The following is a 72,089-nucleotide window of genomic DNA, read 5'->3' as shown; positions in this document are numbered from 1 at the left end:
GACCAAAAACATGAGGACAACTAACACACTGGAGAAAATCATCAATTACGCACACAATGATCATTGAAAACCACCAACATAAAAGGCATATGATCTAGAAACATCCACAAGAATAGTGCATTACCACCACCACATCTGCATAAACACAAGTTACTAGAATTACATCATCACTATATCAAACTTCAAAAACACTAACTGTAATGACTGCCAACCTTGAAAAATACCTTGCAAAGAACCAAACCACATACTACCTCAATTGAAGACAAACATAAACATCCCAAACATATATCTTGATCCATAGATCAAGATATTACAATGTGGAGTAATGGAGATTAAAATACTGACACTCTGCCATCACTAAACAACTCTAAAACCAACCATAACACAAATATCCATATCTCACTCAAATCTTCATGCGGACCTCTGAAATTTAAACTGAAGCAACTATAAAAAATCCTCCACAAACCCTTTAATCTACAAACTCTGATCATCAACATGTTGACTATGCTCATGAAACTAACTCCTTGGATTTCACTACATCATTGACATAGACAAAGAAGTATGGTGGCATCAATGGCAACAAATCTGTCAAATATCATTGAAGCACATATTTGCAGCATACTCACATAAATCTCCAAAATCTCCACCTCTTTCATTAATAGTAAAATTTTATTTGAGAAACAATCAATGATAAAGAAATCAACAACTCTCTCACATTGCTTTCTCCCACTATACAAATGACTTTCTCCCCTTTAGATCACTACATAGTTTTTTTACATGAATCTCTCCCCTTTTGACATCAACGACAAAGGCACATATTTGCACCACAAAACTGACTCATTGACTACTCCCCCTGAGTAGCAACCTCTACTCATGAATCAAGATCACAAGATATGACTGTTAAATGCACCAAACTGATGCATACCAATTCATCTTAGTTCTAATTAGGAGGTACAATCACCCCTAACCTCACTCTTAGATAAACAAAAGTATCCTTAGGCAAAGGCTTCGTGAAAATGTCTGCAAATTGTTCCTTTGTAGGCACATACTCCAATTTGACTTCCTTCTCATTTAATTTATCTCTTAGAAAGTGAAACATGATTGGTATATGCTTAGTCTTTGAATGCAACATTGGATTCTTAGAAATGTTAATTGCACTTTAATTGTCACAATAGATAGAAATAGGCCCATCATATGCTACTCTGATATCTTTCAACATCTACTTCATCCACACTACTTGAGTACAATTGTTAGCAACAACAATAAATTATACCAATGCAGTAGATAGATAAATATAATTTTTCTTTTTCCTCAACAAAGAATCCAACATTTTCCCATGAAAAATGCCCCACCACTAGTACTCTTTTGGTCATCAACATCTCTTTCCCAATTAGCATCAGTAAAAGCACTCAAAGTAAAATCATCATCTTTAGGATACCATAAACCAAAATCAATGGTTCCTTTTAAATATCTAAAAATTCTTTTAACAATTACAACATGAGATTTCTTAGGACCAACTTGAAATAGAGCAACAACATTCATGATATTTGATTTGGTCTGAGTCAAATAAAATAATCCACCAATCATAGATCTATATCTGGATTGTTTTTTTTAGGTGATTCATCATATTTAGACAACTTACATCTAGTCACCATAGGAGTTCCAACTGGCTTTGTATCTTCTAAATCAAACTTATTCAATAATTATTTCACATACTTGGATGGAGATATAAAGATTCCTATCACTAACTATGTTATTTGCAATCCTAGATAGAATTTCATATCTCCAATCATACACATATCCAATCATCGGTTCAACATATACTTATCCAATCTAGCATAACATGCTCTTGATGCTTGCTTCAATCCATAAAATGCTTTCTTCAACCAACACACCCAATCTACTTGATCAGTCAACTAAAATCCATCTGGCTTCTTTATGTACACCTCTTCTTCCAATTCTCCATTTAGGAATGTTGACTTGACATCTATTTGATAGACTTTGAAATCATTGTAAGCAACATAAGAAAGAAATAATCTATCAGCTTCAATCCTTGCCACCGAATCAAAAGTCTTCAAATTCAATTCCTTCCATTTGAGAATATCCTTTACAAACAAGCCTTTCCTTGTTCTGAACAACTTCACCTTGCTCATTCATATTTTTCCAGAAGACCCATTTAGTTTCTATTACACTTTTTTCTTTAGGTCTCGGAACGAGAATCCATGTATTGTTCTTTTCAATTTGATTCAATTTTTCTTCCATTGCTTTTACCCAGTGTTCACCTTTAAATGCTTAGGTTCAATCTTAAAAATCAAACAATATTCAACCTAATCTTTTTCAATTATTCTTTTAGTCTGAACACCTTTATTTGTATCCCTTATAATGTGATTTTCATAATGATTCAATATTACATACCTAAGAGTCTTAGGATTTTCTTGATTTTCAAACTCTTGTGTTCTTTCTTCTGCACTTGCACTAATTCCTTCACATTGATTTGCATGGTTCACTGGAATGATCTAAATTTGATTCTAGATCTGAGATTGCTTCTCTCTATTTGTATTGTCATTCAGATCATTTGAATCATATCTACAAGATCTATACTATCTCTCATTTCTTTCATCAACCCTGACATTTGCACTCTCAACTATTTTTATCAATCTCTTATTATAGCATTGCTAGGCTTTTCTTTGAGTACAATAACCAAGAAATATTCCTCTATCATGTCTAGCATCAAACTTCCCTAGATCATTATTTCTTTTGATATAACATTTACTTCTAAAAATTCTAAAATATTTAATAGTAGGATCATGACCAAACCATTATTCATAAGGAGTCTTATTGGTATCACCTTTGATATGCACCCGGTTAAGAGTGTGAATTGCAATACTAACTACTTCCCTCCAATAGGCATGCAAAACATTTCCTTGCAACATCATTGTCTTAGAAACTTCTTGAATGGTTATGTTCTTCCTTTCCACAACTCCATTTCTCTAAGGGGTTCTCAAAGAAAACAACTGTCTTATTATCCCATGCTCTTCACAATATGCATTAAACTTATTGGAAATGAATTTTCCACCTTTGTCAAATCTTATACACTTTAGCTTCAAACCTATCTGTGTTTCAATCATAGGTTTGAAAATATTGAACTTCTCTAAAGTTGTAGACCCACATCATCATTGAATAGTCATCAATAAGCAACATGACATATCTATCGGCTTGCAAGCTTCTAACTCTAAAAGGTCCACACAAATTAGTATGCACAAGTTAAAATAATCAATTTAAAAAATGCTTCTTAATCTTGAAATAAATTCTAGTTTGTTTCCCTAATTGATATTCCTTGCACATAGGGTTAGCAGGTGTCATCAACTTAGAAAGATCTCTCATAGCCTGAGTAGAACATATCTTAATAATGTTATCAAAATTCATGACACATCCTTCTATATCACAACCAAGTTTCATCAACTTAAGCAATCAAACATCTTTTACCGAAACTATTTAAGTGAAAGATATTACATTTACTCTTTGTACCTAATGCAATTTCAATTCTGAAGCTACTTAATACTCTATATTTACCATTCTTGAATTGAAGATCATATCCCTTGTCAGCCATTTGTCTAACACAAAATATTATGCTTTAGGACTTCTACATACAAGACATCATCAGTATTATGCTTACCGTCAAGAGAAATGGAACCTCTACCATAGATTATACCAGCTTTGTCATCACCAAAATTCACAAATCCCCCTTCATACTTTTCCAACCTCACAAACTTACTCTTATCACCTATCATATGATGAGAGCATCTGGTGTCTATCACCCATTCATATTTCTCTCCAACATGTGCAGCCAAATCGCTTTCCACATTTATGTAGCTAGCATAATCTATAGGAATTGGATCATTTTCCTTGATAGAATTAAACACCCATTCATTGTCATTTGTATTTCCTTTATCCAATTCATCATCTAACACACCTTCATCAGTAGCATAATAACATCTCTTCTAAAATTTAGAATTAAAATTTTTCTTCAGAACTCTTGTTGGACACCTTGAGGCAAAATGACCTATCTTATTACAAGAAAAACATTTAAGAGGCAACTTTCCTTCATACTTACCGGCTCCTTTAGGTAACCTCTTGGAAATTAGTGCTTCAATCTCCTCAATCTCTCTCTTCTTCTTCAATTTCTTTCCTCTCCTTCTTAGATTTATATATCCACCTTGAAGAACATTCTCCTAGATCATATCTCTGCTACTCCTTTCTAGAAACAGTGGCTTTAAATGTAGATTCTACCTTAGGAATGGAATCACCAAGCTCGCTTAATTCAAAGCTTGATAGTTTACCAATTAACATGTCTCTGGTCACATCAGTCATGGTCTTGATCTCCTCAATAGTAGCAACTTTGTGTTTGTAGGATGCAGGGGAGGATTTGAGAACTTTAGCAACAATCTTTGATTCTTCCAACTTTACACTGACAAATCTAATATTGCACACAAGTTCATTCACCTTTTGCATAAAAGAAGTGATTTTCTCATCTTCATCCCTCCTGAACATCTCATACTTTCCCTTTAGGCTTTGGAACTAGCAATCTCCACATAGTTGTCACCTTCATATAGGGTTTCCAACTTCTTTTATACCTCATGAGTAGTATGCAATTCCATAACGTTTGTCATCTTAGAATTAGTCAAGGCACTCAACAATGCTTCCTTAGCCCTAATATTACATTCAACTTCCTTTATCTTATCTAGAATTTAAGGTCCATTTGTAGGAACAATATACTTGTTCTTTCTAATAGTCCAATAAGCTTTGCCAATGTATCTCAAATGATATTCCATGCACCTCTTCCAAAGAGAGTAGTTAGTACCATCAAATCTCAGACTGTCTTTCTTGTAAGACACCATCCAGGATCACCTCAAAGTGGTTAAGCTTATTTAAAGGAACCTTCTCTGATACCAATTGATGAAATAGCTCTGATTCTAGGTAGATAACTGAGAGGGGGAGGGGTGAATCAACTATCTCAAGAACATACACAAATTAAACTTATTCTCAAATTTAATTATTAAACATAAAATCATAGATCAACAACACAATATAAACATGTACTTAAAACCAAGATTTTTGACATGGAAAACCTGGTCAAGGGAAAAACCATGGTGGAAAACTATGCATAATATGATGATACTCTTTTAAAAGTATTAGAAATATTACAGTGGGGAATGTACATGAATTCAAGCACACTGCCTAGAGCTCATTACTAAAAACAACAAGGGCTACAACCTAGGGAAAACTCACTATCTTACAAACAGATTCAGATCACATCTGAAAGATCATGAACTAATAAAATAACATCTCCTAATGTCTGGTTATAGTTCTGGTTAAGCGCATAAAACTTCTTCTCACACTTCTCTGCCTTTGAGAGATGTATACATTATACACACACACACATTTAGATTCTCATACATACACACATACACTGTTATAAAGATATTACATTTATTTATACATGACATCAACTTTGTGAAGTCATCAAAGTTGACTCAAAATTCACTACCTAATTTCAAAAATATAATTAGATATGCTACAATATCACATGCAGACCAAGCAATGTTGACCAATACATAACACAAACCCATATCACATGTCTCAAATCCGAAACACCTCCAATAATTATTCATTGAACATTCCTAACATGCTACAAGCATCTGTCGACCAAAAACATGAGGAACACTAACACACCAGAGAAAATCACCAATTACGCACACAACGATCAACATGGACTACCAACACAAAAGGCATGCGATCTAGAAACATCCACAAGAATCATGAATTACCTCTGCAACATTCGCATCAACAAAAAATACTAGAATCACATCACCATTATACCAAACTTCAAAAACACTAACTGCAAGCACTGTCACCTTGAAAATTAACTTAGGAGCACCAAACCACGAACCACCTAAATTGAAGACACATATCAATGTCCCAAACATATCTCTAGATCTACAGATCGAGATATTACAATGAGAAGCAATCCAGATTTAAATACTGACACTCTTTTATCACTAAACAACTGAAAAACTTACGGCAACATAGATATCCATATCTTGCTCAAATCTTCATGTGGACCTCTGAAATATGAACTGAAGCAACTATAAAGAATCATATACAAACCCTTTAATCCACAAATATCGACATACTAACTATACTGATCAAACTAACTCATTGAACTTTACTGCATCACTGACAAAGGCAGAGAAATATGTTGACATCAATGAAAACACATCTCTCAAATATCACTGAATCACATATTTGCAACATACTCACAAAAATATCCAACATGGTTCAAGATAGAATTTTGATAGGAATGAGATTGGATAAACTTGGAATCACGACTATCTTCCCATTTGTGTTGTGTGGTTATTTTATGGAATTTTTAGATGATCTTTTTATGCATTGCCCATTTTCCTCAAGGTGTTGGTACTGGATTTTTTTCAAGTTAGGGTAGACTACGGTATTGTGTCCTAATCTAAAAACTTAGTTTTAGTCTTGGCTTGTATTATTTTCATCCTCTTTCTATGCTAATTTATGGAATGTGGCCCCTTCAATACTCATTTGGAACATTTGGTTAGAAGTGAATAATAGAATATTTAGGAAAAAATCTTCTTCTCTTTCCCGCTTTTTATTTTGTGTTGAAAAATATATATCTAAAACTGTTTTGTCTTATATATATAAATTTGGATCATTTGAATTCGTTCTCCCATTGGGATAAGTGGATAACTAAAAATTGGGAAGATTTGAAAATGTTACCTCATCACGGTTCTGTGAATAAAGTAGTTGATAACAAGAATAGGAGGAAAGAGGCTAAATAGTCACCTCCATCTAGAGAAAAATTCAAACTTAACTATGATGGTCCATCCAAAGGTAATCTTGGAAAATATGGTATTGGAGTTATGATCTCTGATCATGAAGCCAAAATTGTAAAAGTTGCATGTAAATGTTTTGAGGATGGGACAAACAACAATGCATACTTTCAGGCTCTTTCATTTGGGTTGGACTTGGTCATTTATCTTAATATTAAGGACATCATTATAGAAGGAGATTTTGTAGAAAATTTTCATGTTGTTTCTAATAAGAAATCTATGACATGGCGATTGCAATATTTGTTAGACAAAATCCTTGTTTAGTTACTATTTTTTATTCTTACTCCTTCATGCATTGTTAAAGAGAAATTAATTATGTGGTTGATTTCTTGGCCAACAAGGCCATAATTGAGCAAACAACTTATTTAGAGGTATTAAGGGATGATCTCCCACCTTTGGTTAAAAAAAATTGATTATGTCTATAAGGTTTAATTAACCATTAATAGTTTTATTTAATGTTTAATCCTTTTTTGATTATTTATTCCTTAATGTTCTGTTGCTTCTACATTTGTTTTGGGTTTACAACTGGAAGCATGGATACAGTAGGCTTTGTTTGTTAGGTTTTTTCTTAAGTGATATGTCTGGCATATCTATTTTTGTCTTTTATTCTCTCTCTTTTGTGGTATGGCTATCTTTTAGTTTGATCTCAAACCCTTATCATGAAGGTGTGCTTAAATTTTTATGTGACAACTCTTGATATCACATGTCTATTCAAGGTTTTTATGTAGGGGGTGTTGGTGAGAATATAGAAGATGGTTAGAAATATGTGTATGTACACAATATTCATTAAATTTGGTGGTTGAAGATAAATGATGAATTAATATTTAAGAAATATTAATTTTCATAGCCACATGATGGATGAGTTGGCAAATGGAAGATGAAGTGGAGATGGAAGAATGACTTGGATCAGAAAGATTAAATAATTGAGGAAATCATTTAATATTTGAGACTATAGGGTAGGAGAATAACCATTAAATATTAGATATTTAATTGATTGGAGGAGATAATTAAATATTAGATATTTAATTAACTTGGTTAGAAGGATAATTAAATATTAGATATTTAATTATTTTAGAGGAATGGAATAGATGAATTAATTAATAAATTATTTCAATTAAATTAATTAATAGAAAGAAATGAAAAAATGAATTAAATATATTAATATTTTCAAATTAACTATTTAATAGAAGAATAACTATTAAATAAATATATAATATTTATTTAATCACTCATAGCCAATTTTATGTGTATACATTTTGCCCGCTTTGAAATAATGTGAAGAAAACATTGTTTCAAAGATTAAATCAAGTCTCGATAATGTGCCTAGGCAAGATTAAAAATCCTAATTGTGTGGCCCCTCAAGTGATTGATTGTGAAATTATTAAAAATTTTATCTTGAACAATTGATCTCATGATAATTGATAAAAAGTTTCGTCAATTAAATTCATTTGTAAAAAAAAAATTAAATTGCCCCATTGAATAGCATTAATTACTCTTTCAAATAGTAAATATAAAATTAATCAAGGTTAATTTTAATTTCATTGTTATCCTTGTCATCTTGTGAAGAAAATTGTCTTGGTGAGGTGGTGAAATGGTGATTCCTGTGGAGAACCATCAATTTGAGCATGTTCGACAATATCAACGACCTCCTAAGTATGGGTATCTGGTATGTATCATATCTCAAGCTTTGTTTTCAACTTGTTGTCCAACTTTTCATGTTTTTGGGCGTGTTTTTGACTTTTTTGAAATTTTTTGGTGATTTTTGGCATTTAGTTAGCACTTTTGCATTTAAATTTAGCGCATATACAATTAGGTTTAGCACAGTTTCTTATGATAGTTATTATGCTTATTTTGATAGCGCGTATGATATGGATGTTAATGCATATGCATTAGTTAGCGCTTATGTTTTATTTGTTAGTGCATATGCATCGTTTGATAGTGCTTTTGCATTTTTCGCGCATTCATGCTTAGGGTTAGTGTGTTTGTTGAAAAAGTTAGTGCATGTGCTTTGTTTAGTGCTTATGTTCAATAAGATAGCGCATATGCTCAAAAATAATGGTTTTGATAGATGCAAAAGCTAAAAATCACTTTGTTGTTTAGATTTAACATGTTTCATGTGCGTGTATGATGAATAATGATCTGATTGATTGGTTGATTGACTGATAGAACGATTTGATTTATTTTGATAGATTAGCTCTAAGAAACCTATTTAGTTTCTGATGCAATAGCTTAGTAGAGTTTTGATTGAACTCAGTGATTGATAGAAAAGCATTATTTATAGGTTTTAAAATGAGTTGATAGCTTAAGTTGCTTCAATTTGATTTGATTGATTTGATAGCATAAGTTTCTTTAGTTTGATTTTATAGATAGATAAGTGATGAATGATCTAATTCTCTTGGTAAATAGGAGAAACTTGATGTTCTCTAGTGTCAGGAGAAATTCTTGATAGTACATCATTTAGTGCTAGAGTTGACATAGGCAGAGGTGAGACATATAGATTCCTGCAATTTATGTCATCTGTTGTATATGGCTGAGAATACCCATAACAAAGGATTGTGGATGGCATTAGCCAAGAGATGGCATGGTGAGCATAACACTTTGCACCTACCCATGGGTGAGATTAGTGTGACGCTCAAGGATGTCTATAGGATTCTGCACATCGGAGTGACTAACGAGTTAGTGCAGTATGATTTTCAGGACCGTGTTGGGACAGAGGCTTGCATGGTTATGTATTACGAGACTCTCCTTGTGATTCTTATTGGTTTGATTGGAGGATCTATTTATCCTTATAGGGGATCGCGAGCTTTTGTTTTCGGATGGGGTGAGATTTTTTAGAGTATGATGCAACATCGGACTTGATATGCTTGGGGTGTTTGTATGTTGGCTTATTTATATCACGATCTTCATCAATTGGTGTATGATGAGATTGCTAGGTTTGTCTATAGGATGTACACTATTGCAGATATGGTGCTGGGAGCACATTGCTATTACTCGGCCTATCTATCACAGAGTTCTTGGAGAGAGGCGGCCATATATGTATATATATGCAGGTATCCTTATTCAGCATAAGTTGGGTAAGATGGAGTATTAGCATTGGTTGCTTGATTCATTGGATAGTATCACTTGGAGACCATATGTTGATTGTGAGCCATGGATGGATGATTCTTAGACATTACCATTTATTATGCAGAGTAGATATCTCATTGGTCAGACTCCTTATATTATTGAGCGACAGTTGATTAGTTGCATTCTTAGATAGCTTGGTATCATTCAGCCTATGCCTACTAGTGTGACGATATATGCTTGGTGGTGCAGGGAGAGGCAAGATTGGGGACCTTCTTTGTCATTTGAGATTGCTTGCATAGAGTTTCTTGCTACTCTGAGAGTTTCTTATGATATGAGATTGCACATTCTTGATCCTGGTGTTACTGAAGAGTATGCTCACAATATACTAGCACATCCATGTCCTCGTATTACTGATCCAACAAATTCTCCTCCTAGCTCAGGAGGTGAGGATGATGATTCAGATGATCTAGTTTTTAGGAGATGGAGATGGAGATGAGAGCTTAGAGCTTCTTAGGAGGCTGGGGGAGATGGAGATGAGGGTGGGGATGGAGGTAGGGGTGGTAGGGGACCTGGATGGAGGGGAGGTCAATTGAGAGTCCATGGAGGACCGTTTAGGCTAGTTGGCAGGATTGGGAGACCATGTCCTATGGGTGGGAGAGATGTTGGATAGATTCAGAGGGATACTAGCAAGGCAAGGATGAGATCACTGAGAGGGTTTCCATTGATAGGAGGAGGCAGGATGACTGGACTAGATGGGGATTGTGTGAGAGGCATTGATTTTGGTTAGATTCAGCCATACCCTAGGGTTGTTGTAGCTCATGGTGGAGAGGATGAGGATCTAGAGGATCATGTTCCACTTATTAGACGATAGGTTCTAAGAGCTACTCGGATTGAGATTCCATGAGGTGGACATGTAAGTGGTGATGAGGGGATTGGGGTTCATGTACTAGAGTAGGAGACCATTGATAGTCTTAGAGCACAGATTGATTGGCTTCAAGAATAGGTATAGACTTTCATGGCTGAGAGGGATAGAGCTGTTAGGAGACTATAGGATAATCAAGAACTTCTTGATCATATTCAATAGGTTGGATCAGGTACTCTCTCGCTTGACACTATTAGAGCACTAGTTCAGGCCAGGAAGGAGACTTCTCATTTGCAATGACTATATGAGGAGGTAGTTGCAAAGAGCCAGAGAGCAGGTAGTTATCAGACCACCATGTTGATGGATACTAGCAGTGGTGGAGTCATGGGACCTCCTCAGAGGAGTTTTGATCATGGGAGACAGACATCTAGAGGATATTCTTGCCCACAGCCATAGAGATGGATAGAGTCAGGTGGTAGTGGTATAGGACAGCCGTGACTTGATTTGGAGGCACTTCTATTATTTATCTAATATCATTTTATACTTGGACTTTTATTGTTTTATGATGATCTATATGCTGACATAGACTCTATATGATGATCTTTATTATGCATGTTACTCTACTTTATGATATATATGCTTTGATTATATGGATGTAGTGATTAGATGGATGATGATATGATGATGATTTTTCTTTCCTTGCTTTATGATAATGATCTAGATGATGCAATGATGGTTTTGTTTTTTTTTTATTTTTGATTTTGATTTTGAAGACCTTGGATGCAAATGAAAATGATTATTTAACTTTAAATGATGCAATGATCTATATGGAAATATAAATGAATGATTATGAAATATGCTAGTCAAATGTTTTTTATTTTTAATACAATTTAAAAATGATGTGAAAATGAAAATGCAATGATTGATTGATTATATGATTATGAGTCCAAGTACAAAGATTCAATTAAATGAGATGAAATTATAATGCAAATAATAATGATGATACACTACATGATTAATAAAACACACTTATGATGAATTCAAATTAATGCAATGATAAAATACAACTAAATGAAATGGATGATGATTAAAATGATTCTAAAATGAATGCATCGATGATGATCAAATACAAATTGTTTCTATTTGTCCAAGTATACTCAATCTTAATTTATGATCATTGATTTGTGAATGAAATGAAATGCTTATAATGAAACTAACAATGAATGCTTATAATGCAGATGAATAATGAGCTAATCTAAAATGATGAGCTAACTAAAAACTATACTGCCATGCTTCATATGCTATCTTGTAACAATGCTTGATTTCATTATTGAGCTTTAAAATGTTGTAAGAAAATACAAGAAACTTGACATAATGATCCAAGATGACCTGAGTGTTTCTTGCATGGATTTTGATATAGCAAGTTCATACAAGCAACTTGATATAATGAGTCAAGCTAACTAGAGTATTGCTTCCAGAACAGACAAGGATTATCTCCTTTCATGCATGGCTTGGATCGTCCTCCTTGATCTTTTTTCGATCATATCCTGAGACAAGTACATATCGTACTAAGAGATAAACCACAAACATCAATCAAAGAAAAACAAACATGCCCCATAATAGCTTCTCTAGTCATCGACATCCTTGAGTCACATAGAGTACATGATTAGCAATAAAATCAAGATATAAATACTGAATCTTGTATGTCATTCACATGTTCTTATGCTCATTAACTGATATAATCATCTAGATGAATTATATTTGATAATCCTTTATTTCTTGCTGATTGATTTTTAAGTTTTCTAAGTTTCACGATTTAGTTATTGATGAAATGCCTTGATTTTTGTCGCTTTGTTGCTCCTGATCCATATGCTGCTACTATGACAAAAAGTCCTAGCCAATTTGGTTCAAATTCCTTTCTTGTCTCGGTCTTGCTGATTTGTTGGATTCTCCCTTAGAACTATATCTCCAATCTGAAAAAATGTGCGGCTTGATCCTATGCTTATAACTTCTTGCCATTCTTTGTTGATATACTTTTAAATGATCTGTTGCATTTTGGTGATGTTCCTGAATCAGTTTAAGTTCCTAGAGTCGAGAGACTCGTTGTTCTTCTTTTGGTATAAGACCTTTCAAGGATACTCATAGAGAAGGTGTCTCTACTTATATAGGTAACATGGCTTCTAATCCATAGACCAAACAATATGGAGTTTCCCCCGTTGGAGTGTGGATGCTAGTTTGGTATGCCCAAAGATAAGGATTTAGCTGAATGTGCCAGTCTTTTCGAACTTCATTGGTTGTTTTCTTCAAGATATTCAAGATAGTTTTATTTGATGCCTCAGCTTGACCATTTCCCTGTGGATAATATGGAGTAGAAAACCTATGTTGGATATGAAATTGTTCATATATCTCCTTCACATCTTGATTTTTGAATGGTCTTCCATTATTAGTGAGAATGGTCATAGGAACTCCATAGCGAGAAATTATATAATTCAAAAAGAATGATGATATTTTTTTTCCTGTCACTTTTGTTAAAGGCACTGCTTCAATCCATTTAGTAAAATATTCAATAGCAACTAGAATAAACTTATGTCCATTATAAGATGAGGGATTTATCTTTCCTACCAAATCAATGCCCCATTGAGAAAATGGTCATGATCATGTCATAGGATATAACTCTTGTGTCAGTGCATGAATGACATTCCCATGGATCTGACATTGTTTACATTTTCTAGCATATGTGAATGAATCTCTCTCCATAGTAGGCCAATAGTATCCCATACGAAGAAGTTTCTTAGCCAATGTTAAACCAATTGAGTGTGTGCCACAAATACCTACATGAAATTCATTAAGAACTTTCTCAGATTCTTCATATTCAAGACATCTCAATAAAGTACTATCTATACCACACCTATATAGGATATTAACAATAATAGTATAGCAAGAGGACTGGCGGATAAAATTTCTTCTTTGATTGCAGGATAAGTCAAGAGGAAGGATATTTTCTTTTACATACTGATAAGTTTGACCGTATACAGATTGACTGATTCCTGATATATGGCAAATTCGGTAGGTATGATGGGATTGACTGGTAGGGGTTAAGATATCTTCCACAATAAATTCATAACGATATTGATTCTCCTTATTTTCCAAGAGAGATTCTATTGTAGCCATTGCATCTACTGATTTATTCTCATTTCTTGGAATCAGGGTGAATGATATTTCTTTAAAGTGTCCTTTAAACTCCTCTACCAGCTGTTTGTATGGAATGAGCTTATCATCCTTAGTTTGATATTCATCATTTATTTGGTTGATGATAAGTTGTGAATCACCATAGACATGTAGTTAGCTAGCATTCCATTCAATGGCCATCTTAATCACAATAGCCAATGCTTCATATTCTGCAGTATTACTGGTGGATAGAAACTGTAGTCTATAAGATTTCAGAATTGTGTGTCCCTAAGGTGTGATGAAAAGTTCAAGCAAAATTTCTTCATGCCCTCATATCTGATATATTTCTTGGCATGTGTTAAAGAGATAGTGGGAATACCTAGGTAGCTAGTGGGAATACCTAGGCATCTCGCCGAGGGAGATTTTTCTGTGTATGACTTTTACCCTATGTTACAAAAGGATAATGCTTTGCAAGATTTTAGGAGAATACATAATGCTTTCCTGGGAGATTTGTGTTATGAGTTAAAGAACATGAAAACCAAGAGAATGTCTGAAGATGCACATGCATTAGTGAAGAAATATGGTATTTTCTTTACTCAGTGTCCTCGGTTTTTCTACATAAGAGTAAATGGTTTTGAGGAAGAGCCTTTCAGACTTCCATGTTTTTGTTCGGATTTTTTTGTTCTTTCTGAGGTCTGTAGGCAGTTGGCTACCATAATTCAACAGGCTCAACCTAGAGATAAATGGGAAGATCATTTTCCTATTCAATTGGGTATTTTATCTTGCAGTTCAATTTTAGATGCTTTAAGCATTGGAGCCGACTTGAAGAACTTCAATTTTCCATTGTATCATGAAAGAAAGGGCTTTGACAATAAAGGTTTCTCACAGAGTCTTGGTTTGATGCTACACGTTCCAATCCCACAACTGGAGGACTTTTAGGAAGATTGCAATGATGATATTGAAGTGTTCAAAAGAGCAAACATGAGAATGGTTCTAGAGTAGGTAGTTTCACTACAAGTGAAACTTGATATAAGGGAAATCCAAGAGGATTATCTAGAGCTTTTTGAACTTGGATACCTAGACCAAGATGAACTTGAAACGTCCTAAATTAATTGAGATGTAGAAGAAGACGATGACATACAACTGAAAACAAAGAGGGTCTTGGAAAGAACCATAGAGTGGGTAAACAAGAGAAGAGAAATGAAACTAGGCAACAAGATTGGTCCTGCAAGAGGTAGTGAGGCTTCTCTACATTCCCCAAAACATTTTTTCTAACCCCACTTCTATGCCTGATCATCCAGGTAAAAATTATAATACCCTAAAAATGGTCATCTAAACCACGCGCCCCTAATCTCGACAACATCACCAAGGTCCTAACCAAAGGCAATTAAATCAATCTTAAGCAAACAATTAATTCTTTAATCATCAAATGTCACATGGCAAAATCAATCACTCAATATTAATTAAATATTTATTTAATTAATAGATCATCCCAAGTAAATCATTTTAAACAATTATTTTAATTGAATATCCTAGCATATTTAATTAAATAAATCAATTACCATTAAATCATCAAAAAGAGGAATTAAATTAAATTAAATTAATTAATTGAGCACAAACCTTCAAAAATGGAAATAAATAAATAAAAAGGAATTAATTAACCAAAAAAGAATTAAAATTTGAGAAAAGAAATCAATTGGAGATAATCTTGAAAAAAATAAATTTGAAATTGATAAATAATCTCAAAGAAAGCAATTAAAACAATTAAATCTCAAAATTGAATGAAATAGAGAATAAATCAATTTTTTCTGATTTTAATCTTAATTTTAGTTCAACTTCCTTTAAAAATGATAAAAGCATCCAATCACATCAATTTACCTATATTGTGCTTCCTCTTGGAAAATCTTGACCGCTCATCATCATTTGATCTTAGCTGTTGGTTTCTTTCTAAATTTTCTATAAATTTAGGCTCATCTTTCATTCAAAAGTGGCTAGAGAATACATCGTTATTATACTATTTTTTCTCTAGATTCATTGATATATTCCATATTAATTATTTCACATTGATTAAATCATTTAGCTTAATATTGCAAAAATCTTGTTAGATTAATATTGCATCCATCTAGCATTCATCATGTTCATATAGATAAAATCCTTCATCTTGATGTTGTCTAGTCACTAGTATTGCTTATAATCTGAGAGCAAACTTATACTCGCATCTTTTAGAAGGGAATGGGTCGATTTGTTATGGTTTATTATTCATTGATTATATCTGATTAACCATGCATGTAATGACTTGATTGAAGTGTTGTGCTTATAGACACAGGTCCACTTTTCACACACACATTTCTGGCACCCACCGTGGGGCTCAAACCCACAATTACAAGATCTATAATGTTTCTTGAAAAAATTTAATGTTTGGTTTTTATAACTAATAAACATGTGTTAAATTTGCAAATAAAAATCTTTCCTTTTGTTTGTTCTTCTATGACAGTCAAAAATGGTCTCAGTTTGGAGAGCATAACATTTTATTGAATCGTTGGATCTCAACCAATTTTTGATATATTGTTAAAAAGCAAGTTTTCTACATGTTCATTGAAGGGATTTTCTTTATTTTTTTTGGGTTTGAAATTTATGATTGATAGAGCGTAGGACTATCATTTTACTTATTCTTCTGTGACAGTCAAACATGGTCTCGGTTCGGAGGGCATAATTTTGTATTGAACCATTGGATCTAGCCCAAATTTTAATATGTTTTTTAAACCCAAGTTGTCCACATTTCTATCAAAGTTTTCATAACTAGGATAGTCTTAAAAAATGGAAATTCTTGTTAGATTAGTTTAATTTACAGTTTACATGATAGAATTTTCTTTTGATGATTTTCTTTATGTTATTTTGGCAACTAATTTTGGGCTTTTAATATTTGTAGGACACTTGTCAAATAATCTATCAATCAAACATACGCTTGCTAAAGAATCAAGAAGAAAATGACTACTGACATATTGGTTTTGTAGGTTGCCTAAGCAGAATCGACTAAACATTGTGTATTCATTTAGTATTTTCTTAGGCACTTAAATTGCTATTTGGTTAAAGAACAAAATTGTCTTTCATGTTTGCAGAAAATCTAAGAGGTAGGAGAGTATGCTCTTGTCTTTTATAGACAATTAGAAATCTAGACCCTCGAAGCTTTTTTCTAAGTTTTGAGATTTGTGTACCTTTAGTAGGCCTATCACCGTGGGAAAAAGCAATCACCCTGTGAGAATGACCCAAGTGAGTACAGCTGGACCTGAGCATTCCAACTCACTATAATAAATAGGCCTCTGGTGATTAAAGTCTAAGAGGATGGGATTATTTGAATTTTCTCTTTGAGATCTCTCATATTGAGCATTTTGTAGGGCCTCGTGGTCTCAATCAAGTTTACGTGACTAGAACTTGTTTCAGTACCTTGTTGGGCTATAGGCCTCAATCATGCTTGCATGACTTCAAGGGGTAATTTCAAACAAAATTCCTAACTAAGAACTATAAGATAGAAGCTACCTGATTCACCTCTGAAAGGTTGATAATCTTTGTGCAAGAGAGATAGTAACTCTCCCAAGACACTTGCCATACCGTGCCCCCATTAGTGTTTGGAGTTGGCTAATACGACATTGAGAATCCATTGCATGAGACTCAGCGGCCATATTTTGACTAGCTATTGGGTGTGTACCTAAGTCAGCAAGCAAAGGTTTTCTTCTCTAAGCCAACTTCCATAGGGTTAGCGTGTTGTGATTGAATTATTATATATCTTGCATGTTTTCTATGTTTTCATCCCTAAAACTGAAAATGAAATATTAAAACTAGAGAAAACAAATGAAACAATATCAAACAATTCAATGATAAACTCTATCTGTGTCCAAACTGGTCTCTGTCAATCATTGAAACATCAGTCCTTATCAAAAACTAGTAGTTGTTAGTCATTGAAACTCTTTCTTTCAGAATCTCATCTCTGTCCAATCCTCTATCATATGAATTCCTGATCTTGTTAGTCAAAATAGTCAAAATTTCCTAGATCAGTCTATAACGAGCCTAAAATTGGTTATCATCCTCCGGAGCATAAACAACCTTGATAGTGTACCTCTATCATTGTGTTGCACGATTTTGTCGATCATCTCTCAGCTAATTCAAACAACATCTTATCAAACCTAAGTTAACTTAGATAATGTCTTACACATGATAGATCATTCCTGAAACTAGACCAGATCTTAGTTACTTCCCTCAATCAGTACGTTAAATGAACAACTAGCTATAATTTGATCTTGACTTCTGCAACACATCTAGCTCTTGGTCCCATTGGTTGTAAATGCCTGTTGAAACCAGAAGCTATTCTATTTTTTTTTGATAAAAGTAAGAATCTCATGGATACCTTAGCTCCAATTCCCATGGCTACCTTTGCTCAAATATTTCAAGATATCAAGAAAGAAATATATGACATGGAAATCCAACAAAATAAATCAATGACTCCATTTGAAAAACAAATGCATAATATCAAGAGTGAGAAACTTCAAGGAATGCTAAAACAATTATATGTTTTGACAATCAAATACCAACAAATAATTGACGATCAAAAGCCAAATCTCAAACAAGATCACAAAACACCTTCACCAAGACAAAAAGATATATATTCCCTAGATAAACAATTTACACCTTTGGGGCAATCTATTGAGTCAGCTTTGGAAGAGCTTCTGAAGAACAATCTTATGATATTGCCTAAAAAGACCACATGAGGATGCATAGTTTTGAGTAGTTATTGTGTATATCATAGGCATAACAAACATAAGACTTCAATGTGTATGGAACTAAAACTTAAGATTCAAGATCTCCTTGATGATGGTGTCATTGAAATTGAAGATCCTAATGACTCACCTAAAGAAAAAGAAGGAACTACTTCTAAGCATAATCAAAATCATGAACCTATGTCTAGCAAGGCTCCATATGTGGCCTCCATCCCTTCCATGATGCCTTCATCTCCTAAAACTTCTCAGCAACAATCCAGACCATCTCCTTCAAACAATGAAACTTCTCATGTTGACCTTCAAGGGCTATCTCCTATGGAAATCCAAGTTAATTCCAATAATGCTACAAGTTCCTCTAAAGATTTAAAAATCCCAGATCCTATGCCATCATGCACTCCAATTCCAAATGTACCCACTCCAAAGAGTCCCATTCAAAATGCTTCCCCATCATGCCAAAATATAGAGACCTTCCAAGAATCTCCTACGCCTATGGAAAATCCTACCTCTTCCTTAGAAGTGACTCCATGTCAAGAGGATAATCTAGAAAATGAAAGAATAAGTTGTACCATAAATCAAGATCAAGACACCAAAACTCCTCAATCCCATATAATGATTGAAAAATATCATGTTTCCCTAAAATCCCATGATGATCCCCTTATACCTTTCCATTTCTTCCAAGATGAACTCCTTCCATCTCAAGAGAAAATAATCCTTTCAAATCCCATTCCTAATCCACTTCCTAAGCAAGATCATGATGCCTCTTCCGCCTTTTCAAATGATCCTATTCAAAATGAAGAGTCAAACACCCTTCCTACTCTATCCAATGGTCGTCTTCCATGTCAAGATCAAAGTATCCCTTCATCTCCTTTTCATAATCCTCCATGTTCACCTCAAGAGTCCATTATGCCCATAAAGCCCTCTCATGACCCTATCATTCCTTGCAAGCCACCTCCACCTCAAAATGGACTTGCCTCTAGGATCAAAAGTAAGAAGAAACCCTTTGTTATAAAGATCTTTCAAAGCATATATTATCAAAGAAAAGGGTATATTAGAACCCCTTGCTATAAAAGAAAATCTTAATTACAATGGCTACGTTTCTCACTCTCAAGATGTTGGTATTCGTCATAAATCCTACATTTCTCCAGTTAAATCCAAATACATGCCTTCCCCATCATCGCTTCCATCCATTCTAGGTCCCTATATCCCTCCATCCCTTATGAAGGATCAACAAAGGCACACGTCTTCGAGTACCTTCCATCCATCTAAAAGACCTCCATATCATTCCTATCTATCCACGCATCTCCCTTCAAGCAATTTGGATGCAAAGCATAAAATTCATAAGTCAAGTAATCCACATGTATTTAAGGATCAACATGTCCCATCTAATCGACATGTCAAAACAAAGCAAAATATGATCCAAAAAGAAAAATAAAAATACAAAATACCACAAAGGCCCACAAAGAAAGAAGAAAAGTCAAAATTTATATGGGTTCCTAAGGAACTTGTACAAGCAATGTACTCTAAGGAACTACAAAAGCATGAAAAATCAAAAACCATGTGGATCCCTAAGCGGCTGCTTGAAGCACAATAGTCTAAGACAAAATCAAAATTGGGATCCAAAATTGTTGTTTCTCCATCCAAACCTTCTGAGTCTATTCCTCCATCACCTCCTTCATCCATTTTGGGTTCTTAAGCCCCAAAATCTATAACCTTTCCTCCATCGAAATTTCAAAATTTAAGATTCACTTCTCTTCCATATGTCTACAATCCTTCAAGGCGTGTGCCAATGTTGATCTTTCTAGAATTTCCATCTAGCCATACACAATACTTCCAACATCACATCCATTATCCAACACCTCTTTTTCACCCTTCCATCCCTCTTATCCAATCCTTTGCATAAATCCCTGGCCTAGTTTCATTTCATTACCCTGTCAACATCTTTGAGCATACCTTCATAGCCATGGTCTATTGCAACTCATATTCTAAGGGTACCATCCAAAGAAGTGAGACTTTGGGCTCCTTCTTCCATCCCCTATCATGCCTCCAATATCTTTCAAAAAGAAAAAAAAAGATAATGAAAAAAAAATGAAAAAAAAAATCAGGAAAAAAAGTAAAGAGAAATAAATTCATCCTTGTGTGAAAACCACTTCTTGTGGCGCCTTGGGCAAGTACCATGATGAAAACCTAGAAAACAGGAGTCATGTGTAATCCATTATCCTTTTGCACTTTACACTGGGGGCAAGTTCCATCCATGTACATCCATCTATTATCCTTCTTCCTCCATTATCCGTCATCCGCTCTATCTACGTTCATATCCATTTTCCACCTTTGATCTTGACAAGGTTAAGGATCTTTGTAGGCTTCATGTGTCATATCTATTACACTTGATCCACACCCTTTAGCTCCTATCCATTTCTTGCTTACATCCTTCATTACTCCCTTTTGATCTTGCTTATCATATCTGCCTCATATCCAAATATATTCCTTAAGCTTGATCAACAATATGGACAAAATACAAAAACATGCTTTCAACAAACCTCTTGACATTACCACTTCTTTGGACCATATGGCTTCATTATGCAAAAATCCTTTCTTTACATCGTTAAAATCCTTGGTTTACATTGTTATATCTGGACCCTGTGCTTGCATTAACGTTGTGAGATAGTCCTTGAAAGCGTCCACCATCATTCACTTATCCATTTATGTACTCAAAATCCCTTTTGCCTTGCTAGACACTAGGAGAAAACATCAAAATCCTAAAAAAATCATAAAATGTCCTGAACAAACTCCTAAAAAATCATAAAAAGTCCTTAAAAAATCCTAAAATGTCCTGAAAAAAATCCTAAAAATTAGAAAAATGTCCTAAAGAAATCCTAAAAATCAGAAAATGTCCTTAAAAAATCCTAAAAATCAGAAAAGTCCTAAAAAATCCTAAAAATAAAAAAAAGTCCTAAAAAAAAAAAGGGATCTTTTCCAAGCAGGTGAAAACCTTGTAAATAGGCGCCTCTTGTACTCAAGCGCTCCATCTATCAACACAACATTGGCATTCCCGCTATCATGCAATTCTTTGATTTCATTTGTACATAACTTTTGGTCACTTTCGTGATATCCTGGTTCATTGGAATCCTCATGGCTTGAAACCGATCATTGTCATAGTCTTAGGTTAATCGACAAGAGTATTTTCCACATCCTAAGAAGTATCAACCAAGTCAACCTTATGTTAGTGAAACCTGATCGTCCACTCTGAGTCAGTCACCTATCTCTTGACTACTGAAGAGTTTTATCACTGATTACACAAGCAAAACAAAACGGAAAGCAATCACTAAACAATTTGAGCTATGCATGGAAATTTTCTTTGTGTGTTCTCTTTTATATTGGTTTTCGATTATTATCCCTCTAAGTAACTCGAGGAAGTTTATCTTGACTAAGAGGAGCAAGGATTGGGGGCATAATATTTTCTTTGTTTTCTACTTGTAGGAATGATTTCGATGATCTGAAAACATATAATCAGCTGGGTGTCTGTGATAAGTTCCTTCACATTAAGGTGAAATCACCACACACACCTTGACTCCACTTATTTGAATGCTACAAGGAGGTTCCCATCATTTCTTTGTTTGTTTTGAAGGAATTTCTTCATTGTGCAATCCACGTCCATGCATAATCTGTCCAACGATATGAACAAGAAAAAAGGGTCATTGCGGACAAGATAATTAATATTGCACATGAAAAGCAAAGAACTCTAATCTGCCTATCGTGGTTGTAAAGCACTCAATGATGAAAATTAAGCTTTTCAAAATCCAGTGACTAGGTTTAGGTTGCATCTCATATTGCATCTCATTTTGCATTTCATTCTGCATCTCATACATTTAGAGTGATTTCGATATGGTAACAATGCTTTCTTTATTTTTTGAATGAGAGTTGGAGTGTCATCATTTCTAGGCTAAGTGGTCTCTTTTCATCATTTCTCTGATCGAGTACTTGTCTTTTGGGATGTTAGCTACATACATATGCATCTTATATAGATTCATACATTCATTATCATCTATTTGCATTCATATTATTGCATAGAAAAATGAATAAATTTGCATTACTCATTACTCATTACACATTCATCTATTTGCATATGAAAAGAAACAAAAATAGACATCCATGATCATTTGCATTACATACATCCCTATTGAAAAGATATGCATACATATAGAGTAAAGCATATAGAACAACATCTCATAATCAATCAACACAAGTACGATGAAATCAAATCAAGAACTCGTAAATCGGATTTCCTGAGTCCATTTTCGGGATCGAAATTGAAATTTGACATCAATTCTCTCATCGAAACCTCATGATGTTGACCACTTAGTGTTTTCATCAACTACTTATTCTCTTCTTCAATTTTCACTCAATCTCTTGTCAATCAATGCAAAATTTTCAAAAATTCCTCTAAATCAATTTGTGCTGATCAACTTATCATCGCTAAAAATTGCCTATCATCATGTACCCTCGCTATCTTTCAATTTTGCTCCCAAGGGGGCATACTTGTGACCTTATGACCTCACATCTTCAAATGTCAAGAAAATTTTCAAATCTTCATCAAAAGTCAAGCAAAAATCTTTTCAACTACAGAAAATCAATCAAATAAGACCTCATCACTAGGGGCATCTCAACTTCATCGTTTTATATAAAGTTGAGATCTCTCGATCATCTGAATCAAATCAATTGCTAGGGGCATATCAGTTTAATCATGAGGGGCATATCAGTTTCCTCGCTTCATATCAAGCTGATAATGTCTTTTATCTAAATCAATCTCTTAACGTTAATCAATTTCATCACTTTTCATCAAGCTAATTATTCGTTTAAACTCAATCAAGGGTTTAAAGAGTTTCTTTGATCACACTCAATCTAAGCAGGTGTTTAGTATTCATTTCTTGATCAAGCTGAATAGTTTATCTTCATCGTATCTTGATCAATCAAGTTCAAGATCGATTTGATCATCAGTCACTGTGTCTAGATCAATCAAGTTCTGGATCAGTAAGATCCACTTCTTGATCAATCAAGTTCAACTTTGATATCTTTTGTTTTCTATCATTCCTAGTTCAATCAAGTTTGGGAATGGTATCACTTTAATCAGACTTCATTCAGCTTTGTCACTTCGAATCAAGCTAAACACCTCGCTTTTCATCTAGTTCATGATCAATCAAGTTCAGAACTGGCATCTCCTAGACATCAACTATTCTTTGAACCAATGCACTGCTCACACATTAATTCAAAGAGGGGCAAATGTAATACCCTAAAAATGGTCATCTAAACCATGGGCCACTAATCTCGACAACATCACCAAGGTCCTAACCAAAGGCAATTAAATCAATCTTGAGCAAACAATTAATTCTTTAATCATCAAATGTCACATGGCAGAATCAATCACTCAATATTAATTAAATATTTATTTAATTAATACATCATCCCAAGTAAATCATTGCAAACAATTATTTTAACTGAATATCCTACCATATTTAATTAAATAAATCAATTGCCATTAAATCATCAAAAAGAGGAATTAATTTAAATTAAATAAATCAATTGAGCACATATCTTCAAAAATGGAAATAAATTAAAAAAAAGGAATTAATTAACCAAAAAAGAATTAAAAGTTGAGAAAAGAAATCAATTGGAGATAATCTTGAAAAAAACAAATTTGAAATTGATAAATAATCTCAAAGAAAGCAATTAAAACAATTAAATCTCAAAATTGAATGAAATAGAGAATAAATCAGTTTTTTCTGATTTTAATCTTAATTTTAGTTCAACTTCCTTTAAAACCGATAAAAGCATCCGATCACATCAATTTACCTGGATTGTGCTTCCTCTTGAAAAATATTGACCGCTCATCATCATTTGATCTTAGCTGTTGGTTTCTTTCTGAATTTTCTATAAATTCAGGCTCATCTCACATTCAAAAGAGGCTAAAGAATACATCGTTATTATACTATTTTTTCTCTAGATTCATTGATATATTGCATATTAATTATTTCACATTGATTAAATCATTTAGCTTAATATTGTAAAAATCTTGTTAGTTTTATATTGCATCCATCTAGCATTCATCATGTTCATATAGATAAAATCCTTCGTCTTGATATTGTCTAGTCACTAGTATTGCTTATAATCTGAGGGCAAACTTATACTCACATCTTTTAGAAGGCAATGGGTCAATTTGTTATGGTTTATTATTCATTGATTATATCTGATTAACCATGCATGTAATGACTTGATTGAAATGTTGTGCTTGCAGACACAGGTCCACTTTTCACACACACAAAGATAAGAAGCCATCTTATACCAAGCACAAGCCCAATCCAGCTTTGGACTTTTCTGCTCCTTGATATACTAGGTCACGGAGTGCTGCGCAAAAGAGAATGGACCAGATCAAAGACATGGAGGCAAAAGACAAAATTCTTGATCCTCAAATTTTTGAAGTCGAGGACCTTGACAGCGGCATTGTCAACACCATAGATTCTCATGTGGTCACTATAGCCATGACACTGCCCCCTAAGGTGATCGGAGGGACAACTAGTTCAAGTGCAACTACTAAATGGCTAACCACTTCCATAAGCAAGAAATGGAGTTTTATTCCAGTGACCATCCTGGTTAAGGACATGGTGGTTAAGTACACAGAGAAGGGTCCCAAACAAAAGAAGTTCAAAACAACTACCAGATTGGATACTAATGGAGAGACTGGGAAGTGGGTTGCCGATATTGCTTCTGATAAGCCCAAACATGAGAATAAGGAGGTTAATACAGAGGAATTTGAGATCACCAAAGTGGAGCTCGTGAACATGAGTAGGGATTCGCATAATCACCTTTTCCAGGTATCAGCTAAGAAGATGCTCACTAGGTCAGAAAAAGATGGGCAGGAGAAAAGATAGCTGAAGCGGCATATCAAAATTCTTGCTCAATTCATTGATAGTATTGGCTGCTTTGGAGAACTTCCCATATCACATGCTTCAAAAAGTTTTGACCCTACTACGCCAGAGAACAAGAAGTTGATGGGTTAAGTCCAACGAGCCAAAATTATCATGGGGGCTATGGAGAAATGGATTGAAGGAGTGATTAGAGATGGTGAAAAGTATATCACAAGCTCCAAGAAGTTATGCGACGAGATGCAAAGCCTCATTGTAGAGATTCAGAATCAGATCATGCCATGGGAAAAAGAAGAGCATAAATGGGAAAATATCTTGCCCATGCTCACCAAATTTTTAATAGAGCATTCAATCAAGTTGGTAACTGATGAGTGCCACCTCTTCGTATTGAAGAAGACTATAATGTGGTGGGTACTCACATTCAAGTCTATAATTTTTGATGCCAAGACTTCTATTTATGAGCTTCAGGACCTTTAGTACCATTTGGTTAATGACAAAAAAGTGGTTAATCCGGACCACAATTAGCAACTGGTAATTTATGGACTGAACACGCAGGACACAATAAAAGCTTTTAAGCTACACATGGAGAAAGTTAAGGCCAAAGGCAATTTCACTCCTGAAGATATAACACAAGTCACCCGAATCGAGTTCATGACATTTATCAATAATGATCAATTACCTAAGCATGCCGAGAAAATGGTGAGGCGTAGGTGGGACAAAGAAGCCACAAAAGCAAAGATCAACGCCATGAAAAATCCAAGCCAGTTTATAATTGAGGAGCTTGCAACTGCCCACAATGCCCATAAAAGTGGAGGAGCGGATGATGATGGAGAAGAAGTGTATCATGATGATAATGCTCTATTTTTTTTATTTTATGTGTTTTTCATAATCTTGCAATGACTTTGGGACATCTGTCCCTAAAATACTCTGTTGGTTTTTGTAACTATTTCAGAGGAGGTCGGGTTTTAAGGGAGACCTCCTCTATTCTTTAAGACGGCTATAAATTAGATTAAGATAGATAGTGAAGGGGTTAGAATAGGTTACTAAATTTTTTTTTTTTTAGGAGTTCTATTTTTGTTGGAAGGAAGTCATCAGTTTTTTTTTCGAAATCTAAAATTGGAAAGAACATATACGTGTATTGTTGTGTCTTTGTTGCATGAAATACATATACATATAAAGATCACATGCATTTTGGAGAAGAAAAACCTTTGAGTTTTGAATCCATTGGATGGTTTTTCTTTGCAAATATTAATCTAATTAAATGACTGTGATCACCTTTTTGATGAAAAATGTTGTTATTATTCTGGGGCTCCTTTCTATGTGATTTTGAAAGATATGTGTTCCAAAAGAGATTTTATTTCTCTTACCTATTTCTATGAAGTGTTGAATTGGTGTTTCTGAACTTTCTTTCGATCACCTCCATTGTTCATGTTGAAACATTTTTGAAGAATAGTTTTCTCTGAAATATTTGTGAACCATTAGCCTTTCACCTAAGAATGAAGTAGGCAGCCTTATGTGCTTTCGGGTTAAAAGCATACCCATTTAGTTTAATTAAATTATTCCTTGAATAACTAATGGAGGGAGCTGTACCTATCAATAATTAAGAGGGAAGTGGTGGATGTTACACTTACCCAACTATTTAGTTGAACGTTTGTCTTTCAAAGAAGGTGATAGAGTTTAAAACAATTTAATTTGAAGAAAGGCAAAAACCTGTTCACTAACACTTTCCCAAGCATCTCCCAAATAGTTATAACAAAATCAGTATTAGTATTTTGTAGTTCATACTCAAGTGGTTCTTCAACTGACATTTGTCCCTTAAACGAATGCATTATATCAACACACATGTCTTTAATACTCCAAATTCCATCTTGATTGACCTCATTTACATTTTGGAATTGACATACTTGTGTATATGATAAAGATGATTCTTTTGCTAGAGTTTGTCTCCTTTCAAACTCAACTTCTTCTAGAATAATAGTCAATCCAACTTCAGTATCTCTTAATTCTTCTATGGGTCTCCCACATCTGGATACATCTTGTTCCTCTTTTGATGAAAATCTTATATTTCCAAATGCTTGATCTATCCCTCTTTGTACTTCTTGTGGAATTACTTCTTTATCTTTGTCATTCCTTTTCCTTTTTGCATACTCCTCTTTTCTCTGAATTTTGAGTTTTTGTTGCCTTCTTTCTAACACCATCTTTTGTTTTGTAATAGACAAGTCTTCTTTTGTGATAGCTACTTGGTCTTCATTGTTTTCCTTACTTAATGTAGTAGATAAGATATTTGGACCCCATTCATACTCATTTGAATATGTCTCTGAATCATGATCTAGGACTACTCCACTATACCATACAGGAATTTTGTATGGTGCAAAGAGTTCCCTAATTTCTTCCATCTATATTTTTGCTACTTCTGGAATAACTTGTTCAGATTTTGCATTTTTTTGTATTTCGAGAACTTGTTGACAATTTTTTTCTTTACCCTTGATGGTAATCTCCTTGTCTTGCTTTTCATGTTCTTCTTGCTTGTTTTGTTTATTGGTTACTATTTATGCCACTTGATGTATCTTTTCCTACCAATTTTCCTCTTTAGAGACTAATTTCTTTCTCCATTTTTGTTGTTGATGATCATGTTTCTTTTGATTTGATTTTAGATATCCAAGCCTGGATTTATCTTCTTTGGATTGCGAGTGTAGATAAATAGGTTCTGAAATGGCTTGATGTCGCTTACTAATTGGTCCTTTTCCTTCATATCCCATTTTTTACATGATTTCATAACCTTTACCATATTGTTTAATGGGAATATTGACTTTTGCTTCTATTGCTATAGTTTTATCTTCATCCTTTTACAACAAATCAAGAATGTCTTTGTCTTCATTTTCTTCTTCAAGAGTGCTAGCACTAACAAATGTTATTTTAAACATATGTTTTTCTCTTTCTAATGTCTTTGATTGAATATTTGTAGGCTTTCCATATGACTTAGGGGAAAGTGGAAAATTATGCAAAGAATATTTTCCCATTCCTTCATCATTTAATTTGAGCTTTTCCTCAAAATTTTCCCATAAATTTTCTTGAATTTCTTTAGTAGGATATACTGATTCTCCATTATGTGGAACTCTTGCATCTTGTGTTGGCTTCAAATTATTGCAATATTGACTAGAATCTGCAATTATAGTGATCTCTCATCCTTCATGAGGAAGTTTTACACATTGATGATATGTAGAAGGAATTGCTTGCATTTTGTGAATCCATGGTCTTCCTAGAAGAATGTTGCAAGAGAGATTCAAATCTAAAATCTGACACAATGTATTCCTTTCCACAGGTCCTATTTTGATTGGCAACACAATAGTTCCTTTATAAGAACGTTCTTCTTCATCATAAGCCTTGATGGTTATTTTCTTTTTTGGGTCCACTGCATTTTCTAAATACCCCAAAGATTTTATCAAACTTAATGCACAAATGTTAAAATCAACTCCTCCATCTATGAGTACATGTTTAACACAAGTTTTATTGATGGTGACTTCAACATATAAGGGAGAATTGGGAGGATGTTGTAAGGATGCATCATCATTTTAAGAAAATGATAAGAAATGAGGAGCTATAAGGTGTCCTACCATGTTTTGGAACTGATATATATCCAAATCTTTTGAAACTATTGTTTCCACTAAATATTTCTCCAAAATTTCCTTATGCATAGGTGAAACCTTGAGAAGTTCCAAAATTGATATTTGAGCGGGTATTCTTTGTATTGCTCTACTAAATTATATTGTTGTGAAGTGGATGTTGGGTCTTTTGTTATACTTGGAAAGGGAACATTTGCTTTGCTTCTCATAATAACATTGATTGGCTCTGAAGATGGATTATCTTTAACAATGATAAAATTTACCACATCATCATATGTATAAGTGTAATTCACTTTGGCTTTTCCTTTGTCATATTCTAATTGGATTGTTCACCTTTTTCATAATTCAGAAGTGGAGTTTTGAAAGCTAGGTGTGATTCATTTTTCTTATGGCTATCCATTGTAATGGTTCCATTATCGATTAAATCTTGGATAAGGTGTTTCAATCTCTGACAATCATTTGTTTGGTGTCCTTTATTTCGATGGTAATTGCAAAAATGATTGTCATTCCACCAATTTGGCTTGACTCGTAGTTCATAACTTCTTTCTTCTCGTAAAATAATCAATTTGTTGGTGAGAAGAGTTTTTAGAGCTGATTCCAAAGGTTCTCCAATGTTTGTGAATTTCCTCATAGGATTGGAGAAAAATGACTTGGCTTTATTTTATCTAGAATGTTATTGCTCAATATTTGACTTGATAGATTAAAGATTGGTTGTTGTTGTTGTTGTTTTGTAGCACTATTATCATCATTTCCTCCATTGCTGACATTCCTATTCTTTGACTAGAACTTGGGTTTGTCATTGTTTTTGTTGTAGGAATTATTGTAAAGTTTTAGCTCTCCTTTCTTTACCATCGCGTTCTCTATTTTCAGACCATTCTTGATCATTTTGGAAAAAGAGGGAGGACATTGCATTCTTAGTCGATAACTCATTTCAATGATAAGATTATCAATGAATATGTCCATTTTTTCTTGATCAGGTACATCTCGAGGATACCTATTAAACATGTGTTTCCATCATTGTAAGAAGATCATAAAAGATTCACCATTCTTTTGTTTAACATTGCATAGATCCAACATTGTTATCTCATTCCTTATATTGTAGGAGTATTGTGAAATAAATCTATTCACAAGTTCTTCAAAAGATTTGATTTCAGATGGTAATATTGAAAACCACTCCATTGATTGTCCATTTAAACTCTTAGGAAAAAGACGTATAAGGTAAGTTTCATCATGAGCAAATTCCATGCTCATAGTACAAAACTCCCTAATGTGATCCTAAGGATCGTATTTTCCATCATATTTGTCATATTTAGGAATCTCCCAATGTTGCGGAAATGGTATCATATTCAAATTCTTATCGAAAGGATATGAACATATATCTTCCAATGAATACTGCTTGGAGCTTGTTCCATTTTGCATATCTTGTATCTGTTATTGTAGAGTTTGCATTTGTTGAGTAAGGTTTAACAATGGATTATCCACATAGTTTCTCCTTGTTTCTTCATAAGTTCTTTTATCACTACGCTATTTTCTTGTGTCATCCCTTTCTTTCCTTGTTTCTTGATGACTTTCTTTGTTCATATCTTCTTTATTTGGATCATTTGTGTTTTGGGTATTACTTGCCTCCACATCTTGTTTCAAGCTTTCTATGTTAAAGGCTTGTGGTAGTTTAGCTCCATATTTTGCCAACATCAAGAGATATTTGTCCTTTTTGCTTTGCCAACAATTTTTCCATTAGCCTATCAAATTTGAAATCTTGCTCAAGGTCTCTAATGGTGCTATTGACCGCTTCTTCATCAAGAGCGGTGAACCCAAATGTTTGGAATGTAGGATTACCTTCTTCCTCTATTTGTTGTTTTCGCAGTTGTTCGTATTGATCTCTAGTACAAACTGGAATGTGATTATTTCATAATTGTTGAAATTTCTAAAGGAAAAAGTCAATAGTTGATTATTGGTTTAGGAAGATATGCTTTGTTGATTTTACAGCTATTGTTTGTTCATTGTGATAAAGCATCTCTTTGTTAAAAACATGTCCTTGCAAAATTTCTCCGTACTCTGTACCACAGCCACGTAAGTATTGACGAAAACGGTGTAGGAATGTCCTATGTTTTAATAAGATCTTGTGATTGATATACAAGAATCTTATTCTTTTCTGAGTAGCTTTATAACTAGGTTTTCTTTTCTTAAGGTGATACTTAAAATTCATATAAGCATCTGACAATTTACAAGTTTGTTTGATTCCAATGTTGGTGCGATTCTGATTTTGATATAACCTAGGTTCAAAATAGGAAAGATATATCCAAGATTATGAACTTAGTATAGATCGATCAAGCTTCGTGATAGAGGATTTGACTATCATGATGAGAGACTTGATAATGATGTTGATTTTTTTGCACTTAAGATGTTTGGATCAATAGTTTGTTGAATGTTTATGCTTATAGAAACCTTTTGGGAATAGCTTGTTGGATTAGTGACCCAATTGTTGAGCTAGTTTGAAAATACGTGATGGCTTTAGAGAAAAATCTACTCAAGAATTATTTCGATACTGATTTTTTAACACTTTAGTTTGATCTAGTGTTTCAAATGTTGGAAAGCCTTTGTATTACCCTTTTGATCAATTTTTTCTAGCAATTTGTTAGATTTTTGCTCACGCGTAGATGATAAATTTCTTCAATTTTTGACCATTTGAAACATGTAATAGACATAGAAGACACAATTTTTAATAAAAAACAAGCAAGCAAGTACAAAATCTTATGGCAGGCTGAGACAATAGTTGTTGAATCTCATATGGAGTTTCCCCTGAGGCTACGCTATTCAAAGGGGATATTTAGATGCTTGACCCCACTCGCTCCACCCTCAGCACTCACTTCTTCGGGGCAACCAACTACTAGTTTCCATGAAAAATCCCAATGGAAAACTTTATATCTCTACTAAGAACCATATGTGTGTGAGTTGCTTCAAAGGTCCAACCTCCTGCGCCAACAACTATAAGGATTTTGGCAACTAGTATGAGTGGTTTTTAGTAAAGGATTCTGGTCATGTGGCCATAGATGTAGAACTTTCAGCTCTGTAAATATAGAACATTCCCATCCTATAGAGGTTATGCTCCATAGGGTTTATGGGGAAACATATTGTCGATATGAACTTGTCAGCACATGTTGTTTGGGACTTTCATCACAAACATGATTTATTTAGAGTGGATTGGAAGGACTTGGCATTAGCCTATTTCCACTTTAGGTCATTCCCCTCTCACTGGCCCCCTCAAGGAGGCTTGGTAAGGCAGGCCCTTTAAAGGATTTAATTGCTTGAAAGCAAAGAAAGCATAAAAGAGTGGGTTTGACTTTTTGATCACCCAATTAAGGGGAGAGCATATACCTACCACTTTCAAGACATGGAATATAATTGTTCTTTTTAACTCTCCATAGCAATGTGATCTATCCTCTATTTGGAGATGTTGCTCCAACACACATGGTGTTTATTTTAGCCTTTTTAAAAGTCTACGTGCAACTATTTTAGAGAAGTTACTCAAAATTCAAGTTGCATGCTGTCAATTTATCCCCTTAGTAAGACTAAATGACCAAGACATGATATATTACTTCCCAAAATAAGGCTTTTAATTAACTAGGTGAGGAAATGCATAAAATTTGCCTTAAACACCATCCTGCACATGCATGTTAGTAGTTCAAAAAATTTAATTTCTTGGACATTCGGACTTGCAAGAAAATTTTGATAGTTACAAAAAAATGCGCTATTCTAACATATGCGATACCTTTCACCTCAAAAGCGCTAATCTGCAAAGCAAAAGGGATAACTTGCACTACAAAAGCATGATTTCTTTAATAAATGCGTTAACCTAGAGGACAAAAACATTAACCTGTAATGCAAATGCACAAATTTTCAGACAAAAGAGGTAACCTGCATGGCATATGCATTAACCTGCAATGCAAATGCATTAACCTAAGATGAAAATGCACTAACCTGAGATGCAAATGTGCTAACCTATCTAACAAAAGCACTCTCAGAATTCACACATGCGTGAATCTGCATTACAAATGTGTTAATTTTACTTTTTGCAAGATATTTAAAGGTATATGCGAGGGCCATGAGCCCCACGGTGGGTGCCTGAATGTGTCGACTTGAATTTCATCGTCAGAATGCTACCTGCAACAAGTTAGTTTCACAAAATACAAATGGAAATGCTGCAGGAAATCCAAATTCAACCAATGAAACTACATGAAATACATATGAAATAAAAATACTAATATTACCTTCATGGTTTATGTCTCATTGTGTCCTAACCCCACTATTCCTGGTTGCAGATAGTGTGCTCTTAAACAATGCACTGATAACTTCCAAGATGGCATATGAAGAATGGATTGATAACTGATAGTTAATTGATACTATGATATGCAATACTACATGATTATGCTAAAATGCTAATTGCTATTTGCTTCAAGATTAAAACTCATGAATGCATAAGTTTTACAAATAATTTACTTGAAAATGCACTTGATGTCTAACTCTCTCTCAACTAAAGCTCTTGATTTTATAGACCTTGAGAGGGTGGGATGATGTGGCTCATATCAATGGTCATGATCAGATCTATAGATTTGGATGGTTGTGAGCAAAGGTGAAGGTTGAGAGAAAGGGGGAAGAAGAAGACAAGTATCACTCATCTCACCTTGACTAGGTTGCTGACTGAGGAAATCTAGGGATGGTTGGAGAAGATTTAGGCATGAGAGGACAAGTGGACTCAAGTCCTTCCTAAGATGTAGGGGGTGTTGGAGAGAATATAGAAGATGGTTATGAAATATGTGTACATACACAATATTCATTAAATTTGGTGGTTGAAAATAAATGATGAATTAATATTTAAGAAATATTAATTTTCTTAGCCACATGTTGGATGAGTTGGCAAAGGGAAGATGAAGTGGAGATGGAAGAATGAGTTGGATAAGAAACATTTAATATTTGAGACTATAGGATAGGAGAATAACCATTAAATATTAGATATTTAATTGATTGGAGGAGATAATTAAATATTAGATATTTAATTATTTTAGAGGAATAGAATAGATGAATTAATTAATAAATTATTTCAATTAAATTAATTAATAGAAAGACACGCAAAAATAAATTAAATTAATTAATCTTTTCAAATTAACTGTTTAATAGAAGAATAACTATTAAATAAATATATAATATTTATTTAATCGCTCATGGCCAATTTTATGTGTATACAATTATGAATATGATTTTCTTCGAGGATTAGATATTATCATTGTTTTTTTTACACTCTCTTGCCTTCATGCGAAATTTGGTATTTAATCATTGTTGGTGTGATTCCATCTTGCACATCACATCTGTTGATGTGGTTGTTCTTTTCTCTTGACACCACTGGCAATTATTAAAAGGGATTTGTGTCTTGTTTTCTACTGTCTCATGCATACTTTAAGGAGGATATAAAGATCATTTGGGTTTACTTGGTAATGTATCATGGTGATATGTTGTTAATTGCACATAAGCGGGAGTAATAAATTCTCGGGTTTCTTTCTATATGCAAAATATTTCTCTTATTTAGTATTTATTTCTGATGGTAGCTCACTTATCAATGACATTTATTATATTTACTTTGATGCGATATATATTTCAATTGGTTTCATTGCATTTTTCTCAACTTATATCCTTTGCAAAGTGGCTCTTTGTTTTTTCTCTAAATTCTTGGTTGACTTTCGGGTACAAAATTTGTTGTGTTATAAAAAATGGCATACATCATGGAATGTTGTTGGGTCCATTTGTAGAGTTTAATGGTTGGCTTGAACAATTTTCTCCTCATATTTTTTTATTTTTTTGATAAAAGTGGGTAAACCTCTTAATTATATTAATATTTTCTTTTTTTTTATAGGGTGTCTAGTTCAAAGAGCATTGAAGGGAAAGAGCTAGTAAGAAAACCCTTCAGTATTGCTCAAAAAAATACAAGCCTATCTACTGATTACAAGAGTCCCTTGGGCACAATCCACCAAAACCCTCCCCAATTACATAATAGCTTCATTAGATATAAAGGAAGCTGCCACAAGAGGCATAGAAGAGGCAACTATCAATGTGAAACATTAGGAAGTACAACATCCATCCAAAAAACCGAAGGATCAACCAAAAATCTAAGTCTGAGCCACCCCTGTCTATAAAGCACATTTCTCCAATCCACTAATTAATATGAAACCAAGAACAAGAAGAGAAAATACTACAAGAGAACCTACCAAGACAAACATCATGAGCAAACACAAGACAACCTAAAGAAGAAGGAGAGGATGTTGTAGACCCTAAGGAACCAAAATGAGGCCAAGCCAAAGAATAGCCCACATGAGAAGCCAAGAAAAGAGCAGAAAGATGAGAAACCATCTCGTATACCAAACTATCCGCAAGCTCCAAGATCTCGAAGACAACCACCAACTTCCAAACTTGATCAATATCTTTCGAATAAAATAGAACATCTTAACTCATAAGAAAAGCCACCAATGTAGAGAAAACATGGGAAGAGAACAGGTTGAGCTTGAATATAAGCCAATCCAAAAGAGGTATCATCATGAAAGCAACCAAGCCCAAGCATGATACCACACATAATGAGCATAAACCAACATACCAAAATATGATAAGCAAATCTACTTGCAAGAGGAGTGAACATAACATGATCGATTAGCATAACACAATCATGAAAGAAGAAAGCAAGCTAGGATAATGAAGGCTACCCAACAATGATGAACCAAAACCATCCTACATAAGCTCATCCCCAAATAATTACCAAATCAAAACCAATCTATAGATAAAATGATAAGACTATATAAATAGATGGTGAGCTGGGAAAGCTACCAAACAATGATGAACCAAAACCATCCCACACAAACTTACCTATGCATGATTACCAAATTGAAATAGCCAACCTGCTGGTCAAATGATAAGAATATGCCAATTCAAAATAATGAACAAGCAAGGAAACAAGTAATGACTAGTTCGAGCCCGAGTATTCATACTGCAATTTAGCCAATATCAGCCAAAAAGCGAAATAGTATCCACTAACATGCCATGAGAACTAGGAAGCAACCTTCCTATGAAAACTAACATAACAAGTCAACCAACCGAGCAAGGGTAAACCAATAACAAGTGCTAAACCAATTCAACAGACAGGTCACAAACCAAACGGATGCAGCGCCAAAACCCTCCTTGCTCCATGAGGAAATACTTACCGAGTATGCCATCAACAAAAATGTTGTCACAACGCCAAACAACACCCTCCCTGATGTAATACACGAAAGAAAAACTGTACCCAGCAAAGAGTGTGATGAAGGCCATAGACCACGATCAATCAAACTTAATAAAGAATACTAATGCAAGAAGTGGGAATATCCCCATGGGGGACTTCCATATACTTAGCACTTTCAACAACAACCCTGTTAGCCAAATAATAATAAATGCATTATTTTATCATGGCAGGCTTCCTAGAAAGGGTATATCAAGCAAAACCACCAAAAGATATATTATCTGAAGTGGGTATCAAGTTAATTTAAGGATAGTGATTTTTGGGGATCTCGACTTTATGGATAATGATCTTCTAAGATAAATATTTTGAAAAATCATTTATGGAAATGGCTTCTATAAATGTTTAACTATTTTCTAGTATTGTTTGCTGATCATCTGGAAGAAGACTATCTTTCTTGTAAATTTTAACAAAAGATTTATTGAACATTATAGTTTCTAGATTTGATTATATAGATGCTTCTTATCAATATTTGAGACTGCACTTCATAAGTAATCATTAGAATGATGGAACTATAACAGATTCCTATTATTAAGCTATCATATGTGAGTAAAATAATTTCAATTGAAATGAAAGGTCCAAATTTCAAAACATTACAAAATCTTGAGTTATAGGATATTTTAATGCTATTGAGATATTATAGAAGAGCAATGTGCTTTTCATAGGATGAACTTAATATAATCATAATGAAACTATCCTTGCAATTAGACCAATTGTCTAGAATGAGTTTGGGTGTCATTTCTCTTTCTATTGTCAAAACAACAATAACAAATCGTCGTGTTGATATACAGTCTTATATTAGTTAACACACATATAAATTATTAGCAATGTAAAGTTTCTTCTAGTGGTTGGGTGGCATATAGAAATACCACTAAATGGACACTAATATTGCAAAGATTAAGAGAACACCATGGTCGTTGTGTTTTCCTTGTTTTAAGTTAAGAATTCAATTAATTGTCCATAGCCTTGCTTCTTAAATTTAATTAAAAATTAAATATTTAGGTATGTTCAAATCCATAAGATATCTCCTAATAAATGATACCTCTATCTTAAAATCAATTAATAAATCAATAACTACACAATATCATTATTCGTTGTTGCTTCTATTATTAGTTTTTAATTTATATAACGAAAAGGTATGATTTTAAAACATTCTTAAAGAAAAATTTGAATTTTTTATATCTATTTAATCTTGTTCTTAGTCCATGATCGAGAACAAAATTGTCTATCAGATGAGGAATAGCATTCTTGGAGGATCTATTGAATCTAATATAGTTTGGAATGAGTATTATTCTCAGCTTCGTTAAGGAAAGGCTGAAATTTGATTTTATTTGGTAGGGTATAATTACAAAGATGATGAGATGAAATAAAATGAAATGGATTCTCATGTCATGTCTAAAGACTCAAGGGAATATTTAAACTTCATGGTGCGGGAACAACCTTGATTATTGTGGTTTTATGCAAAGTCTTATGTTATTTTTATTGATGCAAATTGGGTGCTAATTGTTTGAAGCAATTTGATTTTCTTAAACCTGAAGAAATTCAGCAAACAAATATGTACCAAATTGTATTATATAATGGTACATTTGTATAGATCTTTATTTTTATATACCTTGTTATGTAGTCTTAAAATTTAACTTTTATTGATCCAAACTAAGTGTCACTTGTTCAAAAGAATCTAATTGTTTGAAAAAATAATAGAAAATACAATACGCATATAGATTTATATTTTTATATATATATTTTATATGAAATGTTAAAATTCATTAATATTTTTCCTTTAATTTCCTATCGACGTATCCCTTGCACCTGCTATGGTTGCAAGTGCTAGTTCTTATCTATTTCCTTATCTGAAATCTTGTCGTCCTCCTTATATATCGAAAGTTGTGTAGGTTCATATCATTTTAAAACATTGGCTAAAAATCTGTTTAATATTTTGTACGAAAAAGCTGCCGTGAAAATCGTCTAATCACGATGAGACAACAACAATCTTGGTGAATCGGGTGTGAAAGGATTTTGAAGTACCATAGGCCAGTTTTGAGTGGACGATGCATTAATCTTTCCTAGAGCTTTCAATTCTTTTCAAGTACTAAATAAATACGGTTCAAATGTCTGGATAGGCGTTCTGAATATACGGTTGACGTATTCGCTGAAGAGAATAATACAGACGTATACAGCAGCTCTTGTTAAATGCAATAATTATATATTTTACAATATCATACAAAATATCAACATATACAAATAAAGCTATGAGATTTAAAAAATACATACAATCGAATTCAGAAAATTTCATTAAAAAACATATACAAAATAAACATTTACTATACTGCATATCATTGTTTTTAACCCTTTTTTTGGGATTAATACAACTGATATTTCTAAACATTGGCAGAAAATTGTGTTCTCATATCCCAAGACTTCAAAGAGTTCGGCAAGCAAGAAAATGAGACGTAATTGAAGATGATTATTCTATGTTTTTGATACGGCGTTGTTACGTACAATAATTCCAAATCGTTGAATTAGCTTAAAGAGACTCATATGGACATTTATTGAACACTACCTCAGGTTAAGTGCAATAGTTATATATCTTACAATATCGTTTTAAATAACAAGGTACATATACGAATGCAATTCAACATTTAGTTATAATCACAAGGCTTGCTAAATATGTGGCAGAACAATCAAGACACATCATTCTGCGCTTTACCAGAACATTGACTTATGATATCTTTGTAAGACTTAAAGCAGTTTGACAAGCATGTGATCCTTAAGCAGAGCTAGAGAAAACTAACACAACCTTCATTATAACTAACACCAAGTGCACTTATACTCTACTCTATGCATACATCTATGCCAAATCTTCTAGCTATCTTTTGCTTCTCGTTCTTCATGGAGATTCTTCGGATCAGATCCTGTATCCTTGGCTGGTTTTCCTGTACCCTTCTTGCTTCCCGGTTTATCATCATGGTGTGGACCAGATCCTGTATTATTGCCTGGATTTGTTGGAGCCTAGACCCACAAACAACCACCAAAATCCAAGAGTTAACGAAATAGTTTGTAAAATGATGAATTGTTTCTTTGTTCTTTTGAGAACACGTTTCTGTCACAGATTAAGCCCAAAAACACGCCGTAGAGAAGAAGTACAATTACAACCAAGAGCTTAAACAATCTGTGTGCTCTGACTTAGACTTTACCTTAAATAAAATCGACAAACAATTAAAACACGTTATGCCCACATCAGTAACTAAAACACTAAAACTTCTAACTTGCAAGTGGTAGGCGGTCAATGGTTCAAAACTGTACAAACAATAAAGTAATCTGAAGTAGCTGTTCAATGTTGTGCAGAATGTAATACTTACAGATGAAAACATTTGAATGAGTCCTCCGGAGATAGGCTTTGGTGTCCTGGTGAAAATACTGGTAGCTTTCTCAACCATATTGCCATCTTCTCCTGAGAAAATACACCCAAATCCAAATAAGTGTAAATTAAAAGAACGAAGAAGAATGGTATAGGTAGAAAGAGAAATATTTATTCAAGATTTGACTAAGAAATTAAACTTTTTCTGAAGATTTCCTTGGCGCCTGGGGTCTGAGCAGGCTTACCAGTATGTCCGTTTGGAACATAAGGAAAGCCGCGTTGAATAAAACCTACATTTCTCAGAGTAGTGGGATTGGAGAATTTGAGCCCCCTTACCCAAATGTTAGCCATGTTGAACCACTGGTAGGAGTCATCGATAGTTCCACTTCTACTTATAATAGATATTTTCTCCTTCACTAGTGAGTTCAGTCCTTCCAAGAAATTGAAGAGAAATTGCAGAAGTAAAGCCAGTGAGTTTCGCAGAAGCCATCAGACTGCACATTTTCACATTTGACCGTAATAATAAAATAAATAAAAATGTGTGCAATAAATTCGTGGAAAGTCCTCCATTTTGTACCATACAAGATAGGGGTTCTGCGTAATAACCTATTTTTGTCGTTTACGACGGTGGTAAGAAAAGTTTCAGTATTGAAATATCTTTAAAGAGATATTCATTTTATGACTTCGTTTGTAGTTAAGTGGCGTGCATGATGGAAATTATTGCAAATCTTTCTATCAAGGTACAACTATTGGAAAGTCCTCCATTTTGTTCCATATAAGATAGGGCTTCTGCGTAATAACCTATTTTTGTCGTTTACGATGGTGGTAAGAAAAGTTTCAGTATTGAAATATCTTTAAAGAGATACTCATTTTATCACTTCGTTTGTAGTTAAGTGGCTTGCATGATGGAAATTATTGCAAATCTTTCTATCAAGGTACAACTATTGTCGGCAGGAGTTTGGTCTAAATGTTACAATTAATATATATTATGCTTTAAAGGCATTCAAAATTTATAATTCTATCGTTGTCTATAAAGTAAATTTTATTTAATATTAATGAAATTGTGTTAATATATTTTATTAGGTAGTTTATTAAAGAATACCTTGCCTTGGCCATTTACGACGACATTTGTTTATTTTTGGAGGCTTCCTCTACTTTCTAAGATATTCATAAAGAAAGAAAAAAAAATGTAGTTTATTCAGATATGATTATAAATTATAAACAATTATTTTTGTTATAAATAGATTGAATATATAATTTTATATCTTTATGTGAATCTTTATTGATTATGATAGAATATTTATAGTTCCCCTTAAGGAATACTTATACATTCATTGCATTTAACTTTTTCATTAGTTTAGCCAATCATCAAATAGAATTAAATATTTATATATCCCCTCTAGTATATTTTCACCTTATTTCTTGCATAATTTTCACATATAACTTCTAATCAAGTTAAAACCATGAAACCACCTTCTTGATCTTGTTTTGGTCATCTCTTCCTTTCCACCGAGGCTAACATTCTTTGGGATATGGGATACATGGGCTGCCAATAGGAGAACACATGTGTATCACCCTCTCTTATTTGAGCGATTCCTACTCAAAATAACAAAATGTTGTCCCTAAAAATCTATAAAGGATTCTTCCCAACCTCATTTGAAGATTGCACACCGAGGTATGTGCACAAATATGGTGGACCAAAAAGTGGTCAAATTTTTTTGGGTCTAAATAGTATATAACACGAGTATGCTATATCATGCTCACATTATAACATTTGTGCATTATAATGTTCTCACATTTCACAATCCTTAAAAGAAAAAAGGTTCAAAGATGCGATCACATTATAAAATGCTTATATTTTATGAGCTAGTATTTTTATTTTATGGCTCACAACATGTGAGCATTTTATAAAATGCTCACTTTCTAGCTTAGGATTTTATTTTTCTTGAGAATCCAATCCAAAATGGTTAGAATTGCATGTTCCATTTCCTGAAAAATTGTGGTTTTTGTACAATATAGAAAAAAATAAATGTTGAGCATGCTCTCCATCAAATTTGGATTTTTTTAATGTTAATCAAAAAATCAATACAATAATGTCAAATTCTCTCTTAACTTTGTAACTATTTTGTCTTTTTTTTTACATTTAGAATATATTATAGTTTTGATCTTCAGTTTCTTTTGTTAGTGTCTTTTTTTTTCCAAAAACTCATACATACAATTTGTATTGTTGATTTTCACCTATTTATTTATTTGAAATGAATTATATTTTTATATTCTAGAATCTATTTTGTACACAATGAACATATATATTAATTAGTTTTCAAAATGACTAGGGAGAGAATGCTTCAATTTTCATTTTTAGGATGTATCCACTTTGAAAATTAGTAAAAACATATATATTTATCAAAAAAATAGTATATAAATTAGAAATAAACTAAGTTTTGTTTACTAATTTTCATCAAAGATATTTTTGAAACAGTAAGAAAATTCAAAATTTTAATGGAACATATTAGACAATTTGTTATATTTTTCAATTTCTTCTTTTCATTCTTCCAATTCATTCCTCTATTATTTCATTTCTCTCTCACGAGCGAAAATTCCATCTTTATATACTCTTATGAGATAATATCCTGTTAGTGAACAAATTTGTCCTTTTTTTTAAAATGATCAATTTTGAACTCTATCGCCTTATTTTAAGGACAATTGTTTCACTAAACAGTTGGGTAAGTGTTGTATAAATCACTTCCCTTTTGAATTTTTCATAGGTACAACTCCCTATCTCAGTTTTTCAATGAATGCTTTAAACTATTTAATTTGAATAGTAGCTTTTAACCCAAAAGCATGTAAGGCTGCCTACTTCATTCTTGGATGAGAGGCCGATATTTCACACATGTTTCCTAAAAAGAAGAAAGCAATTTTTCCTATCTTTTCAATATATGAGATGACAGCAACTGAAACAAAGTTCAGTACACCATTTCCACAAGTTTAATAAAGAATGAACAGATTTAAGAAACTAAATCTGTCCTCCAACATGAATCTTCTCTAGAAGTAATCAAACACTCAAGGAAGGAATATCAGAAGAAGAAGAATTTTCTGTAATGGAAAGATCCTTACTGTTATTTGATTAGATAAACATATACAAAGACATGTATCTACACAGATTCAAAACACATAGATTTTCTTTCTCCCAAGAACAGTATGATCATTCTATATATATATATATATATTCTTATGCAACAAAGGCACGAAAATACATGTATAAATCATTTCCATTCCAGATTTAGCAGTCTGATTCTTCCTTCTACAAAACATAAAATACATAAAACAAAGGGAAAAACCAAAAATTGGTCACAAAATCTAACCCCTATACTCTCTATCTTTCCTTAATTTATAGTTTTAGAATAGGGGAGGTCTCCCTGAAAACTCGACCTTCCCCGTAAATAGTTATGAAACCAACAAGAAGTATTTTGGGACATATGTCCCGAAGTCTTTGCATAACCATGAGAAATTACAAGAATAAAGGGAACCGGGCCTAAATCAATGCATTATGCCACTTTTCCATCATCATCATCCTCTCCGCTTTCACGGGCATCGTGAATGGTTGTGATTTCTTGAATAATGGATTGGTTCGGAACTTTCATCGCATTGAGCTTCGCCTTCACTGCCTCCTTATTCCACCGGTGCTTCACCATCTTTTCAAAATGTTTCAGCAGTCGATCATTTCCAATGAAAGTCATAGACTCAATCCTAGCCACCCTAGTTATATCTTCTGGAGTGAAATTACCCTTGGCCTTGATCTTCTCTATGTTCATCTAGAAAGACCTGATTGCATCCTGTGTGCTCAATCTGCAAATTCCCAACTGCCAATCATGGTCAGGGTTAACCACCTTGTTATCATTAACTATGCTGCATTGGAGATCCTGGAGTTCGTAAACAGAGGTCTTTGCATCGGTGATCACAGACTTGAAGGTAAGCACTCGCCACATTATGGTTTTCTTCAGCACAAAAAGCTAACATTCATCCACCACCAATTTGATTGAGTGTTCTGTCAAAAACCTGGCAACTCCATACTCTTCTATTTTGGCAAACAAAGGCAAGATATTCTGCCATTTGTGCTCCTCCTTCTCCCACGACACAAGCTGATTTTGAACTTCAGTAATAAGGCCCTGTATTTCATCGCATAACCTCCGGGAGTCAGTAATGTACTTCTCGCCGTCCTTGATTATTCCCTCAATCCATTTCTCCATAGCTTCAGCAATACTCTTGGCCCGTTGAACTTGGCTCATTAGCTTTTTATTTTCTAGCGAAGTTGGGTCGAAGTTCTCTGTAGCATGAGATATTGGGAGTGCCCTAAGGCAACCAATACTATCGATGAACTGGGCCAGAACGTTTATGTGTCGCTTTAGTTCTCTCTTTTCTCGCCCATCCTTCTCCGACCCAGTGAGCATTTTCTTTGTTGATACCTGGAAGAAATGATTGTCTGTGTCTCTACTCATGTTTCCCAATTCCACCTTTGTGATCTCGAAATCATCGAGGCTAGCCTCCTTGTTTTCATCCTTAGGTTTATACGAGGCGATTTCAGCAACCCATTTTCCAGTTCCCTCATCATTGTCCAGGTGAGCGGTAGTCTTGAACCTTTTCGGCTTTGGATTCTTCTTTGTGTATTTAACAACCATTTCCTGAATGGGAATAGTCATGGGAAGAAAGCTCCATTTTTTGTTCACCGAGGTGGTCAACCACTTAGGAGTTGCACTAGAACCAGTGGTTCCTTCAATCATCTTGGAAGGTGGTGTCATAGCCACAGCCACCGTATGAGAATCCAGGGCACTAGCAACATTGTCGTCCAAGTCTTCAATTTCAAATATCTGGGCATCGAGAATGGTATCTTTCACCCCTGTATCCTTTGCTTGATCCTTCTTTCTTTGAGCAGCACTTCGAGACCGGGTATGCCCAGGAGTACAAAAATCCAAAGCTGGATTAGACCTATGCCTAAGCTGGGGCGACTTGTTATCCTTACATGCACGAACAGGCATAGAAGCATTGTTAGAAAGACGCTTTGGTGAAGGTAGAGGATCCTTATTACTTCTCGCATAATTAGACTTAACGCCTAATTTCATTGCTTTCTTATTGGCCACCCACGCCATGGTCCTTTCCAAAACTCCTTTGGTCCTTAATTGTATATCATCATTCTCTTCCTCATCCCAGTTAATTGGAGGCATTTCAGCTTCTGCACGAGCTAAGTACCTTGGTTCGAATAGCTCTAGATAATCCTCTTCGAGCCCCTTAGTATCCAACTTTATCTGCAATGAAACAACTTGTTCTAACACCAATCTCATGTTTCCCCTTTTGAATATTTCAAGTTCATCTGTAGAATCTTCCCAAAAATCCTCTAACTGTGGCATGGGAAGGTATGGCATTAGACCAAGACTTTGAGAAAATCCCTTATTATCAAAACCTTTCCTTTCAAGATACAGGGAAAAATTGAAATTCCTGAGGTTTGCTCCTATACTCAAAGCGTCAAACATTGAACTGTAGGACAACATGCCCAATTGGATGGGAAAATGACCTTCCCATTTGTCCTTGGGCTGTGCCTTTTTAATTACAGAAGTTAGTTGCCTGCATATCTCCGCTAGAACAAAGCAATCTGAATAGAAGTGAGGGAGCTTGAAGGGCTCCTCTTCAAAGCCACCTACCCGTATATAACAGAAGCATGGAAACTGGATATAAAAACTACCAAACCTCTTTATCAAAGTCTGTGCATCTTCGGAGATTCTTTTGGCTTTCATATTCTTCAATTCATGACACAAATCACCCAGAAAAGCATTGTGCACCCTTCTGAAATCTTGTAAAGCTTTATCCTTTTGTAGCATGGGATAGAACTCATATATGGGAACATTCTCCTCAGTGAGCTGTTTCGGTATTCCAACCAACTCCTTAACACAAGCCAAACAATACAAGAGATATGAAGACATAAAGAAGTTCTATTTGAACTATTTAGCCAAACTCGGTTGTTCTCTCATTGAATCAACAATCAATTTAGCCCAATCCAAATATTTCTTCCCTTCTAAAACCAACTGCACATAGCAATAAATCCAGTCGTTGAAGCTATAAGCTTCAGCAGATCCTCTGGCTCAGTGCAACAAAAGCATTACGTCATGAATATGAGGCAACATATGATTTTTATTAGGATTCTTGGGTAACCTGGAACCACCTCTTTGAGGAACCTTCAACCAGAATTTTGCTACATTGTTACGGTGTCTGGTTCTGTCTGCGTTGAACTCGGTGATTGATTGAGTAGGAGAAAAGTTGGACAATTGGTAATCAGGTATCTTGAAGACTGAGGAAATTACTTCACGATTTATGGCAAGAAGGGTTTCACCATTTTCTCTCCTAATGGTTTCAGACACTGGGTTGTATCTAGCTATACATTCCTGAATCAATTATGGGCAAGGAATGGCTAGGGGAAAAGATGCAGCTTCTACGAGACCGCTACTCAAAATCTCCACACCAAAAGACTTGTCAATTCCCTTGAACACCCTCTCTTTCAACACCTCAAGGTTTTCCCCTTTTAGGTCAGTATCGCTAACTATGGGTTCAGTGGATGCCAGGCTAAAAACGTTCCCAAACAAATGTAGTGTGGACTTCATAGTTTTAAACAATAAGCCTAAATCGGTTACAGAAAAACTTTTTGTAAGAGAGAAAATGCGAGCAAAAACCACTGGAGAGGACAAGAAAAAGACTCACCTTCACAATTGAACAACCGGACGATGGCTAGCAACAAACAAGATTCCTATCCAGGAAAAACAAAGACACAACAGCAAGGAACAAATGCAGAGCACTAACAATCCTTCATACCTTATTAGTGAAGGCAATGATATGGAAACATTGAATGCAATAATTCCAATGAGTGTGTTGATTTTGTGGATTAGATATCGCACGCATGCATTGAATGCATGGTGGCATTTTTGAAGTAACCGCCAGTTCCCGAAATGATTACTTACTTCGAAAAACCAAGGATTGATGTCACTTAAGACATGGTTCTTCCTCCTCATATTTGGCAATGAATGCACCATCAAATCATTAAAACCTGTGGGACCCACCAACTTTGAACACATATGAACATCCTGAACAGTCTTCATGGGCGTTCAAGTAGTTCAAGATGTACGCCGTGCTCAAGGAGAATTTTGCCGAGAAAACAAATAATATCAAGTTGCTGACCACTTGTGCTATATTGAACATGTTGAACATGTTTGAACCTCTTGAACTTAGTTCAATGAGTTCAAAACCCAGAGAGAAATAAAGTAACATATCACCGAACAAGAAACTTTTAGAGAGCCGCTGCAAGACACTTAGAGAAAATATTAGTATGAAAAACCTCCCTAAACACCTAGGAACTTATGGAACCTAAATGAACTTGTTGAACCCGGTTCAAAATGGTTCAACATGTTCATAGAGTTCAACCAATTATCTAAACTTCACTTTATGATTGAAAAAGGATTTACAGACGTACTAAGGACTTGAACCGAGGTATCACAAGAAAGATTAGGACTCCAACTAATAATCTTAAAGGATGACTCACTCTTATCATGAGGAATAAATGATGCAGTAACATATCCTTACCTATATTTGCTCTTAAATGAAGTCACCCCTTACTCACTTCCACCCATAAATTTTCACCTCTTGATTCCCATCATAAATATGATCAAACACAACTTTAATCATCTCCACTAGTACACATTTAACATGAAGATTCTAAAAATACAAGGAAACAAAAGTTATTAATACTTTTGTATATAACACATTAGATACAAGAGGTTTTAATAAAATTTTAATATTCATGTTGATAATGATAATCGTTCTATGCATGATAAATATTCTTCTTCCCTTATTTGTATGTTACTTTTAAAATATCCAACATATTTCCTCAAAATCACTAAAAATATTTTGTGTACATTATATTATAGTCATATATCTTATACCTTCACACTCTTTCATTATGACTCTCTTTTGAAGTGCATAATCTTTTGTCTTTCACAATTGGATATTCTTTGTTCTTCTTTTATCCATATTTCTATGTAGACTAGAATGTCTTCATGAGACATCAGTATTGTAACTAATATGTTTTCAAATGAATGCAATTTGAAAACATTATTGGTCCCATGTTCTTATTGAATGGTTTGTTAAGTGTGGCTTCATAAAAATACAATATTCAAAGGGAAACTTATTAATGTATGGATGAGCCTTTACACCTACTATTCAAAATCACAATATTTCATAAGGTTTAAAAGATGATGTACCACTTGAGATACTATTTTCCATCTTCAAAATTTTGACGCATTATCGATAGTCTCCATGAGTGTGACTTTATTGTTATTCATCATTCTTCTAGAATTCATGGATAGTATTACAAGTCTCAAGTCTACCCTTATGCATATATCAATATCATCATGCCACTTGACTATCATATTTGAATATCATCATGACATTGTTGTATATCCTTACCCTATATGATTGTATCCTAGATGTATTTCTTGGTGACTATCCTATTGAGTGTAGAATTGTCTTGACGGTATAATTTGCATTGAATTGTTTCTTCTATTTCCAAACTCATTGTATCTTACAACTTTATTCACTCCATCAGATAATGCTTAATGGAACACACACTTGATTCTAGGTTTGTTTATTTTATCTTTCCCTCAAACCTACTATTATCCTTCCTTTTCCATGCTCAAGGGTTTCTTATATAGGGCTTAGATACACCTAATAATAATAATGTAAAATTATTACACCTCAACAGCTCCATGAAATAGTTGTAGGGTCTTGAAGCTTGATGGTTCATAAATTGATGAGTTTAAAAAGTTTGAAAGTCTCCATGTGTGATTTAGGGCCATAAGTAAGGTTTAAAGTAACTTGAAATGAGAGTTTTAACAATAAAAAAGGTTATTAACACATTTAGTGCAAGATCTAATGAAGTACGAATCAAGGGTCATACATGTGAATACTTATTGATTGTTTCAGATCCTATAAAATCATGCCTCCCTTCAATTTGATAGCTAACATTAGAAAAGGAAAAACACTAAAACATAAATAAAAGAGTAGTAAACAAAATATTCCTTACCAAAGACCTTGCGGAAGGTTTTCATGAAAAACAATAGACCCTAACATACCTACCCTTGCATGTTCTTGCATGTTTAGAGTATGTTGATCTATAGAAGTTTTAGGATCCTTTGCAACTTCGTCCCTTTCAATATGAATATATTTCATTGTTCACATGCCTCTAAGATAGAAATTCCATGGAACTAGAAATTAAAAATAAGGAAACTCCATGTTACATACATCCTCTTTTAAAAGTGCAAAATAGATCATGGGCATTAATCAAGAGAAACCTTCGTTAACCATCTATCAGCACTAATCATCCTTATATTTAAAAAATAAGGTACAAATAAAATCAAAGCTTGATCAAACTTACAAGCTCGACCTAGTCAAGTTGGACTCAAATTAATTTCATCCAAAACTCCCTCCAAAATCTCATGCAAATAGATCTTTGACCAAGTAAAAGCATTTCATAATTTTTACGTTTTTGGAAACCTTACCACATGCTGAGACATTTGCAAAAGGAAAATATGACTCAAATACATTAATATAGGAAAAGCATTTTATCTTTCAATAATCCATAAAAAAATTAATTTTTTTAATTTCTCGAAAACCTCATTGAAACAACATCACTTAACTGGTGTGACTATTTAGACCAATCAACAAAATAGGGTAAATCTTTTGATGACCTCTGTGGATGTCTTTCCCTTTAAAACTTCAAAGACTAGTTTCTTTGCATATCCATTGGGCATGGAGTTGGCTAAGGTCTTGAAGCAAATTTAAAAATAGACTTAAGAACCAATTTCTAACACCTTAGAGTAACTAACTAACAAAATAAAAATATTCAAAATATGTGTAGAAATAACACCTAATTAACTATCCCTTAGTACTTGGCAGGAAAGACATCCTAATAATCGTGTAACAACATGTATTACACTTGTTGAGTTGTCACTAACATGGTGAATGTAGAATTTTAAAAATAACATTTATAATTTAGATTGAAGATGCTTGGTTGGTTAAATGGGTAATTATTGTGAATTTGAATTGAAAATATTGTAGTGGTTGATCGAAAAAATTTACATTGTGCAATACAATGTATGAGACCTTATTTATATAGAAAAGTTTGAGTGATATGGCTAACTAGGATGATGACAAGTTCCTTAATCCTATGTCATGTGACGACTAAAGGGTAAGATCACATATCTACAAGAGACTTCTATAAATATTCCTAACTCACTAAGTAAACTTAACATGTGAACATCTATGAAAAGGTCATAACTAGGAACTAGCTAGATAATGTATGTTGTTCATACTACAAAGGGAGAGAATTAATAGTTAATACCCCTTTTCACACCAACACTCATAGGTACCCATAATACTTCAAATGGCTATCCTTCAATATGGGGTTCTACTGGAAAAATAATATTAATGATATATAATTAATATATACTATTTTTCAATATAATATATATAAACTATTCTATTGAAAAAACAATCAAATAAAAAAAATAATAAACAAATTGAGAAGAATAATCTTCATCTCTATATCTATCTTCCTCGCTATCTCTATCTCCTTACCTTCTCTATTTCTCTATGTTTCTATCCATACCTCTCCCTCCCTCTCCTCTCCTTGTTGCAAGCGTAGCTTGAGCATGTTGAAAATAGAGTCTAATTCAAAGATTTTATTTCAATCATTGGATCACTAAAGTGAATGCATGATTGAATTAGTCCATGTAGTACACAAATAGGTATATGCCAAAAATATACCAAAATAATCTCTAATTAAACTACTTTTCGATGTACCTATTGCACACCAAGATGCAATTTCTAGTAAATAAATATGGTTTAAAAGGTTGTGTATAAGAAATGGATTTTTAATATATATAATATAATAAAATTAATTTTAAAAATAAAAATTATAAAACACATATCTCTATAAAAATTTTAAACATTCTTTGATTTCATTCTTTCATTTTAAAATAATTTGTATAAAACATTTCACACGATAAGTATAATGAAACAAAGTGGACAAAAATAAATTTGTGTGATACTTAACTCGGCTTAAAAAATTGCAAATTAATGTAAACTCTAGCTTGAACTTTATTGACATTTATAAACTAATGTAAACTCCACCTCGAAGTTGGAGAAAAAAATAAAAACGTCTTAAGTTTTTATTTAAATTTTAAGAGCAACTACTAAAAAAATGAAAATCGTCATTGAAACGGTCGTCCGCAACGGGAAACCCGTTTCTATCGTCAAAACGCGAAACAAAAGTCTCCCATTGTGTTTCTAGCCGAATAGACATCACCTTCCTGAATATCAAATAGTCTCTTGATTTGAAATGACTCTATTTAATGTTTTGCAATGTCCTTGTGAAGTACAATAAAAGTAAAACCTAAATTTCTCAGAGTAGTGGGATTGGAGGATTTGAACCCTCATACCCAAATGTTAACCATGTTGAGTCAATGATAAGAGTCATGATTGGCGGAAAATATTTTCTTCTTCGCTAGTGAGTTGAGTCCTTCCGAGAAAGAGCAGAGAAATTACAGAAGGAAACCAAGACAATGTGTAAGATATAACCAAGAAAACCCTTAAGAGGGAAAAAAAAATTAGTCTCCAAATGCATCTATATTTCATCTATTATTTAGTAAATAAATAAACATGCAGTTACATAGTTACAATGAATACTTATTAAACATCAAGCCTCTCCAATGCATACTCCATGTGTCCAGGCATGAATCCACATATCCCACACCATGATTTTCATATGCAATCCTTAGAAAGACTAAATAATATGACAACCCCCTCATTGAGCCAACCTTAAATACTAAAAATGTGACTGCTTGCATAGAATCAAGCTCACATAAGTATACTCAAGTGGTGTGATAAAGTAATATGTGTCAAAACTCATGAGAACAAAAAACACATACCCCACAATTAATTTGTGATATAAGAATTAAATATTTTTCCCTAATTAATTATTCTATGTCTCCCACACACATATGATAAATAGCCTAATATTTCAAAGAACACTTTACAAGGGATTCACAAATAATTACCTATTGTGGCTAACCACATCTCGTAGATGTATCACAAATAAATAATTATTTAATCAAAGCGTTATAATATAACAATTTATGTAATCATGAACAACACCGAATCCCAACACTTCTCCCACTAAGGCCTACTTTCGTATATTGGACCTCTTATTTAGTAAGCATGTTAGTGTTTTAATTTATGTTTTAATTAGAATTTTTTTTTACTATTGATGTTACTTTATTATGCCACCATCATTACCACATGGAACTATGTTAAAATTATTTTGAAGGAGGTTGATTGAGGTAACTAGCCCTTTGACTAAACCATTTTATAGGGTTCCATTATGAAAAGTTATCTTTCAATTGATTTTTTGAAGAATTAAAATAGATTGTACATGTAAAATAATTTTAGGATTTGATCAACATATTAAGATAGATATCCTCAGTGAATTTCATTCCTTTCCAAGGTAGATCAACAACAACCTGAGCACTAGTGCCATCACAACTATCATAGAGAACCTATATCATATAAATTAGTAAGGACACACATATAGCCACTCATTAAGGCCTTCAAAATCTCCCAAAAATATATATATTTTATAATTGTAAGTAATATAGTATTTTTATATATGATTTTATTTTAGTGAGAATAACTAGGTCATAATTGTAAATGAGGATTTTCATTTCTAGTGTATCTTACCTAATTCTAGCCTCTTATCCCAACTTGCTATCTACATAGTTCAATGATAAATTGTTTATAATAAACTATTTAAATAATATAGACTTATAGATTGTGTAAATTTTAAAAATATCTAAAATAAGCCCAAATTATTCAAATATCTAGCTATTATTCAAAATTATTTAGAGTATAGGAATAATATCACTAGTCATGATTGTGAATTGTTTTAAATATTTGAATTATATATGTACTCCTCTTCTTAATTTACTTGAAAAATGTTTCTATTGTCCAATTTATTACCATAATTCTAAATTATTGGAAATGGTTTATTATTGATCTATGACTAAGTGAATGATTGAAAACTAAAGCTCTGGTTTGGTAGAATTTTAAGAAAAAATTAGTTTATCCCCTAGTAAAAATGATTCAATAATGTCTAAAAGAATTTATAATTTCATTCTAAATATTTTTCACAATTGCAACACTTATATCAAAGTTGGTATGCATCTTCTAATTTTTAGTTTTGCATATCCAAGTCCTAGTTTGAAAGTTTTTGTTCCTATTTTTAATTTCATGGTTTTGATAAGATTAAGTGGGGAAGGTCCCCAACCATTCCCTCTTCACTATTTTTCCTACTACTCACTCTACTATTTATCTTGTTTGTACATCACAACTAGAGGCTTCTTCTGCTGCTCTTCTTGGTAGTTGTACCTATTATTTTTTCATTGTCTATTTTAAAGAGGTTTTATGGTCTACATGTCTAGAAGTTAGGTTTGGTTGGATGCTTATGTTTTGGATGTAATATGGATGTAAAATGACTTCTTATGCGCTCAACTTTGCTCTGGTTAGATCATTGTGTAGTTTTAATGTTTAAGTTGTCTTGGTTGTTTCATTTCTATTTTATTTTTCTAACAACCTTTTATTGGTTGTCTATAATGGTTTTAGTGTTCACTCGATCCATGGTGTAGTGAGGGCTTAATATCCAAGTTTTTTTTTTAATGTTTTTCTTCCTCTTATATGTCTTTTATATTTTCTAAAAACTCTAACACATTTTCTTTGAAATCATTGAATATATTCTAGTTTTATATTATATTATGTCATATTTATGCCTTCTCTTTCATATCCTTCAAGAAATAACATGCGTACATTATATTATATTCACATTTCTTATAACTTCATGCTCTTTCATTACTACTCTCCTTTTAAATGCATAATCTTTTGTCTTTCACAATTAGCTATTATTTGTTCTCCTTTAATCCATATTCTGGTGTAGGCTATACTATCATCATGAGATATTATTATTTTAACTAATAAGTTTTAAAATGAATGTAATTTGAAACCATTATGGGTACCATGTTCCTATTGAATGGTCTATGCCATGTGATGCTTCATAAAAATAGAAATGGAAACTTATTAATGTATTGATGAGCTTTTAGACCTACTATTCAAACTCACAAGATCTCACAAGGTTTAAAGGATGATGTACCACTTGAGATACTATGTTGCATCTTCAAAATTTTGACACACATTCTCCATAGTCTTCATAACTGTGACTTTATTGTTATTCATCATTCTTCTTGACTTCATGAATAGTATTACAAGTCTTAAGTCTACCCTTATGCATATAGCAATATCATCATGCCACTTGACTATCATATATGAAGATTATGATGACATTATGATATATGAAACTACTCTATATTATTGTATCTTGTGTCTTTATTTCTTGGTGACTACATCCTATTGACTATTAAATCATGAAATATACACTTTGAACTATCTTAGCTAGCTCGTAGCATTGTCTTGATGGAATAATTTGCATAGAACTTTGTCTTCTATTTCTAAGCTCATTGTATCTTACATCTTTCTTCACTCCATCAAATAATGGTTAAGGGCACACACACTTGATTCTAGGTTTGTTCATTTGAGATTTCCAACAAACCAGCTATTATCCTTCTTTCACCATGCTCAAGGGTTTCTTATTTGGGGTTTAGATACACCTTAATGAAACCCTTAATAACTCCATGAAATTGTTGTAGAGTCTTGAATCTTGATGGTTCATAGATTGATAACACAAGGGTTTCAATGAGTTTACCATGCTTGATAATCTCCATGTGCGAGTTAGGGTATAAGCAAGATTTAAACAACTTGAAATGAGTGTTTTAATAATAAACATGGTTAGCGATACCTTTAGTGCAAGATCTAATAAAGGAAAGATCAAGGGCCGTGCATACGAATATTTAATGATTATTTGAGACCCTATGGAAGTGTGCATCGCTCCCTTCAAATCTGATAGTGAACATTAGAAGAGAGAAAATATCGAAACATAAATAAATGGTAGTACACACAATATTCATTACAAAAGACCCTATGCAGGGTTTTCATGAAAAACAACCGACCCTCACATACCTTCCCTTGCATGTCCAACTTCACCCCTTTCAATATGAATGCATTTCATCGTTCAAATGCCCCTGAGATAGTTTCACATGACGTTTTAAAGTATAATATTTTCAGATAGTTTATTAGCTTAAAGAGACTGATATTGAACGGTATCTCAGGTTAAATGCACTAGTTATATATTTTACCATATCATATAAAATAACTAGGTACAATCACGAGGCTTGCTTTATATATGGCAGAACAAACAAGACAGATCATTCTGAACTTTAGCAGAACATTGATTTATCATATCCCAAGACTTCAAAAACAGTTTGGCAAGCGTGTGACCGCTAAGCAGGGCTAAAGCAAACTAACACAACTTTCACTACCGTACATCTATGCTACGTCCTCTAGTTAATTTTTGTCTGGTTTTTCATGGCGATTATCTGGGTCAGACCCTGTATCCTTGGCTGGTTTTTCTGGAGCCTTGACTGGTTGAGTATCATGCTTTGGACGAGATCCTTTATCTTTTTCTGCATCCACAAACAACCTGCACCAAAATCCAAGAATTAACGAAACCATTTTGAAAATGTTTATAACAATGAACTCTTCTTTGTACTTTTGATACCACTTTTTAGTCACAGATTAAGGCCAGAAAACACACTGTAGAGAAGGGGAGTACAATTACTCCTAATTGCTTAAACAATACGTGTGTTCTGCTTTAGACTTTACCTTGAATAAAACCAGCAAACGATTTAAAAAAAACATATGCCCACATCAGTTACTAAAATGCTAAAACTTCTAACTTGCAAGTGGCAGGAGGTCAAAGGTTAAAAACTGTACAAACAATATAGTAATCTTTGTAGTTGTTCAATGTTATGTAAAATGTAATACTTACAGATGAAAACATTTTAAAATGTCCTCCGGAGACAAGCTTAGGGTCTGATCCAAAGAATCGCCATGAAAAAACAAAACAAAAATTAAGGATGTATGGTAGTGAAAGTTGTGTTAGTTTTCTCTAGCCCTACTTAATGATCACACGCTTCTCAAACTATTTGAACTCTTGAAATATGATAAATGGATTGGAGAATTTGAGCCCTGGTATCCAAATGTTAGCCATGTTGATCCACTGGATGGATTCATCACTAGTTGTGCTTATAAATAGTGTTCTTCGTTAGTGAGTTTCAGAGTCCTTCCGAGAAACTGGAAGAGTGCCAGTTTGTTTCGTAGAAGTCATCAGTCTCCACATTTGATCACACACTTAGCTGACAGAGTGTTTAGTGGTTCTTGTGGGTTCGTTCAGTTATCTACGTTTGTTTTCATTTTATGTTTGTATGAGTAGTTTCGTTATCGCATTCATAGGGAAACTAATTTCAAACTCATTTACTTCATGCATTGCAGTACTTCATTTATTAATTTATTTATTGCCTACAAATGTCTAGTCATCTCGTGGGATCCACAGGGCTTGTGGCATCCTACTTGTCAATGATTGTATGACACATATCCTGTACATATGGAGGTAGGCATCCCACGTGAGGATCTTGACAAGTATCGGCCTATGACAGATTCTACGATAGAATGGACAAGTGGCAAGAGATACCTTTTGCATGAAGAGGGTTATGACGAGTTGTAAGAGAATAAGCTAAAATTAGTCATTTATGACAGATTCTCTTACAACTGTAAGCGTTGTAAGTTATGATAGCTGTAAGATGTGTAAGAACATCTGTCATACCTCGAAATAGTAAATTTTGAATTCTCAACTTATTAGGTTTGAATGGGGAGTCATTTGGAGATGTACATGTGTCATTTGCATGCTTTTTGATGGCCGAAAAATAGGGCCAAATGTTATGCACGACCCCATCTTGATGCTTCATCTAGAAGCTTCATCTAGAAGCTTCCTCTTGAGTTTTATTTCTCTATAAAAGGTATTCTTGAGGAGTGTTAGATATCTAATATTTGTAGGTGAAGCGTTATGCTGCCGGAATTAATCCAGGTTGTGAGTTGTAGTTATAGACTAATGTTGCAGAAGCTAAGTGTTGGCATTGTATTGTAAGATTTTGATTCCTGGAATACAAAGTATTGTGCTTTTGGAGTGTGGGGTTTTTTACCTGAAAGGGTTTTCCCCATGATAAATTTTGTGTTCATTGTTTATCTTTATGCATGTTTACTATCTCTCTATGAATGCGTTTCTATTTCTATAATAGAAGATTTGTAAGAAAAATTGCAATATCTCCCCCACTAGTTTAGTGTTAGGAAGCATTTTTCGCAACTTAGCTTCCTTTCACTAACCATGCTAAAATGTGAGCTTCTGATAATGGTATCATGATAAAGCGGGATATATGCAAAATGGATATATTGAAAGGGCTTCAGAAACTTTCAAGAAAATGCAATTGGTAGGTGTAAAGCCATGTTCTGCAACCTTTGCTAGCACCCTCCTTGCTTACGCCAACACAAAAGGTTTCAATCTGTGTATGGACATCCATCAAAGCTTAATAAAAACATATTTTTTGTTAGATTATATAGTTGAAAACAATCTAGTATATGTGTTTGCAAAATGTGGAAGCATATAGGTAAAGTGCATGAACTATTTGACAAAATGCCTCAGAGAGATATCATTTCATGGAATGCAATGATTGCAAGATATGCACAAAATAGATTTTGCAAGGACACTCAAATTCTTTAATTTGATGAAGCACTCTAGAACACATTCTAACATTGCAATCTTTGGGTGTGTATATTCATGCAACTATACGGGTTTAGTGGATGAGAGTTGTACATATTTCAATTGCATGATTAAACCTTATTAGACTATCCCTATGGTTGATCATTATTCTTGCATGGTTTGCCTTATTGCCTATGTTGGATATCTTTAGAAAATAATAAATTTTATTATATGTCATTTAGTAATGTGGCGATTTTGTGGATTTGTTTTCTTGTTCCTTGCAAATCACATATGAATAGGGGAGATGGACTAATAGTCGCGAGGGCTAACTTCGTTAACTTGTAGTCATCATGTGGAATATCATAAGACCTTCATTTTATTTTAGAAATGTAAAATGGACACTTAACTATCTACAACTAAGGTTTGGTGGCATGACTCATCATGCAACTCGTCAAAACAACATGTCTAATGTGAAGTGTCCAAAAAATGACTTTTTAAAGATTTAACCAAAATTTAATCTACAAATCCCTAGTATTTTAATAACAAAATAACATTTGCAATTAGTATAATATCTTATTTTTATGTTAAATATGACTTATATGCAACTTAAATGGACTAAATACCTATTAGTAATCATAAATGTGTGTTGTCTCTAACTTTTATATCCAACACCAAAGGACCAATAGTTGAACACAAAATATTTTTTGTTATTATATAAAATACAATTTATATTGAACACAAAGAGACCATTTGTTTAACACTAAAACCTTTGGGCAATCCTATCGCATGTCATAGAAAAAACAAGGTATTAATTGTTTTCACCTTTTACATTTGTGATAAGACAAATTATTAATATGAAATACTCCAATGCATTACATTGCTACCACAATAGTTGTACACATAAGAACAGTATTTTTTCACTATGGCAGCATACTTGTTTAAGTGAGAATCTTATTTTATAAGTGACACACTTATGATGGATAGCTATGATGTTTTATTTGAAATTAAAAAAAAAATTATTTCACTTGTTAATGAATGCATTTATGTCTTTTTAATATAGCAATTATAGGTTCTCTTGTGTTCAAGTATTGATCAATTTTGACCAACATTTGGTAATTTTTTTATTTACATGTGGATTATTTATCTAAAATAAATAGTATAAATATGTGGCAAGATTGGATATCATAAGCACAAGCTGGTGTACAACTATTGGACCCTATACAACTACTGGCCCCTCTCCCCTATAAACTTGGGAGTATTTATAGCGAAGCTACATCTTAATTTGGATCCTAAAAGACATGTGACTTACACTCTTCTCTCAAACATCTATGCAGAAGTGAGCAAGTGGTGTGAGCAAATGGTAAGGAAATTGATGAAAGATAAAATAATTTAAAAAGTTCTAGGATGTAGTTGGATTGAAGACCATAAATGTTATGTGTTTTGTGTAGGAGACAAGTCACATCCATAGAGATAATATATCAATAGATCGATGCAAAGTTTGATAAATTGGCCTAAGAGATGCAAGGTATTTATTTAGTGGTGTGGAAAAGAAAGAAAAAAGTTATTTCTCTACAACCCTAGTGAAAAGTTCACAATTACTTTTGGTTTTCTAGGAATGTCCTTTAGAAAAACTATTTGAGTATATATATTATATATATACATATATATGTGTATATGTGCATGTGCATGTATGTGTGTCACACACACACACATACATATACATACACACACACGCACACATATGTATATGTATATGTATATGCATATTTATATGTATATGTATATGCATATTTACACAGACACACATACATGTATACTTCTAAATTTATTTTTCAATCAAATTATGTGAAAAACATTATTCTTATTAAAATTTATGGCTTTTTAAAATTTTGTTGTCTAAAATTAATTTTGTTATTGTATTATGTGTATTTTGATGGTTAAAATAATTTATTTATTTATTTGAAAACTTAGAATCAGTTCTAATTAAAAAGAATGGTGGATAAAAATTAAAATTATTTTTAAATTATAAATTAAATTAATCAAAGTAAAAAAATTAATCTTTTATCTCATTGTTAACTATGTTGTGCAAAAATGCTATGATTTTTATGTAAAGGTTTGGACCTCTCCCTTTTTATCTAATCAAAACTATATTGTGCAAAAAAAACATATCAATTTTTCTAGACTCTTATTAAATGTTTTAAGTTTGATAAAAGATATCAATGTAAAATTTTCATTTGAATTAGTAATACAAACCTTTTTGAGTGCTCTAGAATCAAGTTGATGTAAGCCATATCACAAACACTTGTTAGCCCACTTTTGAATTCTTTGTGCAACTACATGGGATAAAAATAGTGTTTCTCCCTTTTACTACAAGTCAAATTGCAAAAGATAGAACACATGACAACCTTCACCCTGAGAATACCACCACTATAACAACTATACACAATAATATAGAAAAATCCTATAAGTACCTAAATGCACCCATATGGAAACCACTAAATAACTAATACAAACAACATATATGATTACATAAAATACTTATTCTCTTTTACATATAGAGACTTGTGATTCCTTTATTTACACTCATATACATGTACTCTAAGATCCTTGACTATACAAAAAATATCAATCTTAATCTCTCTCCTTATTCAAATAAATTTACTACACATACACAACCACTCACCCGCAGGCTATTACATGCAACTTCCCTTCACTTGTTTCTTACACACACATTAAATTATTCTCTTTCTATTGGATTAGTAGCAACATATCCTAGGATAATCTTATGGAAGTGAAGAAGACAAAAAATACAAGGGGAACTCTTTGCTACTATGCTCTTACAATCTTTGGCAAACCATCTGGCATTCTTTTCTTGGATAATACATTCAAACCAACATAGCCTAAGTGTCCATACATGAGATGCCATAGCCTAGAGGGGTCTTGATTGACACTCTTGAAAGCTACTTGCTACACTGTTGTACATTTTCCCTAGTTGGGAGGTGCAACAACTGATTGAGAAGAGAAGCACATCTTTATCCTCAACAAAAGCATCTAGTTCTTTTTAATTTGAACTACTACAACAACTTTCTTACTCCCATCTTTGTGAAAAATGACATATTCATCCTTTTCCATCAACACTTTGTATCTATTCTGAATTAATTGTTCAACACTCATTAGACTGTGCTTAATACCTAGGGAAAAATAAACATTCTTTTATTCTTTCTTATCACCTTGCTTGGTGTGGATCATAATAGATCTTTTTCCTATAACTAGACCTATTCCATTGCTCCCCATTTTGATCTCAGAATTCACATTCTTATCAATGAAATAAAATAAACTTTCATTACCACTCATGTGGTTACTACAACTACTATCCAAATACCAAACTTTGGGGCGTCCTTCTTCACCAATGTTGCACATGCTGAAGGTTGTGGACTAATTTCCTTCAACCATATTTTCACTTTGCTTGGACTAAAATTATTGTTCTTTTCACAACACTCACTAGCATAATGCCCAAATTTAAGTTACAACAATAACACTCAACATTTATTTAATCATACCTTTGATTTAAATTATTATTCTTCTTGCCTTGTCTAGAGTTGGTTTGAGAGTTTCTCACTCCCTCTTAGTTGTGAGATCGTCTTGAGCTATCTCCTCCAACACTTCCTTGTCTAGAGTTGCCACTACCTCTACCTCTTGACCTTCATCCAACATTATTTCTTCTCCCCTACCTCTTGCATTGGCCTGAGCTTTGAAGGCTTTCTCTTTGAGAGATTTAGAAAACCTATTTAGGCATTTCTCATGGGTTTGAGGAGAACTTATTAAATAATCCATCATCAAAGTGGAGAGGTACTTTGCCTCTTCAACATGAATCACTATTGCATCGAACTTAAAGGGAAAACTATGAAGTCTCTATGCAATTCCTTGCTCCTCCATGGTTTCACCATTTGTCCTCAAATAGTTCAATAAACCAAAGGATCTTGTGTGAAATTGTAAAATAAACTCTATTTTTCATTTGGATAGTCTAAAAATCTCCTCAGAGCATCTGGAGCTTCATCAATTTGAATTTATGAATCTATTTTGTAGCTTGTTTGGAGGATTTCCCAAGATTATTTAGCATAGTTATCTACTTCTATTATGAGAAATATTGACTTTGTCAAGGATGATTTAATCAGACGTAATTATTTTACAGATCTTTCCTCCTTGTCTCCCTCAACTCAGTCTTCGAGTTATTTGTGAGGGTTGCAAACTGAGTTGGGTCAGTTGTATCCACAAACCCATTGACCATAAACGCCCATAATTTTTTTGCAACCATGATGGTCTTCATCTACTTCTCCCAAACATCATAGTTTTTTTCCATTAAGGGATGGTGGCTATTAATAGATATTTCATTCATCTCTAGCCATGTCTCCTACACAAGAAAATTCAACACCCAAAAAATAAATGTTTAAACTCGCAAGGATTTAGGGCTAAATGGCTCTAATACCATGATAAAGATTTAAAATTCCTAGAAAGGGTGGAGACAAAGCTCTAATATCAACTTAGAAAACTAAAATGTCAGAATCTGAAACACACAAAAATGGCCTATGAGATTGCAACTCAGATTTGCCAATCATTGGCAATACACAATAGAAGAAAATAAAATGGAGACATACATACAATTGGAGACATGTGAATAGTTCTTTGTTTCTTTCTATTAATTCTAAAAATGATAAATTATAAATAAACTAAACTTAGAAATTACTAATTACAAATTGTTGTCTACAAACTAACTTACAACATTCTAGAGTTTCTCCCAAATGCTAAACACTTGGAGCTACACTTAGTTCATTAACTAACTTCTGACTTGGATCTTGCAATACCTAGAGGAATCATTGATCTCAACCAATGATTGCATAGTTATTGTTTCTCTTCTCTAAATCACTCAGAGCTCAAAAAATATTCTTCTCTACTATTGCACACAAAAACTTCACCAATTAATTGATTTGGAGAACATTCTCCTTTTTTGTCTTTTGTTGTCCACACAAAAAATTCCTCCTCAAAATTTGGATTCAAAATCACCTAACAAATTTAATTCACTATCAAACAAAGATTTGTTATTGTTGGATTGTTAGAGGCAACTTGGGGAAAGTGATCCCCAAAATAATCTTCATCTACAATCCTCTATAGACTACATTTACTCTTAGTTTCTTCTAACAAGGTAGGCATGCTATGAGAGGCTCAGAAAATTCAAATTTCTAACAGGTCATAAGTAGCCTCTTCACCATTATTCTAGGATAGGGTTTCAATCTTCTAAGAATCCCACAAACCTTTTGTTTGATCTCCTTGCCTCCATCTTCAACTGCATTGCCACTAGATTATATTGAAAACCCTTTTCCTTCCTACAAATTGATTCCTTTCTCCCCTCTTCAACAATCACAAAGGAAGATTTACATGCTAGCTTCACCACATACCCTATACTGCTTTAGACATGCATTGAAATCATGTGAGGGTTACACGTGACTTTCCCTTTGCAACTCTTCATTCCAAGAATGGTTAAAATAAACATTCTTTGAATCTTGAAGTCTATTCAACAAGCCTACAAAACCTCATATTAGCCTTCATTTAGTAGAAATCCAATAACATTGATATTATATGACAAGATCATGACTGAATATAATGGCAACATCATTAATTACCTAATTAATTGCAAATAGAATCGAACACTTAAGACTAGTTTTTGTCCCCAAACAATTGAGGAATTCATAGTGGAAAGTAGGGACTATCCTACAATATGACCAGATCTCATGTTGTATATACTACCTCCAAGTACATAAATGTGTGATTTTTCCTTTCCATCCATTCTATCAATTTTCCAATTCGAAATCTAACCCTCCTTATTATGGAAATATTGAGAACTGTGTAGAATCATATCACTTTAAACCAATAGATTAGATGGTGGAACTATTAAAAATAACAATATGAAAATTTCATGAACATGCAAAGAGGAATCTTACATAGTTAGAGGGGACGGGACAACAATTGTCAGGGCTAATTTTGTGACCATAGGCTGGATCGATTATTATAGGATCTCTATTTTTCAGAAATATGAATTGGTCTCTTATTTATTTACAATTATGGTTTGGAGGTGTGACTCATCATGCAACTTGCTACATCAACACATCTAGTGAGAAGTGTCAAAAAATCAACTTTTTTAAACATTTGACTAGAACTTAATAATGAGATCCCTAATAGTTGAACAAAAAAATATCATTTATTGTTGTAATAATATTATATTTTTATTTAAAATATAAATGAAATGAAACCTAAACAATTTCAATAACCTATGATAATAATAAAACTTTGTGATCTCTAAGATTTATATCCAACACACAAAAAACCTATTTGTTGTTATAAAAAAATAACACAATAATTTTTAAATTACAACCCATGTTCAATTCTCTTGATTTTATCTAATCAGAACTTATATTCAACTCTAAATGATCATAAAACATTTTAACAATCCTTCACATTTAATGAGAAAATACAAGATATTTATTATGGTCAAATTTTGTAGTTGTAATAGAATAAGCTTTATTAGTATGAATACTTAAATGAATGTACATCATTATCCCACTAATTGTACACATAAGAATATTATTTATTTCACTTTTTAATGAATGTATTTATGTCCTTTAATATAAAATTAATAGGTTCTCATGTGTTGATGTATGTGTCCATCTTCTTCTTTTTTTTATCGGTAATGGGCCAAGCCGAATCATTTTTTATTGGAGCTATGAACCAGGGATACCACATTTTTGAGGGGTCTCATCCTCATTTTTCTTGGAATCAACACCCTTATATCTCCTTGTATCATCCACTCACCTTATATCTCCATTTCTCGAGAAGACTCGAACCCAAGACTCCCATGTGGGAAGCTCACAACTAATCGCTGCATTGTGGTGTCATTCCCATGTATGTGTCCATCTTGAGTAATATTTAATTATTATTTTTTACTTACATCTGAACTAATTATTTATAATATATAATTTAAATATATTGTAAAATTTAATCTTATAACCACAGGCATTATGTCAAAAATTAGATCCCACACAACTACTCACATACTCCAAATGTTAGTCATGTTGAGCCACTAGGAGCCATCATTAGTTCTACTTATACTATTTTCTTCTCTTTTTCTCTAGTGTGTTGAGTACTTTAAAGAAAAAGAAGAAAAATTATAGAAAGAAGGCTAGTAAATTTTAGAGAAAATGGTCCTTATGGTATAGGCAAAGGCTTCATGAAAATATCTGCAATCTGTTCCTTTGTAGGCACATACTGCAATCTGACTTCCTTCTCACTCACCTTATCTCTCAAAAAGTGAAACTTGATTGATATATGCTTAGTCTTTGAATGCAACACCGTATTCTTAGAAATTTTGATTGCACTTGAATTTTCACAGTATATAGAAATAGGCTTATCATACTCAATTTTGATATCCTTTAACATTTACTTCATCTATACCACCTGAGTATATTTGTTAGCAGCAATAATAGATAGACAAATAGAGTTCTTCTTTTTGCTCAACCAAGAAAGCAATCTTTTTCCCAAGAAAAATACACCACAACTAGTACGCTTCCGGTCATCAACACCTCCTACCCAGTCTGCATCAATAAAAGAACTCAAAGTAAAATAATCAACTTTACAATACCATATACTACAATCAACTATCCCTTTCAAATATCTTAAAATTCTTTTAACAGCTACAACATGAGATTCCTTAGGATTGGCTTGAAATCTAGCAATAAGACAAATGACATTCATGATATCAGGCCTGGTCTAAGTCAAATAGAGAAATCCACCAATCAAAGATTTGTATCTAGTTTTATTTTCCTTAGGAGAATCATCATCTTTACTCAAATTACATCCGGTCACCATAGGAATACCAAATGGATTTGTATCTTCCAAACCAAACATTTTCAACAATTATTTTTCATACTTGGACTGAGATATAAAGATTCCTTTTTCTAACTGAGTAATTTGCAATCCCAAAAATAATTTCATCTCTCCAATCATAGACATCTCAAATTCATTCTACATCTCATCAGTAAAATTTTTGCACATGGTCTCATTTCCACCAAAAATAATATCATCAACAAAAAATTCAACAATTAGGATAGTATCATTATCAATCTTAAAATATAGATTACTATTAGCAGTACCTTTGTTGAATCCTAGCTTCAACAAATACTTATCTAATCTGGAATACCATGCTCTTGGGGCTTTCTTGAATCCATACAATACTTTCTTCAACTAACAAACCATACCACCTTGATCAGTCAACTGAAATCCACCCAGTTGATCAATGAGTTGTTCCTCTTACAATTCACCATTTAGGAATGTTGACTTGAGATCCATCTAATAGACTTTGAAATCCTTGTAAATGACATAAGAAAGAATCTATCTAACAACTTCAATCCTTTCCACAGGAGCAAAAGTGATAGGGAGGTTGCTTTGGTGATTGCTCAAAAGGCCAATTTTGGTCAAGAGGTCACAAAAGTAAATAAAAAGGTATTATTTATGTTTGATCCTTACGTCTGCAATAACAAGATTAGTTACAATTGATAGGTCTCTCTACAAGTCTCCACCATCAACCTCCCTTCTCGGTGAAACCTCACTTCACCCACCTACACATTTCTCAACCCCTGACTTACTGGACATTCAACTTATTGTTTTTAGTGTGCATTAGGCAATTCCAACATGGTCATGTGGAGGCAACAAGGTTTTACTCAAGATTTGACAACCAACTTAGTTTAAGGCTCATAGCTCTTAGCTTACCCAACTCACCAATCAAAGGTCAAAAACCCCCAAATGAGATTACACACTGCCCAAGGTCTCAAATACACTTGCTTCACTATTTTAGAGTGATCACACAAAGTTCCATAAGTCTCAAAATCCTCCTTGCAATCGGGCTCATACTTTTTGACAAAAAGTCAAAAAGGGCTACTAGCCCGTGGAGGAGTAATTGCCACTTTTTTTCTTATTCTGCTCAACGATGGTTAAAACCTCCTACAAGCTTGACTTGGATGATGATTTAGAGGTCTAGGCTCAAATATTTTTCAGGTTTTAGGCTCCATTAACCAGGTTTATTGACTATCCACAAATTTGGGCTTAAAAGTAGGGTTTTGGAGGGTTTTGAGGTGTAACCACTAGGTTTGCATCTTGTGCACCACTACAAGTGCCTAGATCTTCATAAGACCTTTAACATGTCTTCAAAATGTGTCCCCTACCTCTTTCATACAAGCATTATGCAAAACACTTCGCAAACATCTGAGAAAAGAAGTGGGATGCCTCTGTCACTGTTAAAATGTGTCCCCTACCTCTATCATACAAGCATTATGCAAAACACTTGGCAAACATCTGAGAAAATTTTTGCTCAATTAGGTGCTCCTGCACCATACTCCCCCCAAAACAAAGAATTCATGTGACTCCTTAAGGAAGAAAAGAAGAAGAGATGCCAAAATTATGAAAGTCAGTTTCAGGTATCCATGTGGCCTCTGAGATAGGCTTAGCCTTCCATTTGATTAGATGCTCCATATAGATGTGATTACTTGTCTTTTTGAGAATCCTCGAGTCTAGAACCTGTTCTGCTTGGGGAGTAGAAAGAGAAGGGAGAGATAGATCAGAAAGGGATTGTGAAATATCTGAAACTCTTTGAATCTCCTCAGGTGGCTACCCTTTGAAAGCAATCAAATCTGCAACATTAAAAATGGGAGACAAAGAAACATCGGTAGGCAAATTAACTTTGTAAGCATTAGACCCATACTTAGCCAATATTTTGCAAGGGCCTATTCTCCTCATCTGAAGTTTGCTTGGAACTCCCTTTTTTAGTCTTGCCTTGTTCAAATGGACCATCACATAATATCCTATGAAAAACTGAATATCTCTCTTTGTAGCATCCACTCTTGCCTTGACCTTTTGGGAGGTATCTTGGAGAGCTTTTCTCACTTGCTCATAAACCTCCTTCATGGATTGAGCCATGCCATCTGTTGTTCCACTCTTAGCCTGCAAGTTAGTGATATCCCTCAACTCCATTATACCCCTTGAATGCATACCATAAACAACTTCAAAAGGGCTTTTACCTGTAGATCAGTTGACACTATCATTGTAGGCATATTCTACTTGATGAATGAGCTGATCCCAACTCTGCCCATATTCCTTTGTCAAGAACCTAAGCATGTCCCCAAGAGACCTGTTCACAACTTTGGTTTGGCCATCAGTTTGTGGATGTTAAGTTGAACCAAAAGAGAGATTAGTACCCAATCTCTTCCACAATGTTTTCCAGAAATGACCAAGAAACTTAACATCCCTATCTGAAACAATGCTAGTAGGCAAACCATGTATTCTAACAACTTCTTTGAAAAATAAGTAAGCAATATGACTTGCATCATGTGTTGTCTTGCAAGGAATAAAATGAGCCATTTTGCTAAATCTGTCAACTACTACAAAGATGCTATCAAATCCTGCTTGAGTTCTAGGTAATCCTACCATAAAATCCATACTAATGCAATCCCAAGGCCTATGTGGAATGGGAAGAGGCTAATATAAACCAGCATCGGAGGAATTACCTTTTTTATTTTGACATACCAAACACTGCTCAACATACCTCCGGATGTCTTTCTGCATCTTAGGCCAATAATAGAACCTTTGAACTAGCTCTAAGGTCTTGTTGAGACCAAAATGTCCACTTAAGAACCCATTGTGCTTCTCCTGAATGAGGTTCTCTCTCATAGAACCTTTTGGAAAAAACAAGTGTCCACCCCTGAATAAAAAACCATCCTGCAAAGTGAAATCAACATATGCACCATGGAAATTATTCTCAAAATCTTGACAAACTTTACAAGCTTCAACAAAATCATCATCAGCAGGATACATATCTTTAAAACTATCAATACCAATGCTCTGAACTTGAATCTCATGAATAGTTAACAACCTTCTACTCAAAGCATCTGCTACTTTATTCAACTGTCCCTTCTTATGCTTAAGAGTAAAATTATAAGCTTGCAAGTACTCTACCCATTTAACATGCCTATGATTCAGTTTATTCTGTGAGTTCAAAAAACTTAGTGCCTGATTATCTGTGTATACAACAAACTCTTTAGGAAGAAGATAGTGTCTCCATTTCCTAAGTGCTTGTACTAATGCATAGAGTTCTAAATCATAGGAAGAGTACTTTTTCTTGGCATCATTCAACTTCTCACTAAAGAGTGCAACTGGTCTATTTTCCTGACTTAAAACAACTCCTACAACAATATTACTAGCATCACATTCAATAGTAAAAAGCTTATCAAAACTAGGTAAAATGAGCACTAGTTGAGTAGCTACTTTGGTTTTCAATAATTCAAACCCCTCATTGGCTGCATCTGTCCATTGAAATTTTACCTTTACACCCCCTTTGATGGTGTCTAACATTGGAGCACAAATCTCACTGAATCCCCTGATGAATTTTCTATAAAATTGTGCCAAACCATGGAAACTCCTGACATCACTGGCTGTTTTTGGAGTTGGCCAACTGGTTATATCTACAACTTTAGATTGATCCATTTTAAGATTGCCTCATGATACAACAAAACCAAGATAGACCAATTCTTGCTTCAAGAAATCACATTTTTCTAGATTAATGGTTAGTTGTTCATCAGATAACTATCTCAAAACAATAGCGAAATGCTTCAGATGCTCTTCCTTAGTTTTACTGAAAATAAAAATATCATCTAGATACACAACAAGAAACTTGCCAATAAAATCATGTAAAACTTCATTCATGAGTCTCATGAATGTGAAGGGAGCATTAGAGAGTCCAAATGGCATGACAAGCCACTCATAGAGACCCTCATTTGTTTTCAAAGTTGTCTTCCATTCATCACCCTCTTTGATTCTTATCTGATGGTAACCACTCTTCAAGTCAATCTTATTGAAATACAGTGCATCCCCCAAACAATCCATCAAATACTCTATCTCGGGCATGGGAAATCTGTATCTGATGGTGATTCTGTTTATGGCTCTAGAATCTGTGCAAAGTCTCCATGTTCCACCCTTCTTCAATGCCAACACTATAGGTATTGCACAAGGACTAATGCTTTTCCTAATCTACCCTTGGCCTAAGAGTTCTTGTATTTGTCTTGCTACCTCTTCATTTTTTTCAGGGGTCATCTTATAGGCTACCTTATTTGGTAAAGAGGCTCCAGGTATGAAATCAATCTGATGGCTAATGGCTCTAGGAGGTGGTAAGGTTGTAGGTGTACCATCACTGATTATTTCTTTGAAGTTATCAAGGATTTACTGCACCTCATATGGTATCTCAACTTTCTTTTCTACCTTTACTTCCTTGGGTTTCACTATGAGTGCAAATCCCATTCCTTCACCTTCTTCTAGTGTTTTTATGAATTCTTTCTCATTCACTAACAAGATGTTAGGCACTTTATTGCTGCCCTCTCCTTCTTCATTGAGGGATTAAATCTGATAGGTTACTCCATCATTCTGAAATGAGTAGGAGTTTCTTTCCCCATCATGTTGTGATTTTTTGTTAAACTGCCATGGTCTACCCAATAGTAGGTGGCAAGCATCCATAGGAAGGATGTCACATAGGATCCTATTCGTATATCCACCTATGTAGAAATCTACCTAGGCTTGCTCATTTACTAACACATTTTGTCCCTTATTTAACCATGTGACTTTGTATGGCTCCTTGTGTTGTATCCTAGGTAGTTTCAATTTACTTACTGCTTCCTCTGATATGATGTTATCTGTGGATCCTGAATCTATGATCACCTTACACACCTTTCGTATATTTTTACACTTAATCCTGAACAATTCTCTTCTCTATGAGACCTCTGTAATGTGTGGCTTCTTCATTAAAACTCTCTTGATCATTAAACTCTCACCATCTTCTAAAGCTAGGTTCAATGCTGAAGTTCTGGTATTCCCTCCATCTTCCTGAACATAATTTACCCTCTTCTCACCACCATAGGATGAACTAGGCTTCTCTGGGCATCTATAGGCAGGGTGGCCCAAATTTTGACAGTTATAGCACTTCATGGTTGAGAAGTAAGACCCTCTCCCTGGTCCATTAGATCTACCCCTACTCGGGTTGCTTGATCCCCTACCCCTATAGTTGGGTTTTCTCTGAGAATCCCCAGTTTGCTCTATAAGTTTAGACTCTCCCTGGGATCATTGATCTATGCTCCTCCCCCAAAAACTTCCTCTATGGCCTCTACCATCTCTTCCCCTACCTCTTCCTCTATTATTTTGTTCTTGCTTTCTCCTACCTTTCTCTTTCACCTTAAGTGCTAGTTGATAACACTTGTGTATTATTTGTGGGCATAACAAGCTCATCTCTTCCTAGATGGTCCATCTTAACCGATTCAAGTACCTTGCCACTTTTATACTCTCATCCTCTACTACTCTAGATCTCATGCACAGTTTTTGAAACTCCTCAGTGTAGCTACTGACATCTAGGTCTTTTTGTCTCAAATTTTGTCTTTTCCTGTGAAGTTGCATTTCATAGTCTTCAGGACGGTAGGTTTCTTTTATTTTGGCTACCATTGCTTTCTAGGTGGCTATTAGTTTCTTACCTTCTTTCACCCTTTCCTCTTGGATGAACTTCCACCATGTTAAGGCTGCCCCTCTCAACCTTGATTTTTCTACCTTGACCTTTTGTGCTTCAGTTACTCCATCACATTCTAAATGGTTTTCTAGACCTTCAATCCACTATATAAGAGCATCTAGATCCATCTTTCCACTGAAAAGAGCCACTCTGTCTAAGGTTTTACCACTCATAGCTCTCAAGGCTTTCAAGAATGGTTCTTGCTCAATAATAGGGCCAGGTATGGGAACCTCATCTTCTATGGCCACCATTTTACCCTGATCTCCAATCTTATCATGGACTTCTTCAGTTTTGACTTCTACTTCAACTAGTTTCATTGCTAGTTGATCCAATCTTTCCTTGAGTGCCCTATTTTCCTCTTCTTGGTCTTCAACCTTCTTGGCTAACTTAGCATTAGTCACCATGTTTTCCTAATGATCTTGTTCTCCTGAATCTTTCTTTGGCTCTGATACCACTATGATAGGGAGGTTGCTTTGATGATTTCTCAAAAGGCCAATTTTGGTCAAGAGGCCACAAAAGGAAACAAAAACATATTGTTTATGTCTGATCCTTATGCTTGCAATAACAAGATTAGTTACAATTGATAGGTCTCTCTAAAAGTCTC

General features: G+C 33.7%; 1 protein-coding gene across 1 annotated transcript; it reads right to left on the bottom strand.

Annotated features, from left to right (window-relative positions):
• Window positions 1-39,182: 39,182 nt before the first annotated feature.
• On the bottom strand, window positions 39,183-40,468 carry LOC131859462 (uncharacterized). The gene is made up of 3 exons (XM_059213221.1): window positions 40,241-40,468; window positions 39,997-40,088; window positions 39,183-39,646 (listed from the first exon to the last, which is right to left on the bottom strand). Exons 1-3 carry the CDS (start codon window positions 40,344-40,346, stop codon window positions 39,500-39,502), a joined length of 345 nt encoding a protein of 114 aa, XP_059069204.1. The 5' UTR covers window positions 40,347-40,468; the 3' UTR covers window positions 39,183-39,499.
• Window positions 40,469-72,089: the final 31,621 nt, after the last annotated feature.

Source organism: Cryptomeria japonica, chromosome 10, assembly GCF_030272615.1.
Source record: "Cryptomeria japonica chromosome 10, Sugi_1.0, whole genome shotgun sequence".
NCBI lineage: Eukaryota > Viridiplantae > Streptophyta > Pinopsida > Cupressales > Cupressaceae > Cryptomeria > Cryptomeria japonica.
The sequence above is the reverse complement of the archived record's forward strand: the minus strand, read 5'-3'. Positions and strand labels throughout refer to the sequence as shown.

Excerpts from the sequence above, each read along its gene's own strand:
- LOC131859462 (XM_059213221.1), bottom strand. The coding sequence starts at position 40,346 with ATGGCTAACATTTGGGTAAGGGGGCTCAAATTCTCCAATCCCACTACT. Across the intron at positions 40,089-40,240 it reads TGTTCCAAACGGACATACTG|GAGAAGATGGCAATATGGTT; the intron begins GTAAGCCTGCTC and ends GTATTTTCTCAG. Across the intron at positions 39,647-39,996 it reads TCATTCAAATGTTTTCATCT|GCTCCAACAAATCCAGGCAA; the intron begins GTAAGTATTACA and ends TTGTGGGTCTAG.